General features: G+C 43.0%; 4 protein-coding genes across 10 annotated transcripts in view; 2 read left to right on the forward strand and 2 right to left on the reverse strand.

Annotated features, from left to right (window-relative positions):
* The window catches only part of trim36 (tripartite motif containing 36), a 22,407-nt gene extending 16,721 nt beyond the window's left edge, over positions 1-5,686 (forward strand). For all 4 annotated transcript variants that reach the window (XM_077237681.1, XM_077237682.1, XM_077237683.1 and 1 more), the window contains 2 exons: positions 208-505; positions 3,777-5,686. In XM_077237681.1, coding sequence (XP_077093796.1) covers positions 208-505; positions 3,777-4,119 — 641 coding nt within the window. In that variant the 3' untranslated portion in view covers positions 4,120-5,686. The remainder of the gene's footprint in view (positions 1-207; positions 506-3,776) is intronic.
* A 17,736-nt stretch (positions 5,687-23,422) lies between these two features.
* Positions 23,423-31,058, reverse strand: LOC143745542 (matrix metalloproteinase-19-like). Its single transcript, XM_077237676.1, has 9 exons — positions 30,960-31,058; positions 30,786-30,874; positions 29,628-29,752; positions 28,141-28,353; positions 27,657-27,902; positions 27,471-27,569; positions 27,216-27,380; positions 26,924-27,048; positions 23,423-26,846 (listed from the first exon to the last, which is right to left on the reverse strand). Exons 1-9 carry the CDS (start codon positions 31,056-31,058, stop codon positions 26,610-26,612), a joined length of 1,398 nt encoding a protein of 465 aa, XP_077093791.1. The 3' UTR covers positions 23,423-26,609.
* A 2,233-nt stretch (positions 31,059-33,291) lies between these two features.
* On the reverse strand, positions 33,292-36,485 carry pym1 (PYM homolog 1, exon junction complex associated factor). The gene is made up of 3 exons (XM_077237691.1): positions 36,377-36,485; positions 34,571-34,664; positions 33,292-34,468 (listed from the first exon to the last, which is right to left on the reverse strand). The coding sequence occupies exons 1-3, from the start codon at positions 36,405-36,407 to the stop codon at positions 34,012-34,014; spliced, it is 582 nt and encodes a 193-aa protein (XP_077093806.1). The 5' UTR covers positions 36,408-36,485; the 3' UTR covers positions 33,292-34,011.
* A 2,021-nt stretch (positions 36,486-38,506) lies between these two features.
* Positions 38,507-59,809, forward strand: spats2 (spermatogenesis associated serine rich 2). 4 transcript variants are annotated; one of them, XM_077237686.1, is made up of 13 exons: positions 38,507-38,690; positions 41,565-41,615; positions 47,465-47,544; positions 47,750-47,858; positions 48,350-48,399; positions 49,044-49,278; positions 49,347-49,520; positions 51,451-51,586; positions 53,502-53,560; positions 57,802-57,911; positions 58,004-58,106; positions 58,206-58,354; positions 58,435-59,809. In XM_077237686.1, exons 2-13 carry the CDS (start codon positions 41,591-41,593, stop codon positions 58,804-58,806), a joined length of 1,602 nt encoding a protein of 533 aa, XP_077093801.1. In that variant the 5' UTR covers positions 38,507-38,690; positions 41,565-41,590; the 3' UTR covers positions 58,807-59,809. The 4 variants fall into 4 exon arrangements, with proteins under 4 accessions (XP_077093801.1, XP_077093800.1, XP_077093802.1 ...); XM_077237685.1 differs by lacking the exon at positions 38,507-38,690 and adding an exon at positions 39,187-39,431; XM_077237687.1 differs by lacking the exon at positions 38,507-38,690 and adding an exon at positions 39,466-39,617.
* Positions 59,810-72,089: the final 12,280 nt, after the last annotated feature.

Here is a 72,089-nt window from a genome sequence, read left to right on the forward strand (position 1 = left end):
TTAAATGGTCCAAATATTCATAATCAATTATAAGAAGTTAACTTAATGTAGTAAAATTACACACACAAATTATTCATTATATTTAATGAATAATTTGTGTGTCTGATTGGTTCAGATGCTGCACTGGTTATGGGAAAAACATGTCCATCCATAATGGATGTTATTAATGATTCCTTCACTGTGTGTGTGTGTGTGTGTGTTCCTCAGTGTTCGGGTTCCTGTTTAATGAGAAGTGTGGCTTTAGTGCGGAGCGGCTCACGCTGAGCAAGCGCCGGGACTCTGTGGAGAGCGTAGCGGGCCTGAGTTTCCTCTTGTCTGCGGAGCGGGTCCAGACCGGGAGCTATATATGCCTGGACTACATCATCGGGGACACGGGCATCTCTCACGGACGCCATTACTGGGCTTTCCGTGTGGATCCCGACTCCTACATGGTGAAGGTGGGAGTTGCGTCCGACTGCAAACTCTCCGAGTGGTTCCACAACCCTCGAGACTCCAGCAGCCCGCGGTGAGACTCACTCTACTCCAACACTTCTGTGCAACGTCACTCGCAGATCCTCCATCTCAAACGCATCACGGCCGTGTTTCCTGTACAGCGCCGTAACACGCTGCTAACCCCAACGCCATAACTCGCTGCTAACCCCAGCGCCATAACTCACTGCTAACCCCAACGCCGTAACTCGCTGCTAACCCCAACGCCGTACCTCGCTGCTAACCCCAACACCGTAACTCACTGCTAACCCCAACACCGTAACTCGCTGCTAACCCCAACGCCGTACCTCGCTGCTAACCCCAACACCGTAACTCAATGCTAACCCCAACGCCGTACCTCGCTGCTAACCCCAACGCCGTACCTCGCTGCTAACCCCAACGCCGTACCTCGCTGCTAACCCCAACGCCGTACCTCGATGCTAACCCCAACGCCGTACCTCGCTGCTAACCCCGACGCCATACCTCGCTGCTAACCCAAGCGCCGTACCTCGCTGCTAACCCCGACGGCTTACCTCGCTGCTAACCCTGACGCCGTACCTCGCTGCTAACCCCGACGCCGTACCTCGCTGCTAACCCCGACGCCGTACCTCGCTGCTAACCCCGACGCCGTAACTCGCTGCTAACCCCGACGCCGTAACTCGCTGCTAACCCCGACGCCGTAACTCGCTGCTAACCCCGACGCCGTACCTCGCTGCTAACCCCGACGCCGTACCTCGCTGCTAACCCCGACGCCGTACCTCGCTGCTAACCCCGACGCCGTAACTCGCTGTTAACCCCAACGCCTTAACTCGCTGCTAACCTCAACCTATCGTTGCAGAAATAAACTAGTCACAACTGTTTCCCGAAACCCTGTTGCTGCAAACTGGTCGTTCAACCTTGTGGTTAATGACGTCACGCAGGTGTTGGAGTAATAACTCCTTTAATACATCTGTTTGAGATCGAATTAAGGCTAGATGATTTGCTATAATTAAAGACATGGCATCTGAGGACTATTTCTCATTTTTCTCAGTTATTTTGCTTTATTTCCAGATTGAATCATAGACTTGTTCTTACACATTAGAGCTCGTTCACACATGCGCACTCTTCAAAAACGACGCTTTACAGTCAAAGACCCAGAACCAGAAATTATTAATTAATACAAGAGTCGTAATTATAATAAATTAAAGAAAAGTTTTACTGAAGATAGTTTGCAGTTTCATCAGCAGAAGTTCAGCTTCAAGACTCGCAGGAGTTCGTAGGCCGTAACTCGTTCAGTTACGAACAGTTATTCGCTAACCCAAGCTCTACGCTCGTCCTTGCTCCAGGTTGAATGATTCTCTTTGGCTAAGGAATAGATAAACACAGTAATTTTCCACACTTATACAGATAGACTAATTCATGGAGATATGCTTCATTGGATTACGCAGCCGACAATCGGACCCTGAAGCATGTCGTGACCTTCCGGGTCGCAGATCTGGGTTTCTGAGTGCCAGCGTGTCCAGAGCAACAACTCAATCAATCTCCAATAATGCCAGTGGATCCTTAACCTGTAACCAAAAAGACTAACACACACACACACACACACACAGCTTTTCCAATGTTGGATTTGGGCAGGCTCTAACTATAAACCGTAGTGTCGTCTCAAAACATCAAGATAATGCGTTCTTTCTCTCAAGGAGAACACACTTTAATCTAACGCAGGAAAATAAAGGTTTAACTGAGAAATGACCCTTAAACTATAGACTTCAAGGACTATAGTTGTCAGAGTACCCTAGAAAAGCAGATGTACTGTATGTATTGACATGTTAAAGCGGCACTATGCCGGATTTCCATTTATGTCAAACAGCGCCCCCTAGAGTCGCTGTAGAGTACTTGTATTTAACGTTACTGTCGTAAATACAACTCACGCAGAGCGTATCTGCACTTTATAATAATAAAGTAGCCTACCGCGTTAGGCTTACCTGAGCCTAAATGCCATATGACATCAATAAAGTTACATCATGTACGTCGCATTATTTCGTAACAATGTCCGTTATGATGTTGTTAGAAATTATTATTGCAATTTATCATAATAGTTTGCAAATTGCGCTCATTTACACTATTTACAACGTGTAGGCTTATTTATGACCTGATAATTATGTGAGATATTGACAACTGTTCTCATGATAATCGCATGAATCAACTTTAACAGTGAAAGCCTGAGCGAGTGACTCTTGTCCGGTTCCTCGTGCTGTCAGATTCTCGTTACCTTTTTCTAGACTCTTCCGACCGCGCTTTCTACGTTATTTTTTCGCCATTCTGGAAACGCAGGTCGGATGTTTACTCGTGTCTGACTCCTCGCTCGGTCAGTCTGCCATTTCCTTTCTCTGTTCCTCCGATAATGCTTTCCTAATAATATTTCATATTAGCTTTCATAATAACTATCAGGTTTATATACTCATTCTCTGAGAATAGCTAGTCCAGCTAGTTTTCCAGCTGATGAACGATATACGCTTATTTCACGCAGCCATTATTTTGAAATCGAAAGCGAGGCTCCGGTGGGAAGAAAACCGGAAGTGTCACCTTTAATCACAGGAGATCGCGAATGCGATGGTGTATTGTTGTGTTTAATGTAGAAATGAGTTATTCTAAAACTGTACATTCATGTCTTTCATACTTTAGACCAGAGGTCTTCAATCCTGCTCCTGGACGGCCGCTGTCCTGCAGAGTTTAGTTCCTGCTTCAATAACACATGCCTCTGTATATTCAAGCGATCCTGAAGAGCTTGATGAGCTGATTCAGGTGTGTTTGATTAGGGTTGGAACTAAACTCTGCAGGACAGTGGCCCTCCAGGAGCAGGATTGGAGACCTCTGCTTTAGACTATATACTGTGAAATTAATTTAGAAATAAAATATTTTTTATATATATAATTCAGAAAGTAAAAAAATAAGCAGGAACGAACTATATCTACATATCCTTTATTGGATATTAACATCCAATAGTGTAAATCGCGACAGCAGCTTCAGGTTGGTAGTCCAAGGCATTGTTGTTTATCTTTACTTCCGGGGTTCTTCCGCCTCGCTTATGATTTCAAAATAACGGCTGTGTGAAATAGGCGTATTGACAGCCAATCAGAATCATTCTACTTTTAAAGTGACAGACGACATAACTTGTCGCTGGTGTGACGCTGATATAGTTCTTGGTGCGAACAGCTCTTTACACACCTTCTGATTGCAGTTCTACATTCATTTTGTGTTTGAATAACCGAAGCTGTTTCCGATGAATACTTCTCCAGGATTTCCGTCTGAGTTTGTTAGTGTCTCCGCAGGTACGATCATGACAGCGGGCACGACAGCGGCAGCGAGGACGCTTGTTTTGAGGCGTCTCAGCCCTTCACACTGCTGACGGTGGGCATGGGGCGACTCTTCATCCCGAAGGCCTCGCTCGGCGCCGGGGACGCGGGCCGGGTTCTGCCCGCACCGCAGCGGGTCGGGGTCCTCCTGGACTACGAGGCCGGCCGCGTGTTCTTCTACGACGCCGACAGCATGCGTTGCCTGTACGAGAGGTCGGTGGACTGCTCCGGCACCATGTTCCCTGCCTTCGGGCTCCTGGGCGGCGGCTCGGTCCATCTGGAGGAGTTCCTCACAGCCAAGCGCCTGTCCTACATGTGAGGGTCCGGGGCCCGGCGGGTGTGTGTGAGTCCTGTAGCTGTGTGTAGCGCTCCTCGCCCCTCAGTAACCGCACCCGTGGGTCGCTGTGCAATTATACAAGTGAATCTGGTCGAAGAGCCAGTCCGATCTCGAGTGCCTTCAGTGACATCAGCCGAGCGGAAGGTTCACACACACCATCAGGTTTCACGCGGCGCACCTTAACACACCGAATATAATGCAAAGCCTCACAATGTCACTTTCTGAACAGTGTGCACTGATACTGTTGATCACTCACCGTCGTTTACACAGAGTTAAGGGAGCTTTAGGTCAAGAATGACAAGCGATATGATTTGAACACAAGAATTCACTACTGAACACATGATTGTGCACTATTTGTTTTTATTGTAGCAGCACCTGCAAACTTAGAAATGTTTAAAAGTAAATAAAAGTAAATAAACACATCAGTCTGTCCTAGAACATCATGTAGATGTGATTGTGCGCTCGAGTTTTTGTAATCAGGAGTGAAACGCATGAAACACCTTTATATAAATGTAGCCTCTGAATCAAACCGGTGCTGATGTAACAGAACACAAACGTGACTCTACGAGACAGACTTGAACACCTTAAATGTACTCACTGTATGCACTATAATTGCCAAGGCAAGTGTCTTGACTGGACTAATATGGCCTTATTGAATAATCGCGGCTCGTGGCTTCATTAAGCAGATTACTGGCTATAAAGGGATTGGACTGACTCCTGCTGGGATATCTCAGTGATTCTCATGCTCTTCTACCTCTGACTGGAGTTTGTCTGGGAGTTTATCATGTAGTTGTTCTGCACAAGTCTTGTGATTTGATTCGTATTCTTCTGAAGAGGAACCGCCTGTTTACGGAAGATAAAAACATGTTGGAGAATTTTAGGGATGTCGTACTCGTGATTAGTGTGTTATATATGGATTATTTCTCTTTATCCTTGTCAGTAAAATATCATGCTAATCAATTAATCAATGAGCGCATATAAGGAGACTCGTCTTCTGGACACTTTAGACGGTTAGATTGAGCTTTTACATGTTTGTGATCATTTTAAAAAGTGTGTATAAAATCAGTGGTTTTCCGAGAAGGACTCGTGTGCCGTGTGTGTGATTGATCTTTTATGAGTTCCACCATTTCTCTTTTTTGTTGTTGTTGCTAAATCTATATAATTTCATTTTCACGTTTTCAAGCTCACCATCAGAACGGTTTATTTTATTGATGAGGAGTTTATGCACCTGTACACTTGTTCCAGGTGTGTGTCGAGTCACAGAACGTGTGTGTGTGTGTTTTGGAAGCCTGTAACCAAATGTTTTGCTAGTTTCTTGTACATGTTAATCAGGGTCTGTAATTGTTGCGGTTCTGAGCGTATGAATCCTGCTGAAGTTCTTCAGTTAGCACTTTAAAGCATGTCAGCCCCTGAGCTCGATGCAATACCCTGTAGAACAGAAAGGTGGCGCTGTACGATGCTTTAGGTCTGTCTCTGTTCTGCATCTGCGTGCTTTTATTTTTAATGTACTGTGGGCTTTTGTATTAAATAAATGAATGTCCTTTTAGGATCTGTATGAGTCCTGTTGTTTCCTTCACTCCAAAGAACTATTTAAATATCAGAGTTAGAAATGCTGTGAGTGAGCAACATGTATATTTCATCACTATGCCTGATGAATATAGTATAATGAATAAAAAAAAATGACAGTCTACAGTTCCCGAGGCTGTAGAAGGAACAAAAAAGTTATGTTTGAAGAGACAAGTGCAAATAAGATGAGAATGAAAGAGTTTTTAGTTGGTTTAATTTAGTCTCAAAGCAAAGCTAGCATCGTATAAAAGTAAAGATGAAGATCTTGAGTAATGTAAGATTACTAGTCAAGTCGCATTCTTTACATTAGGGATGACAATAAGATGAATCAGTCTGTTCTTCATGCTTATTATAAACCATTATATATACTGGAACTATTATGTACTGGAACTATTATATATACTGGAACTCAGTGGCGGCTGCTGGTCTTTCAAAGAGGGGAAGCTATTTAGCTATATTATTTATACACTATATATAATGAATGAACAAACGATCTAAAAAAAGCTATTAAACTCGACGAAGGAAATGTGGGAATAGGTTAAACTGAAACAAGGAATGTGGTGTATAATTGTGTAAAATGTATGATGAAACTTGCCAAGCAATTTCGCCAACCAAATACCAAGAAATATGTTGCAGCAGTTTGTCTTTCGACTACATTTGAAAAATCCGCGATGGGACAGAGCTGGAATAGCTTTACCGTCAGTAACTTTTTATAGTACAAAATCGCTGTCAATCAAAAGGAGATGCAGTCTTTGGACAGACCCTCCAATCATCACACAGAAGCCCGGAGTCAAGCCCCGCCCACTCCATTCTCCCCAGAGAAGCTGAGCGTCCGTGGGCGGGACATAATCGCAGATTTATCCAATGACTGTCTAGTTTCGAAGCACTGAAAAAAAACTGTCCAAAGCCATAGACAGTATAAGAAGTGGACAGAGCCATCTCATTGGAACTCAGTTGAGACAGTTGAAGCCCATTTTTAGCGATTTTTTAGCACTTCCGTTCCTGACGCGCAGACTCAAACCGACTCAAACTAAGCTTGATGACATGAGCAACCTGTCTGACCGAAGTAAATCTTCTAGTAGCTGTGCGTGAAAATTGCCAACGTTAATCACTTCATATGTATTCACTTGCCACATACCGAATTATTTCCAATTCCCCAAAAACGTTGTTGAAATATTTTGTCCCTATGCTTTTATGGACTCATTATCTATGGGCTTCTCCCTTGACGGGACGTCCCCCCGATTGCCTGCGAGCTTCTCCTCCTGTCTATATGGTAATGTCTCTATTGTGCGACAGAAAGTCGCGTGGTTACGAAGCAATCGTTAGCCTGTTTTTAACAAAAACGGCTTCCACTGGGCCATAACGTTAGATACAAAGTAATGGAGCCTTTTATACATTGTCGTGTTTATTTAAAAATATATAATGGACAAATGAAGTCTTTGGACGCCTCAGATGTAAAGTTATTCGCTGTCAAAGTGACTCCAAAATGAATAGGAGTCAATGTAATGCTAACAGCAGGTGAAGTTCTGCTACAATGGCGGCTCCCGCGAGGCTTCAACTTCCGGCTGATGGATTACCCGCTTGTCCAAAGCAGCGGCAGCCCCATTGAAGTCAATGGAAGCTCGGCTTCAACAGGGAAATGCACTGTGACGCTCCGGGAATGAATGAGGAAATCGAGTCAGCCTGATCTGCTATATGAAGCTGATTCTGAACGAACTCGTAAACTAACCCTAACTAGAGATGAACGTGTTGTGACGCATTTTTAGTCAAGTCAAGTCATCCTCATTTATAGGCCTATAGCGCTTTTAAATATGTAGATTGTAGATTTCAAAGCAGCTTTTTACAGAGATAAACATATAATTTAAGGTAACAGAGATTGGTTTGGTTTTATAGTGGTTCTTTAATTTTTTTTTTTTCAGCTAAAGTTAGTTTTGATTGATTCACTTCGTCTAAATGATTATTGTTATAAAATTAGGGGCCGCTAAGACGACACCGTTCTCTCTAAACAGACTTTAAACGTGAACCTGTAATAGACGCTGATGGCGTTCACATGCGCATTAAGAATTGATTCTATAGTTATGTGCGTTTGAATATATGTGCGCAGGTTTATAATTCCCTACAAACCATGGCTAAACAAACTACTTGTCTTGTCTATAAATTTTTATGCAGAGTTTTATTTTAGCCTATTTTATCACTTTGGGTAGGTACGCGAACCGAAAATTCAACAACGCTTTATCTGTAGAGTGGTATAGGGATCCTCCATAGGGAGAGGCTAGTTGGCACTTCAGTCAATAAAATGTCTGTCAATAAAAATTTAACACAATAGTACATATTTGACCATTCATTTTTTTGACATTATAGGGGAAGCCAAGCTTCCCTTGCAGTCTTAAAGAAATCCCCACTGCTGGAACTATTATACTGGAACTATTATATATATATATACACTGGAACTATTATATATATACTGGAACTATTATACTGAAACTATTATACACTGGAACTATTATATATACACTGAAACTATTATACACTGGAACTATTATATATACACTGGAACTATTATATATATACACTGGAACTATTATATATATACTGGAACTATTATATATACACTGGAACTATTATATATATACTGGAACTATTATACTGAAACTATTATATATATACTGGAACTATTATACTGAAACTATTATATATATACTGGAACTATTATATATACACTGGAACTATTATACTGAAACTACTATATATATATATATATATATATATATATATATATATATATATATATATATATATATATACTGGAACTATTATATATACACTGGAACTATTATATATATACACTGGAACTATTATATATATACTGGAACTATTATATATATACTGGAACTTGGAACTATTATATATATACTGGAACTATTATTGATGTCACGGATTCACCCAACGACACACCCCAGCCAGCTTCAACCCAACACACCTGGTCCCGATCGCAATCACCGGAATTCTGATTCACCTCACCTGCACCCTCATCACTTCACTCACCACGCCAGCTCTGCATATAAACCCCAGTCAGTCTACAGCTCACTGTCAGGTCTCGTCTTTGGATGCCAGTGACTCTCTGGTTCCTAAACCCTTCGGTCTGGTTCCAGTATCCTCAATATATCTACGCAAGTATTGTCCTTCTACACTAACCTCCCAGTGTGTGTGTATATTCCAAGCAGCCTCTGTGTGCGGTGGTTCCCCGGGATTCTCCGAACCGCCTCTCTGTGTTCTACAGTTCGCGGATCTCTATCAGGATTCCAGTGGTCAGCTATTTCCAGTATCTACAAGACGGACTCAAGTTCAAGTCTTCTCCCTGTGTTCCCTGTGTGGATCTCGAAGCTCATTCCTGTATTCAGGAGTTGCATACAGTGTCTAAAATAAAACCTGTTAACGCCATTCTCTGTGTCTTCATCCTTGCAGTAGTGTGACATATATATACTGGAACTATTATATATATACTGGAACTATTATATATACACTGGAACTATTATATATATACTGGAACTAATATATATATGCTGGAACTAATATATATATATATACTGGAACTATTATATATATACTGGAACTAATATATATATACACTGGAACTAATATATATATACACTGGAACTAATATATACAGGTCCTTCTCAAAAAATTAGCATATTGTGATAAAGTTCATTATTTTCCATAATGTAATGATAAAAATTAAACTTTCATATATTTTAGATTCATTGCACACCAACTGAAATATTTCAGGTCTTTTATTGTTTTAATACTGATGATTTTGGCATACAGCTCATGAAAACCCAAAATTCCTGTCTCAAAAAATTAGCATATTTCATCCGACCAATAAAAGAAGTGTTTTTAAAACAAACAAAAAAAGTCAACCTTCAAATAATTATGTTCAGTTATGCACACAATAGTCAATACTTGGTCGGGAATCCTTTTGCAGAAATGACTGCTTCAATGCGGCGTGGCATGGAGGCAATCAGCCTGTGGCACTGCTGAGGTGTTATGGAGGCCCAGGATGCTTCGATAGCGGCCTTCAGCTCATCCAGAGTGTTGGGTCTTGCGTCTCTCAACTTTCTCTTCACAATATCCCACAGATTCTCTATGGGGTTCAGGTCAGGAGAGTTGGCAGGCCAGTTGAGCACAGTAATACCATGGTCAGTAAACCATTTACCAGTGGTTTTGGCACTGTGAGCAGGTGCCAGGTCGTGCTGAAAAATGAAATCTTCATCTCCATAAAGCTTTTCAGCAGATGGAAGCATGAAGTGCTCCAAAATCTCCTGATAGCTATCTGCATTGGCCCTGCCCTTGATAAAACACAGTGCACTAACACCAGCGGCTGACATGGCACCCCAGACCATCACTGACTGTGGGTACTTGACACTGGACTTCAGGCATTTTGGCATTTCCTTCTCCCCAGTCTTCCTCCAGACTCTGGCACCTTGATTTCCGAATGACATGCAAAACTGAGCAACAGTCCAGTGCTGCTTCTCTGTAGCCCAGGTCAGGCGCTTCTGCCGCTGTTTCTGGTTCAAAAGTGGCTTGACCTGGGGAATGCGGCACCTGTAGCCCATTTCCTTCACACGCCTGTGCATGGTGGCTCTGGATGTTTCTACTCCAGACTCAGTCCACTGCTTCCGCAGGTCCCCCAAGGTCTGGAATCGGGCCTTCTCCACAAACTTCCTCAGGGGCCGGTCACCTCTTCTCGTTGTGCAGCGTTTTTTGCCACACTTTTTCCTTCCCACAGACTTCCCACTGAGGTGCCTTGATACAGCACTCTGGGAACAGCCTATTTGTTCAGAAATTTCTTTCTTTCGTACCCTCTTGCTTGAGGGTGTCAATGATGGCCTTCTGGACAGCAGTCAGGTCGGCAGTCTTACCCATGATTGCGGTTTTGAGTAATGAAACGGGCTGGGAGTTTTTAAAAGCCTCAGGAATCTTTTGCAGGTGTTTATAATTAATTAGTTGATTCAGATGATTAGGTTAATAGCTCGTTTAGAGACCCTTTTCATGTTATGCTAATTTTTTGAGACAGGAATTTTGGGTTTTCATGAGCTGTATGCCAAAATCATCAGTATTAAAACAATAAAAGACCTGAAATATTTCAGTTGGTGTGCAATGAATCTAAAATATATGAAAGTTTTATTTTTATCATTACATTATGGAAAATAATTAACTTTAACACAATATGCTAATTTTTTGAGAAGGACCTGTATATACACTGGAACTATTATATATATACTGGAACTATTATATATATACTGGAACTATTATATATATACTGGAACTATTATATATACTGGAACTATTACTGGAACTATTATATATATATACTGGAACTATTATATACTGGAACTATTATATATATATATATACTGGAACTATTTTATATATATATATATATATATATATATACTGGAACTATATATATATATATATATATATATATACTGGAACTATTATATATATTCTGGAACTATTATATATATACTGAAGGTGCGGTGACGATGACTACGTGCAGAGCGGATTCCAGGTGAGCAGATCCTCCTTTAGTTAGCTTGGCGTGAGCAGACACTGTTCATTGATACGTCTCCTTTTCTATTTCAGATACAGTAGCGGACACGGAGATCTCGGCGGGATCGTGGGACACTCAGACAAATCTCCAGGACTCGGGGAACATGGGACCAGGCAGGACTTCTGGGAACAGCGGGACAAGGATACAAAGGTGAGTATTTCAAAGGTGAGTATACGTTACGTGGTGGTTTTCAGGTTGACTTGGAGACTTCAGGAGACAGAGGGTTATGGTCTATTCCTGTTGGAGGCTTGACAAAGACTGAAGTGTGCATGGGTGTTTTGTAGAGCTGGGTGATGAGGTAACTGATGGTGCACAGGTGTGAGTGGTTAGTATTCCGGGGAGAGTGATCTTTGAGTGGTGGATGGGAATGAATCTGATTGATTCCTGACATATATATATATATATATATATATATATATATATATATATATATATATATATATATATATATATATATATATATATACATACATATACATATATATATATATATACATATACATATATATATATATATATATACTGGAACTATTATATATATACTGAACTATTATATATATATATATATATATATACTGGTACTATTATATACTGGAACTATTATTTACTGGAACTATTATATATATATATATATATATATATATATATATATATATATATAAATACACTGGAACTATTATATATATACTGGAACTATTATATATACCAGAACTATTATATATATATACTGGAGCTATTATATACTGGAACTATTATATATATACTGGAACTATTATATATATATACTGGAACTTTATATATATATATATACTGGAACTATTATATATATACTGGAACTATTATATACACTGGAACTATTATATATATACTGGAACTATTATATATATACTGGAACTATTATATATACTGGAACTATTATATACACTGGAACTATTATATATATACTGGAACTATTATATATATAATGGAACTATTATATATATATACTGGAACTATTATATATATACTGGAAATATAATATACTGGAACTATTATATACTGGAACTATTATATATATATATATATATATATATATATATATATATATATATATATATATATATATACTGGAACTATTATATATATACTGGAACTATTATTTATATATATATATATATATATACACTGGTACTATTATATATATACTGGAACTATTATATATACCGGAACTATTATATAGACTGGAACTATTATATACTGGAACTATTATATATATATACTGGAACTATTATATATATATACTGCAACTATTATATATATATATATATATATATATATATATATATATATACTGGAACTATTATATATATACTGAAACTATTATATATATACTGGAACTATTATATACACTGGAACTATTATATATATACTGGAACTATTATATACAATGGAACAATTATATACACTGGAACTATTATATATATACTGGAACTATTATATATATACTGGAACTATTATATACACTGGAACTATTATATATATATACTGGAACTATTATATATATATATATATATATATACTGGAACTATTATATATATACTGGAACTATTATATATATACTGGAACTATTATATACTGGAACGTCACAGGTTACAACTGTAACCTATGTTCCCAGAGAACAGGGAACGAGACAATACGTCATCGACGCTATGGGGAACGCCTCAGGCGTGACAGGTGTCTGAAATCAAGTATCAACTCACAACAATCATGTTGACCGGCGACAGCCCGTGCTTCATCAGCTCGAATGATGAGCACGCAACCTGGATGTATAAAAAGGGCGCCTTGAGACCGTGACAACATCCTATCGTCTGAAGGGACTGATGCAGGCAGGCCCCGAGGTATGGCAGGGAGACGTATTGTCTCGTTCCCTGTTCTCAGGGAACAGAGGTTACAGTTGTAACCTGAGACGTTCCCTTTCGAAGGGAACTCAACAATACGTCATCGACGCTATGGGGAACGAAATACCCACGCCGCCATACTGAGGGGAGTGCATGCCCAATGGCAGTGACAACTGTCAGAACCAGTAATACAAAGGACACTAAAACCACTCACCCTAGGTCACGTTGGGCTGTCAGTGACAGCACTCCCTACCGATCATAGCCCAAGCTAATGAACCGAGAAAACTGCCAGAACATAGTTCACGTGAGGAATATCTGGGCCAGCTCAAAGGCTTAGGACCACAACTTCCTAATAGAAGGGGTCCCTTCTAGGGAGTGTGGCTAGGGGACTCAAGGGACACCCAGCCAGTCACTATTCAGGAGAGCATGCCTCCTGACATGCCACCAGGCTGGCCTGGTGATCTATCCTAAGACGCACAGTCTGGCCATTGCCTGTCTGTCCGAGACAGAGCCTCTGGAAACTGCCTTGGAAAAGGCATCCAAAACTGAAGGCCTGCAGAGCTGGCAGAAACCATTCAGTTCCGGATCACAGAGACGGGATTCCCCGGAGAGTGTGACTCAACCTCAAGAAATGACGGAAGACGTCCACTCAATCCATGGGCCTACCCAGTGTTCGTTCTGAACACTGAGAAAGTAAAAGGGATCAAAACCAGGAAGGTCTTCTGAAGCCTAAGACCTGATAACCCCCTATGTGGGGAGCTCCAGTACATGAGGGCTCATATCAGGAAGGCCGGTGAGGCCTGAAACCTGACGACCACAGCATGTGGAAGTACATACTCAGGAAGGCCCATGCGGCCTGTAACCCGGCGACCACAGTATGTGGGAGCTCATATTCAGGAAGGCCGGGTGAGGCCTGTAACCTGGCGACCACAGTATGTGGGAGCTCATATTCAGGAAGGCCGGGTGAGGCCTGTAACCTGGCGACCACAGTATGTGGGAGCTCATATTCAGGAAGGCCGGGTGAGGCCTGTAACCTGGCGACCACAGTATGTGGGAGCTCATATTCAGGAAGGCCGGGTGAGGCCTGTAACCTGGCGACCTCAGTATGTGGGAGCTCATATTCAGGAAGGCCGGGTGAGGCCTGTAACCTGGCGACCACAGTATGTGGGAGCTCATATTCAGGAAGGCCGGGTGAGGCCTGTAACCTGGCGACCACAGTAGGTGGGAGCTCATACTCAGGAAGGCCGGTGAGGCCCGAAACCTGGCAACCACAACCTGTGGGAGCTTACTTTCAGGAAGGCCTGGTGAGGCCTGTAACCTGACAACCACACCATGTGGGGCTACTTCCAGAAAGGCCATAAATATGGATTTTTAGAAAGTACATGAAACAAAAGTGCATGAACTTAGCCATTCTGAGTCCAGGAAGGCCTGGATCAAAAGTGGAAGTTAGCTAGAGAAAGGCGTCTGTCGTAGCATACTTTGATGACAGGACGCATCTAGAGTGGGACCCAAGGTGAAAGACCGGGGTCTAGCCACATAGGAAGGGACTGAAGCGTACAGCGCACGACCCTTACCATAAGAAATGGATTTTAGAAAGTACACAAGACGTTTCGTCGTGTGACTTACCATAAGTATGGGTTTATTTAGAAGGTACGGAGCGTACAAAGAAAAGAGATGAAGTAAATGTGCATGTACTTCATCACTCTAAATTCAGGAGGCCGGTTTTGAGGCCTGAATTTACCCATGATCAGGAAGGCCAGATGAGGCCTGTAACCTGATAGTCATAGTGGGTGGGAGCTCACATTCAGGAAGGCCTGATGAGGCCTGACTTGTGAAAGCTCACAACTACACCCTAGCGACCACAGTGAGTGGGAGTTCACATTCAGGAAGGCCTGGTGAGGCTTGTAACCTGGCGACCACAATATGTGGGAGCTCATAACCAGGAAGGCCGGGTGAGGCCTGTAACCTGGCGACCACAGCATGTGGGAGCTCACACCCAGGAAGGCCTAAGAGGCCTAAAAACCTGGTGACCACAGAGTGTGGGAACCCACATTCAGGAAGGCTGGATGAGGCCTGTAACCTCACAACCTTTCTTACCAAACATGTCCCCGGCTCTGTACAGGAGGCGAGTTCTGAAAAAGAAGAGAAAAATGTTATTTGCGCAAAAGAACATTTTCACTCAGCATAAAACCTGCAGCATGCGGAATGAGGCACACCGGGAGTCAGAAACTCAGTAACCCCCTCTTTCTTTCTTTTCTTTCTTTTTTTTTTTTACTGTTTCACAAGTAAAGGTAAGGCGCTCCTATCAACCAAGCTGAAGCGGGCCATCAGAGAATTCATGAGCTCATCATGGGCCCCGCCCCAGGCCTGATGTAGGAGGAGCCTGGGAGCGATGGTGGATAGGAAACAAGATCCAGGGAGGTTAACGTTTGGTCTGAGAACGTTTGCTCTGGATCACCTCCCTGAGATCGTGCCTCACGCGGGAGTTACGCCTCCTGCACGCCCTGCTCCCTCTGCTAGGAGGAGGGGGCGCGCGGGAAGCGACACTGGCCTTCTGGGCCTGTCTGTGATCCTCAGACCACGACGGACCAGATGGAGGCAGCAGACTGTTTGGTGGCCCGGAGAGACAAATCCGTGGTGCGGCGCAGCTCTGCGACCGCATCAGGGGACAGACCGGCCCCCTGATCGAGGTCCCGCAGCAGGTCGGCCTGGTAGGCCTGAAGGACCGCGAGGGTGTGCAGAACCGCTCCTGCCTGACCTGCTGCTGTGTACGCTCTGCCATTCAAGCGTGATGTAGTCTTAAGCGGCTTGGATGGCAGGGACGGAGCTCCTAGTGACGAAGACCGACCAGAGGCGAGATAGTTGGCCAACGTCTTGTCCACTGGTGGCATCGACACATACCCGTGCTCCGCAGCCCCATCCACAGCAGCGAAATTATTCCGCTGATGCAGATGAAGACGCGCAGAGAACGGGTTCTTCCATGCCTTCTCGATCTCAGAGTGGAGATCAGGAAGGAATGGAAGGCTCGTCCGGGCTGGTGGTTTATGGAAAGGGAGGAACCGCTCGTCCAAAATACCACGAGCAGGTTCCTCCCGGACGCGCCTCCACTGTAGCTGTAATCTGTTGGTGGCGGGCCCCATAACATCCACCAACTCAGCGTACACTGGGCAGGAGGGCTGAGATGGTTCAGTCTCAACCAGACTGACATCATCAGCAGCCAACTCCTGCCCGGCCCGAAGAGAACCGGTTACAGATCCATCAGAAAGAGAAAGAACCTCTTCAACATCGACCTGTAACTCACCCTCGTCAGCTGGCAGATCATCCGCGAGGTTAACGCCCCTCTCCAGATGATCTGCCAGCTCCATCTGAGAGCCCCACGAGCTCACGCGCCGCTGAGCCTCAGCCCGAGCGGGACCAACACCGCGGGGTTCAGATGCCGCGCCCACTTCCCTCGAGAAGTGGGACAGACGAGAACGGAGCGTTTTCAGAGAAAAACGCTCACAGTTTGCGCAGGAAGCTCCCTCGGGAACTTCCGGAACTGGAACTATTATATATATATATACTGGAACTATTATATATACTGGAACTATTATTGTCAGGATACAGGCACGGAGACAGAGGTAAGTGAATCCAAACACAGCTTTATTTAACGTGACACAAGTGCATAGGTGAGTATTTTCAAAGTTCAGGTGCAGATTTGGTGAAGATCACTACGTGCGGGGCAGATTACAGGTATGCAGGTCCTCTTCAGGTTAACTGATGTCAAGCAGTCACAGATCTCTTATACTTGTCCTTTCTCTTTCAGATGTCGTCGTGGGAGTGACAACTCGGCGTGAACACAGGGACTCAGGAGAATACAGGGTTTTGGGGAACAGGGATCCAGACAGGATTTTGAGGAACAAGGATCCAGACAGGATTGCAGGAAACACAGATTTTATTATATATACTGAAACTATTATATATATACTGGAACTATTATATACTAGAACTATTATATATACTGGAACTATTTTATATACTGGAACTGTTATGTATACTGGAACTATTATATATACTGGAACTATTATATATATATATATATATATATACTGGAACTATTATATATACTGAAACTATTATATATATATATACTGGAACTATTATATATACTGGAACTATTATATACTGGAACTATTATATATATACTGGAACTATTTTATATATACTGGAACTATTATATACTAGAACTATTATATATACTGGAACTATTATATATATACTGGAATTATTACATACTATAACTATTATATATACTGGAACTATTATATATATACTGGAACTATTATATACTATAACTATTATATATACTGGAACTATTATATATATACTGGAACTATTATATATATACTGGAACTATTATATACTAGAACTATTATATATACTGGAACTATTATATATATACTGGAACTATTTTATATATACTGGAACTATTATATACTAGAACTATTATATATACTGGAACTATTATATATATACTGGAATTATTACATACTATAACTATTATATATACTGGAACTATTATATATATACTGGAACTATTATATACTATAACTATTATATATACTGGAACTATTATATATATACTGGAACTATTATATATATACTGGAACTATTATATATATACTGGAACTATTATATACTAGAACTATTATATATACTGGAACTATTTTATATACTGGAACTATTATATATACTGGAACTATTATATATATATATATATATATATATATATACTGGAACTATTATATATACTGGAACTATTATATATATATATATATATATATATATATATATATATATATATATACTGGAACTAATACTGGAACTATTATATATACTGGAACTATTATATATACTGGAACTATTATATATACTGGAACTAATACTGGAACTATTATATACTGGAACTATTACTGGAACTATTATATACTGGAAGTATTACTGGAACTATTATATATACTGGAACTATTATATACTGGAACTATTATATATACTGAAGAGTGTTTTTACCAGCGCAACACGCCAGACCCAGAGCTGTTTAGCAGGAGCACAGCGCGAGTTTCAGCGGCTGCTCAACTATTACATCGGTATAATTTATTTCTGCCTACAAAACAAAGTGATTCCTATTATTAAGCAAAATAAGTATTCAGATGTTGCACCGTCTCAAACTAAATAGCCAATATACACAAAATTTTAAATCATGATTAATATAAGACTGAATACATTGGTCTAATTGACATCTAAGCTCTTTACACCATTAATACAGATCTGCTTTTTCTTCTGCAGTTAATAAAGAAAATAAAGAAATGCCATGTAAACAAATGACATTGTAATCTATGACTAAAACCCGAAGTATATTTGCTTGTTAGAGTTAATTCATTATTATGCAGAAAAATGTGAAAATCAATGGTAAATTGTTGAGCTAATCAGATAAAGGACTTGAAGTAAACATGAGACTTTAATATGATCTACACACTTCAGTTTAAAGAGACTCGAGGGTTTGGTGAAAATTGACAATTATTTTAGAGACTAATTTCTACCTGTACCTGTTCCCGTGCGACCACAAGCAGCGCAGTCCCACGCGATACATCTCCAGAAGAGAGTAACGATTCACGAGAAATGTGTCTCCATAGCCGGAGCATTCGGGCCATGAGCACTAATGGCGCTTTTCCACTGCGTGGTACGACTCGGCACGGTTCGGCTCGCTTCACTTTTCCACTGCGCGGTACGGCTCGGTACAGCTCGGCTCGGCTCGGTTCGCTTTAGCTTGGTTTGCTTTTCCACTGCAGTTAGTACCGCTTCAAAGTGGGTGGGACTATAGACTGATCGTTATAGTTTATCCGCTCCTCGGCAACCAACGAGAGGAACGTCTGCACTTCGTCCACTGACCACGATTAAGCCATTTCTTTTTGGGAAGTTTTTTTTTCTTTCTTTAAATCTTCAAGCAAGTCAAGCAAGTAGTTTTAAAACAGGTGCTACAGCAGTGGCTGTTACTGGCAATTTAAATCTAGCGGGTTTGATGTCTCGCAAATACAATGACGCTGGTAGTGACGATTCTGTCTGACCAATCAGTGATCTGCAGTGTTTTCAGGTCACATTTTAGTATCAGTACGGAACGCTTGGAACCTCAACAGAGGTTTAAAGCGAGCCGAACCGTGTCGTGCCTTACCATGCAGTGGAAAACCGCCATAAGCAATCCCGGTGCAGTCCTGCACACAGGTCATGCCTGAGGCCGCTGATAGAGCGCAGTATCCTCACGATCACTCTCGCCGCTTTCGGCAGTATCCTCACTATCACTCTCGCCGCTTTCGGCAGTATCCTCACGATCACTCTCGCCGCTTTTGGCAGTATCCTCACGATCACCCTCGCTGCTTTCGGCAGTATCCTCACGATCACTCTCGCCGCTTTCGGCAGTATCCTCACGATCACCCTCGCTGCTTTCGGCAGTATCCTCACGATCACTCTCGCCGCTTTCGGCAGTATCCTCACGATCACTCTGGCAGCTTTCGGCAGTATCCTCACGATCACCCTCGCTGCTTTCGGTAGTATCCTCACGATCACCCTCGCTGCTTTCGGCAGTATCCTCATGATCACTCTCGCCGCTTTCGGCAGTATCCTCACGATCACCCTCGCCGCTTTCGGCAGTATCCTCACGATCACCCTCGCCGCTTTCGGCAGTATCCTCACGATCACTCTCGCCGCTTTCGGCAGTATCCTCACGATCACTCTCGCCGCTTTCGGCAGTATCCTCACGATCACTCTCGCCGCTTTCGGCAGTATCCTCACGATCACCCTCGCTGCTTTCGGCAGTATCCTCGCGATCACTCTCGCCGCTTTCGGCAGTATCCTCACGATCACTCTCGCCGCTTTCGGCAGTATCCTCGCGATCACTCTCGCCGCTTTCGGCAGTATCCTCACGATCACTCTCGCCGCTTTCGGCAGTATCCTCACGATCACTCTCGCCGCTTTTGGCAGTATCCTCACGATCACCCTCGCGCTTTCGGCAGTATCCTCACGATCACCCTCGCTGCTTTCGGCAGTATCCTCACGATCACTCTCGCTGCTTTCGGCAGTATCCTCACGATCACCCTCGCTGCTTTCGGCAGTATCCTCACGATCACTCTCGCTGCTTTCGGCAGTATCCTCACGATCACCCTCGCTGCTTTCGGCAGTATCCTCACGATCACTCTCGGTGCTTTCGGCAGTATCCTCAGGATCACACGACCACACGAACAACAAAAGGCACACCAGTCCCAGACATTCACAAAGTCGTGCAGCAACAAAAAATGAATATACGTTTTTTTTTTTTTTTTACGTTGTCTGGTCACACACACCAGAAAAAACTATAATTTTAACACTTTGATTAAACAATTGTAAAGGTAGGCCCATCTGAGGATGGCTTTTCCCTCACTTCTTCATCTTCCTCAATTCACCGCCAAAAAATAAAGGGTCACAATAAGAGATCCACAGCTCGGCAAGTTACAGCCAGTGTCAAGGAACTGTCTGGGTTAATAAAATACATAATTATCCAAGACCCCCCTCCTAAGCGAAGGGCTGTGTAGCCCAAGGGCTATTAATACAATTCATACTTTGCAGTCACGTGACTGCCATGGATACCTGGCGGGCAACAATAGCTCACAAAATGGCCTATACTACAATCAATTATATAGTGAGGGTATTTTGTTTCCATAGCACATTAACAAAACGTTTAATGACACTAATAACACTAAAAACAATAAAATTACTAAATATGAATAATATCACTAAAATGATATAGGCCTAAAAACAGTCTTTAGTTCACGAACAGCACAACTCTGCCATTTGTGAAAATCAAAAGCAGCTTCAAAAACTTGTTTAAAAAGTTAATGTAGGTCCACAAGATAAATATTAAGCCAGTAAATTAAGATAGTTATCGCCTTACCGTTATATCCATCGTGTCTCTGAGAGGGGTGGTGATGGCGCAGTGGATAAGACACATGCCTTTGGTGTGAGAGACCCGGGTTCAAAATCCACTGTGAGACACCAATGTGTCCCTGAGCAAGACACTTAACCCCTAGTTGCTCCAGAGGCGTGCGACCTCTGACATACATAGCAATTGTAGGTCGCTTTGGATAAAAGCGTCAGCTAAATGAATAAATGTAAAAAATGTAAATGTGAGAGAACACGGCGTTAATGCAGCGACAGATGCTGAAAGCTCAGTCCGTTTCTACTTTCACTTTCGGGGAATGAGTGTGTTTATGCACGTTCTCAACGCGATTATGTGCGACCATTTCAACTTGGGGGGCCAAGCTGGGCCTAGTTGTACTGTTAGAGGGGCCAGTTACATTTAGACCTTATTGTTGTCATATCATTTTCTGCACTGCAGGCATTAACAGGCAAAATACCATGTTTATAATCATTCAACAATGTATTTGCATTTCCATTATATTTTTACATTTGCATTACATATTCAGTATTAGTCACAGTAACTGTAATTGACATGATGTCCTTCTTTCTCTTCTCTTTGGTGAGAACTATAGAGCAAAAGCAATGGGGACCAAGAAGCTTATTAATTCATTTACTGAAAATAACTGACTTGCTAGGTAACTACGTCTAACCGTTTACAGGGTTCCTGCACACTTTTTAAAGTCAAATTTAAGGCCTTTTAAGACCTGAAAAAATCTAAATTAATACCGTACATTAGGGGTGTGCAATATTGACAAAAATATATCTCAATATTTTCAACGTTTTTTTGATAATAATTAGATGATATTTTACTGATTGTGTTTTTGTGCTGGTGCCATGGCTGGTTTAGGCCTGTTGTTGACAGCAGACTCACAAAGATATTCATATTTTTCATATTCTATGCAGTGGTCAGTTCACAGCAGTGACAGAAATAAAATGTTTAATTAAGGGGCAATATTTGCCACCTTAAATTGATTTCCAGGGGCATTTTCACCTATATATGGACATTTTTTCTAAACTTATTTAGAGTTATGGCCTTTTATGTCAAATACTAACATTAAATTATACAGTAATTATACTTATTTATACAATAATACTTAATTATACAATAATTATACAGTACCACTGTTACCAGTAAAATTAAATCATTAAATCAAAATCCCTCTTTGCAGTGCAGTCTAGAGGTGACACAGAAGCAACATTAATATATTTGCACTCCATTTACAATTGCATAAATAAAGCTATGAGATTTTTTTTTTAATCAATATTTAAATATGAAATTATTTCTAATTGTAACGTTTTAATTGAAGGGTACTTTAAAAATATGAAACTAAAACCGCCAATAGGCGGTGGCAAGTCCCTGTCTTAAGTAAGTAAGTAAGTCTTACACTTAGTTCCCTTTCGTTGTCACTCCGAGTTACATCGGATGACGACGAAAGGGGGTTTTGCTTAGAAAGCCTATCAACTTCGAGTATTACAAAACGAGCCAATGGCAAAGAAATGCCATGGGTCTGCGGAATTTGCATAGCGTAACTCCGCCCCACCTCGTGGGTATAAAAGGAGGACGCCGGCAACATGCAGATAGGTTTTCGCTTCGGAGCCAAGTTAATTCTTCACTCCACAAGCCATCTCTGAACTGTCAGCTTCTTACAGACGAGCGAGATTCTCTGGTGTTGGTGTGACGGCGATCTCCCGGCGAGTGCGCGCTTCCTACTTATCTGTGCAGTGGTTTGCCAGTGAGTGTGTCTCACTTCGGGCGCTTCAACACTTTCAGAGTTTCTTTTCTCTTTTTAAAGACGGCTCGCCCGTGCATTTCTGGTGGCGGTAGACTCATTTTCGATTTTGATGGGCACATTCTCTGCTCTGCGTGCTTGGGCTTGATCACGCTAGAGCAGCGTTTGAGGATGTCTCACGTTCTCCCCGCGGGAACGTGACCATCGCGTCATTACGGTCGAGACTCAATGATCTCGTTTGAGAGAGAGTCCCCTCATCCACACCCCGATCTAACACTCTCCACGTGAGGTGCTACTTCGGCTGGTGGCCAGGGTGACCTGAGGGGGTTGGTGTGGAACAAGGCGCCGACTATCCGTCCGTGCCCCACGCCCCCCTCTTCATTGACGCAACCCGTGAACGATCACGTGACGCCCGCGGGCCCGTCTTCGGACCCCCCGCGGGTTTCCTTGACGTTCCAGAATCGGATCTGTTGTCCATCGCAGCATCACAGGGTGGGCAAGAATCTTCAGGAAGTGAAGATTTGACAGTGCTGCCACTTTCGGGTGTGCATATGGCATTTGTCGAGTCAGATCCTGAGATGACGGCCATGCTTTCCCGGGCCGCTGCGAGCATCGGACTAGGGTGGAACCCTCCACCCTGTCCTGAGCGCTCGCTGCTGTACGATTGGTTTTGGGGTGGCCGCTGACTCTCGTCGCCGTCTAACCCCAATACCTTTCTTCCCGGATGTGCATCAGGAGATCTCGAAATCCTCGAAGACCCCCATGTCTTCCAGCGATCCCTCGTTGATCCCCTCCGCCCTTCCTTCCCATGGCCGCTGCTCATGGGTACACTGGGGTCCCCCGGTTGAACGCTCTGTTGTGATACTAAAATAACCGTGTCCTCAGAGTGCTTCTTCTCGGCGCGATCCTAAGCACCCGTCCGAAGCCTGTCGTTTTTCGTCTACACTTGTGGCGAAATCCTATAGCGCCCAGGACAGGCAGCCGCCTCACTGCATGCCATGGCCATTCTGCTGGTCTTCCTGGCCCAGGTGTTCATGGACATGCAGGAGGGCAGGACTGACCTAGGGCCCTTCATTGAGCTGCGCGCCGTCACTGACCTTGCTTCCCGAGCGACGAAAGTGGCCGCACGCTCCCTGGGTCAGGTGATGTACACCATTCAAGCCTGTGGCTTAACCTGTCCGATGTGCAGGATGTCCGGCGGTCCCGTCTGCCTGACACCCTCATATCCCAGGTCAGCCCTTCAGCGGTGCGGTTCAGGGCTGTGCAAAAGTTCTCAACCGCCCATGAGCAGACTGAGGCATATTCTGCCCCGACGGCCCCGCCGTCCGCTCAGATCCCTCAGTCTGCCCACCGCTGAAAGCGCCCTCCCGCGGCTTCTACCCCGCCCGTTCACCCGGGCTGGCTCTGGAGGCCGCAGAGGGACGCCACAGCCCTCTCCTGCCCCGCCCCCCGCTAAACGCCGGGCCAATCGGTGCCTTTGAGACGGGCTGCTCAGGGATGATGGTCACTTCTCAGGAGATGGTAGCAGGACCACTCCTTCCGCCGGTGGAGGGCCAGGGGAGAATCCTTTGTTTTCCACTCCCTGCTGCTCACCCCCGGGTGGGCAGCACCCTAATGTGGTTAAAGCAAGAAGTGACATGTTCATCCCTGAGAACACAGAGTTCTCGGACGACACAGTGCGCCGCCCCCGAGCCGTGCACCCCTCGTCTTCCTCTGTCCCAGAGCCGGTTGACAGTGTGCGCCGTCCCCGGACCGTGCCGCTCTCATCCGCCTCTGTCGCCAGCCCCCTGGCAGAGCATACCCCCGTGGAATGTTCATCCTTCCCTGGTCTCCTCTGTCAGGGCGCGGTTAATGACTGTGCCCCCACACCGGGCCGCTATGCCGTCCACATCTGGGCCAGTCATTCCGCCCTGCTGCACGCTCCCTTTCGTCGTCATCCGACGTAACGTCTCCGTTCCCTACTCAGCGAACGAGGGTTACATACGTAACCGAGACGATTTCTTACCTTAAAATAATGTTTCCAAAATCGTTTCAGTGGTTCATCAAGTCGCGACATGGTGAACTGCACTTATGCCACAGCTTTGTGGTCCTTTATCTGTTATATCCACGCTATGTAAGATTGCCAGATCGGGTCGCATTTCTGTAGTTCTAATGAGACATAAGAAAACTACTAATTTGACTTGCTTTACGGCAAGCGTTACAATTGCTACAATTGCTCGTTTGTGATGTCGCAATACATCATACTTTCATAAAATCATGCATCATACTCTACCTTGTCTGTGGCCATTGTTGATTCCAAAGCCGGTGCTGGATAAACAGAGAGCATGTGCGTGCGCGTGCGACAGTAGGCTGCGCTAGGCTAAATTATTTACGACACCGGTAATGGACAATTCCGTTTCCAACCTGGAGGGCGACCGCAGAGGAAAAGTTACTTGGTGTTGCTTTAATAAGTGAGAGGGATTCATTCATTCAACCGATTTGTTCAAACGGCTGATTCATTCGGGAAAGAAGCAAGTGACTCGTTCAAAACGCGGATTTCAGTCAAGAAATCATCGCTGTCTTTTGCATTGAGACTCTGCTATTTGTTTCATTTTGAAATTCTAGTCGGCAAAATTAAGGGAAAACAAACAATATTGACAATGTTGTGTCTAAAAAGTAACTCCCAATGTTAACTTATTGTTAATTAAACTGTTGTATAACATAAATATCACAGTTGCAATTGTGCACGGGAAAACGGCATTCTTGCTGATGTGATATTCTAATATAAGTACATAATATGATATAAATATAAGACAAAAAATAATTTGGGGACATACCTATGAACTGCACACAGCAGTGAAAGGACGATAGACAAATGCGATGTCAGCTCACAGTGGCTCATACATAGTTAAAACAATGATGAAAATATCATAATAGACAATACACATCGCACACCCCATACGCACATAAAGAATGAACTTCGTCTGAACTGACATTTACCAACTTTCTTCTTCTTCTCTCCTCTCTCGCGTGCAGGAGACAGACGTTATTCTGCCGCGATTCCCGCGAATGTGAGGCGAATTGTCACGTGAACAAGCAAATTCAGAAAGATAGAATAATAAAAAATAATATGCATACAACCATAACAACGATAGCAAAAACAGTTTTGTAAAAATTATTTCACACTCCTCATTTGGGGGGGCCACAAGGGGGGCCAAGCTTGTTGCCCCACATAACCCCCCCCCCCTCCCGCCCCCCCCTGCACCCCCCCGCCCCCCTGCACCCCCCGGACCCCCCCGGAACCCCCCGGAACCCCCCGCCCCCCTGCTCACCCGGACACCTCCGCCCCCCTGCCCCCCCGGACCCCCCGTCCCCCTGCTCCCCCTGCCCCCCCCGGACCCCCCTGCTCCCCCGGACCCCTCCGCCCCCCTGCCCCTCACCGGACCACCGGAAAAAAATTATGCCATTTCCACCCATTAAAACACTGACACTTAGTTTCAGTCCGTTTTATTAATACTGAACCCATGAGCCTCTAATAAACCTGTTCCTTGAGTCATGCATAAATATATGCTCATGTTAAAAAAGAGAGAGATTACTAATGAACTGTTGACAATGACTTCATAATATGTCTTATCTTTTCTGTAGTGATGCCCTTTTGGACTTATGATATGAAGATAATATACATCAAAATAATTCTTGAGTAAAGCAATTAGGACAGTGCTAGTCGTCACACGGCATCCACGGGTCAATGGCGCGGCGCGGATAGCCCTCGTCCAGCATCAGCGCGGGACTCACACTCCAGTACCGCTTGCCTCTGAACACGAACAGCCCTCCGTCGCTCCGGGCCACAGCTGCGTCCGGATCCGAGGGCAAGCCGGCGATGAGCCGGGACACAGGTCTGGGCTGAAGCAGGAGTTTACCGGACCCCAGTTCATCCCAAAGCCAGTAATCCGATCCCTAAAGAACAGACAATCTCTGCTTACGCTTGTTCACAGAATGATTCTGCTGATTACTCTCTGTGCAGGGTTCGTCACCTTGATGAAGACGAGCGCTCGACGGCTGCTGAGGAAGAACGCAGCGTTTATGTCGGTGGGAATACGGAGTCGTTTCGGGTATCCGTGGTCCAGTTTAAAACCAGAGTATCTCCACACTTTATCTCCTGTGGCAATCAGGTACAACTGGTTATTATTATTAACAATAAATGCAACATACACACCTCAAAACTGTTCTAAATTACATGTTTTTATTTGTACTTTATAATTGCAAATGTATTTCTGTTTCAACAGATCTTATTGAATTCAACACTTGTGTTGGTTTACAGTTCACCTTTAAGGAAATAGGACTTGTTGGTTATTTGTGAGTGAACAGCTGCGTTGATGTTGCCGGGCAGCTCTTTCCACAGTGCATTAATCTGAACTGGAGCGCCATGACCGGAATCTGAGACGGTCCACATGTAATGACCTCTGAAAGCAAAAGTCTTGTGGAGAGGTCCTTCAGAGAGAGGAGAGAGAAGCACAGAGGTGTGAGGCTGAGCGACCCGCATCAGCTGTTGGAGGGGTCAGAGATCGGCTGTTCTGTTACCCAGCATTAGGGCGTCCAGCGCCGCGGAGCAGGGGTTCGGGACAGACGGATACGCATCAGGCTTTCTCTGAGCAGCGGATGGTCTTTCCACAGGTTTTCCTGAGACAGGTGATATAAATAACCTTTCGGTCTGTGGTTAAACTTCAGTTATGTGGACACAGTGGAAACACGAGTCCATGTTCTTACCGTACAGAGTCTGGATTCCTCGGATGTCGTCATGGTGCAGTCTGAAGCCGTCACGATACCCCGTGTACAGCGGACCCATGAGTGCGTTGTGGAACTGGGAGTGGCCCAGTCCGAGGGCGTGGCCTATCTCATGGGCGGCTACGATGCGTAAGTTTGCTCCGTAACTACGCCCCTCCGTCCACACCTCATCGGCATCAAAGTGAACCGCGCCAGACTCCGGGCCTTCGGCGTGACCCAAAACCTGCCCTGAACCCCCAGAGCAACAGATACGCATCAGCACAAGCTCAACTAACGTTTGTGCCCAAACAGACACATTTCAACATCATCCATTAGGAATTTCCTGATATTTAGATTACAGTTTTTTTGAACGGATAAGGCATATTTTGCAAAAATGCATTGCATGCCTTAAATGCTTTTTTGAAATGTCATTTCAAACACTAACATCTAATGTTTACTGGAAATGTGTTTTGTAAAAGAGTGTCACCTGGTCCGTCAAAAGGAACTGGGCATCCCTGGCCTCTACTGTGGAAGGAGAGCTGGATGTCTGCGTGACCTCCGCTGACCTCTCGGAAGTGAAGTTGAGAGACGGCGCTCCAGTAGTTGAAGGCGGCCCGAACCGATGCTCGAGTCCGAGCCCGACCCAGAGGAAGAGGATGGTTGTAGATGCGATAGGTCAGTCTCTTCTTACGCCAGTGACCTGTGGCCGGTGAACACAGCGCTTACACTAGGCTTACAAGGGTCATCTTTTTCTTCTTCTTTAAGTCACTTCCATACAGTGTTGGGTAGGTGACTTTTGTTTTCTCCATTTTCTAAGTTTGCATTCTCAGGCCACCAAAACACTGTTGTGGTGTAAATGAACGCATTCAAATTTTTCAGTTTTCAGTTAAAATGGTGTGGTGTAAGCGGCTCCTAAATTAATAACTAATGATTTTTTTAAAAAGTACTATATAAATAAAGGTGACTTGACTTTGGTAATGTAATACGTTACATAGTACAAGTTACCCTATTTAAAATGTAGTAAGTAGTGTAACTCTTTCAGTTACTTTATTAAAGTAATGTAACTGATTACATTTGATCACTTTTCTAAATTTCTTTCAAACGTTTTCAACTCTTAATAATTTTCAAACATTTAACCCAGCAGGGTTAGCCGTACAGTAGTGCTTTACACTGATACTGTCAGTCTTTCAAAATCAGACTTAAGCGCCTCTATTTCTTTCAGATCATTCTGAGGGTAAATACAGATTTCTGCATAAAATTATTTGTATATTTTCAGCACTGGAACACATTTTTATCACTCACCATGATGGCAATTGTCGGACAGGTTGTAGCCGAAAGCTTTCAGTGGTAATGTGGATGGATGTTATATACGAACAACAGAATCAATCAAAAGCATCAGAATAGCATCGCTTTACTAAACAGCCTTTAAATGACAGGAGGCATCGTGCACATCAAAAACCCTAACACTAAGCAGCAAATTAATATTATTCAACAAATCCTAGCTTTTTACACAAAATATTCAGATGTTACATCTTTTGTAATAGTTAACATTTTAATAAGTAACTGTAATTTAATTACACATTTTTGCTCAGTAACTGTAATGGATTACAGTTACATTTTATTTTCTAAATAAATTACGAAACTCTGTTACATGTAACTAGTTCCTCCTCAACACTGCTGACATATAAAGGTAATTTGGTCTACTTTGTATTGCTAGTTGGTCAGACTAGTTATAAACAGTCTTAATGTAGTGTAACGGAGTTTATGCAAGGTTTGAGTCAGAGATCATTGACATTCAGTGGACCGGCGTTACGACTCTGTTCTGCTGGAGAACAAGCCTTGCGTAGATAAGAGCAGCTCCGGGCAAACTGAACAAAACCAATCATAATATATAGTGCAAGATATAATGAGGATTGTTAAATGACTGTAGATGAGGCAGTGATAGACATGGATCCTCCGCTGATTGAGACGCACCCAGTGTGCGATACTCCAGCGTGTGGAAGGCGTCCCTCAGCCCACAGCGAGCGGCTCTCATCATGACCAGCGTCCGCCCGTCCAGCCGGCCCGTCGCCCGTAACCCCGCCACCTTCTGGAAGAGTCTGAGACAGGGTTAGTGATGCTGGGTCTCTGTGTGTGTGTGTGTGTGTGTGTGTGTGTGTGTGTGTGTGTGTGTGTGTGTGTGTGTGTGTGTGTGTCCAGCCGGCCCGTCGCCCGTAACCCCGCCACCTTCTGGAAGAGTCTGAGACAGGGTTAGTGATGCTGGGTCTCTGTGTGTGTGTGTGTGTGTGTGTGTCCAGCCGGCCCGTCGCCCGTAACCCCGCCACCTTCTGGAAGAGTCTGAGACAGGGTTAGTGATGCTGGGTCTCTGTGTGTGTGTGTGTGTGTGTGTGTGTGTGTGTGTGTGTGTGTGTGTGTGTGTCCAGCCGGCCCGTCGCCCCTAACCCCGCCACCTTCTGGAAGAGTCTGAGACAGGGTTAGTGATGCTGGGTCTCTGTGTGTGTGTGTGTGTGTGTGTGTGTGTGTGTGTGTGTGTGTGTGTGTGTGTGTGTGTGTGTCCAGCCGGCCCGTCCCCCGTAACCCCGCCACCTTCTGGAAGAGTCTGAGACAGGGTTAGTGATGCTGGGTCTCTGTCTGTGTGTGTGTGTGTGTGTGTGTGTGTGTGTGTGTGTGTGTGTGTGTGTGTGTGTGTGTCCAGCCGGCCCGTCGCCCCTAACCCCGCCACCTTCTGGAAGAGTCTGAGACAGGGTTAGTGACGCTGGGTCTCTGTGTGTGTGTGTGTGTGTGTGTGTGTGTGTGTGTGTGTGTGTGTGTGTGTGTGGCCTGGTAAACCCTACATTATGGGGACAAAATGTCCCCATAAGGATGGCAATATCTGAAATCCTTGTTCGTGTGGGGACATTTTTTGGTCCCCATGAGGAAAACAGCTTATAAATCATACTAAGTGATGTGTTTTGAAAATGTAAAAATGCAGAAAGTTTTCTGTGATGGGTAGGTTTAGGGGTAGGGTTAGTGTACGGGAATAGAATATACAGTTTGTACAGTATAAAAATCATTATGTCTATGGAAAGTCCCCATAAAACATGGAAACACTACATGTGTGTGTGTGTGTGTGTGGCAATGTGTGTGAGATACCGAAGAGCCTGATTCATTTGCTCCGTTTGTAGCCCATGACGATCTGCGTTGGATGAGGAAGATAAATAACCGTATCGCTTCAGATAGAGCTGAGAGACAAAACAAGCTCATGTTGCACACCTCTTCTGAATAACCAAAGAAATGTAATGCAAATACAGACGAGTTCTATCTTACCGTTGCTTCCGTTAGCGGCGCTGGATCCAGAGCGACACACACCGGATCCAGAGCAACACACACCGACCCGAGAGACAGCAGCAACTTAAGGACTCGCATCTCTGCAGATGTGTGTGAGTCTAGTGTCTGTTCTTGACTCCTCTGGGTCTGCTTGAGAGAGAGTGTGAGTGTGTGTGTGTGTGTGAGAGAGAGAGTGAGTGTGTGTGTGTGTGACAGAGAGAGAGAGAGTGTGTGTGTGTGTGTGTGTGTGTGTGTGTGTGTGTGTGTGTGTGTGTGTGTGTGTGTGTGTCTGTGTAAGTGAGTGTGTGTGTGTGTGTGTGTGTGTGTGTGTGTGAGAGAGTGAGTGTGTGTGTGTGTGTGTGTGTGTGACAGAGAGAGAGTGTGTGTGTGTGTGTGTGTGTGTGTTTGTGTGAGTGTGTCTGTGTGTGTAAGTGTGTGTGTGTGTGTGTGTGTGTGTGTTTGTGCGGAGGTTTGCTCCAAATATTTGCGGTCATCCAGAATGATGTGATGCTGTGCAGAACAAACAAGCTCGTATGACATCCCATTCTCTGAATCTTCCCGCAGGAAATGACATCACAACCCAAGAGCCAGGCGCACACCTACACCTGGAGCCGCAGTCATTGCCACAGACGTCTCGTGCGTTAGCAGCTTTAACAGAAAACAAACAGATCACAAGTACAAATGACGACTCATCTTGCGCTAAAAATCTGTCAGAGTTTATTCATGAGCCGATCTGAGTTTGTTATGATTTCTCTAAACGGCGCAAACGAGCCGATCCTCACGAGAGTTCAGCAACAGGGAGTGTCATGAAGACGAGTTTATAATTAGCGCTGAGCTCCGCAGACGCGGTTGCGCAGGAGGATTGATGTGTGTTTTTGAGTCGTAAAACATTCTGCTGATAACAAGCCTCTTGATGCGTCTCTTTCCAAAACACTTCAGTAATTCTCTTGTGTATTTTGTTACATTCTTGAAACATGTTTGTGTGAGTTTGTGTTCAGAATCAATGTGAGTCTGCCACTGGTAACTCATTTCACCACATTGTTCTGTTTAGGCAGGGTCAGGGCAACTTCTGTCTCGGCCAATCACGTGGGTTAGGGGCGGGGCTTCCTGTTTGGCTGACCAATGACAGATGGAGTGTTTGGGGAAACCTGTTCGATAACGATATTTAAATCATCTCTTCAGTTTTGTTTGACAGAAATGACTCACTGCAGCTTTAAAAACAGTGACCTCGATCTCATTCGTCACTGTGAAATACCTTGTAATCTGTCATTCAGTTTTCAGTGTGTGTCCTGACTCCACCAGACAGGAGACGTGTTTAAAGTGCTCATTATTTCTATTGAGCAGAACGCTTCAGCTTTAATCCAGCGCTGAACATTCGCGATCACATGATCAGTTCTGCTCCGTCCTTCAAACACCAGAATCATGTTTGCACTGCACAATCTCCATCTAAAGCTGCGTAATCATGTTCAGATTAATGTTTTTAAAACAATATTTTAAATATTGAATTACAACTATTTTAAAAATTGAAAAAATACTTTAAATAAAATAAAATGACTAGTAGGCGACGGCTGTTCGTCCAGCCAACTCCTTCATGGAGGATTTATCACTGACCCAAATCTCATTCTCTTATTCTGAATAAGTAATTACTTCACGACTGCTAAAAGAGTATGTTCTATATAGTATGAATGAATGTAATCTGGATGTTCTACATTCACCATGTTGTCATGATCATGTGACCTATCAGTGCCGCTCATCAACCCTCTCTTGTAGCCTCATGGGATACACCCTTCAGAAGCAGAACTCAGACTCTTACGAGTGCTGCGATTTCAGACATCTCGTTCTGTTCCTGCTACTCAAGTTCAGATGCCAAGGGCCACATTTAAACCACATAAAATGTGAAGGGCCACAAATTACAACTTCCATCGAAAGACTTTATTTACAACAATATTTACAGTTTTTACTTATTTAGAAATGGAGTTTATTATCTTGCTAGTCTTTGTCCTATTTAAAGTAATACTGAACATGATTTTTTTTTTATCTGTAACAAAAAAGTGTAATAACAATTTTCTTGCAATATTAATGCAAAAAAAACCCGTACCCGTTCCGAACTAAACTGCCAGTTATAACGGGAGCTTTCGCAAGAGTGCCATGAACTCGTTGACGTTATGATGTCAGCTCGTCACTGTAATGGGATGTGTTTAAAGCCCGACAGCTTTACCGCTTGTTACGCTATTTGTTGCGCTTAGCAAGTTAATGGTACATTTCGTAGATATCAAGTAGCCTAGCTATATAGCCTAAAACCCATTAAACATTCCACACACATCACAATGACGATGATGAATGTTATTTTTTATTAATCGACCCACGGATTATCCAAAGCATCCGCGGTATACATACATAAAAGTCACACTGTCTACAATTTGTGCAACCTTTGAGCTCAAATGATAAAAAAAGAAGTGCATTCATGTTTTGCATGACGCGGGCCATAACATGAATGCGATTGGCCGGATGTTGAGTACCTCTGCGCTATTGAACTGTTGTATAAAATCTATATCACATTTGCGATGATAATATGTAAAAACCGCAGGCTTACTCGTGTAATTTCATATTGAAATGAATTGCTCTTATTTATATCATATAGAAACAAAAGACAAAAACACATTTGTTGAGCCCTATCTGTTGAATTTCAGGTTTGTTGTTACCGCAGTGAAAGCGTGTTTATGTCAGTTTCACAATCCCGATATTATCGGAGACAGAGACAAGGAACAGGAGGTTTGTTATGCTATGTTTAATATAACACAATTCTACACATTATTATCTCATGCAGTTATGCTCTACGGTGGTAAAAAAATTGACATCATGATGAGATTCAGTCCATCAGTCAGTGAGGCTCATTGGTAACTAGCGTTAGCTCCCGCGGCTCTGGATGAAAGCATTAGCGCTCCTGCAGGATCCGCGTAAAGAGTCCGGAGCGTCTCCATGATGTATAAAACACAAGAATGAAGCAGTTACAGCTCTGACTGACACAAACACACCCAGATGATTGACAGCCTCATAACCCCGCCTCCAGCAGCTGTAGCTCCGCCCGTAAGGCTTGGCTCCGCCCCAGTTTGTCGAGCTGCTCGCGGCTCGGACTGCTCAGTTCCCCGGACCGGATCTTGAGCTGGAGCTCCTCCACCTGACGGAGCTTCTTGCGCAGGCTCTTGATCTTCTTGGCTCTCTCCGTGGGGTCCGAGGCTTCGGGTTCTGGTTCTGGATTCACCCGCTGCTCCTCCTCCTCCACTGTGATCTTCATCGCGTGCATCTCCTCGCTCACGGCCCGCTCCTCCTCCTCCTCCTCCTCCTCGGGCCGGGTCTGGATCTGCTGCTTGCGCTTCTCCTTGCGCTTCATGTTGCGTTTGGCGGTTCTGGAGAGTCCATCGCTGTGTTTCTCGAGCGCCGGCTCCGGGTTCATGCCGGGCGGAAGGTCCGGTTTACTCTTGAAGAACTTCACGTACTTGTTCTCGTATCTGAGGAAATAGAGAGACTGGTGAGCGACTGGCGGTTCGTGACATCAGCGCTCGCATCACTACTGTGTGTTCGACGCAAGGGATTGTGGGTCGAGCGCTTACACCGGCACCTCCTCCTGCGGGACGTAGCCGTCCTTCACTCGCCGCGGTTTCCTCCAGGAGCCGTCAGGACGCTGCGTAGCGGCGATATACTTACCTGGAACACACACACACACACACACACACACAGACAATCACACACACACACACACACACACACACAGACAATCACACACACACACACACACACACACACACACACACACACACACACACAGACAATCACACACACACACACACACACACACACACACACACAGACAATCACACACACACACACAGACAGACAGACACACACACAGACAATCACACACACACACACACACACACACATAGACACACAGACAATCACACACACACACACACACACACACACAGACAGTCGCACACAAACACAAACACACACACACACACACAGACACAGACAGTCACACACAGACAGTCACACACACACACAATCACACACACACACAGACAATCGCACACAAACACACACACACAGACAGACAGTCACACACAGACAGTCACACACACAGACAATCACACACACAAAAATCACACACAAACACATACACACAGACAGACAGTCACACACAGACAATAACACATACACACACACACAAACAAACACACACACACACAAACACACACACACACACACACAGACAGACAGTCACACACAGAGACAATCACACACACACACACACACACACACACAGACAGACAGTCAGCACACAGACAATAACACATACACACACACACACACACACACACACACAGACAGACAGTCACACACAGACAATCACACACACACACACACACACACACACACACACACACACACACACACACACACAGACAGTCACACACAGACAATCACACACACACACACACACACACACACACACACACACAGACAGACAGTCGCACGCACACACACACACACACACACACACACACACACACACACACACACACAGTCACACACAGACAATCACACACACACACACACACACACACACACAGTCACACACAGACAATCACACACACACACACACACACACACACACACACACACAGTCACACACACACACACACACACACACACACAAACAGACAGACAATCACACACAGACAGTCACACACACACACACACACACACACACACAAACAGACAGACAATCACACACAGACAGTCACACACACAAACAGACAGACATACAGACAATCACACACACACACACACACACACACACACACACACACACACACACAGACAGTAACACACAGACAATCACACACACACACACACACACAGTCACACACAAACAGACAATTACACACACACACACACACACACACACACACACACACACACACACACACACAGAAACACACACGCCGAGACTCAGTATTTTGAAGCTCTTTGTTTTCTCTGAATCTAAAGACATTATGACACACTGAAATTACCTTCTTAAATATTTCGTAATTTTAACAAATAACGTTAATGCTGTTAAATACTACACTAAATAATATAAATGATCATTGTCATTTACTGTATATATTCTCTGTATTATTAGTATGAGCATCGCCGCGGAATGTTACGCAAATATAGAAATACAGCACAAGATTCGGACGCTTCATTAGTGTCGCGATCAGCGCGAGACTCTCTCACACACACTCACACACTCACACACACACACACACACACACACACGGGAGACACCGCGCATTGTCAGTAACTTGCATGGCTTTGGGAATATATGACTATCTATTGAGAAATGTGTGTGTGTATATGAAATGCTTTACCAGATTCATCTGTCACATAGGGGGTCGCCATCTTTAACAAAGACTCACTTCCGTTTCCGCCGTGTTTAGGATATAGATCACAACATCCGGTACGTGGCGGTAATGATCCTGATAATAATGTGCAGAAAAGCTTTTTTTTTCAAGCAACATACATTTTGTACAAATACAAGTATTAAACATTATACATAAAATAAGAAGCATTTGTTCGTTTGTCAGTTAGAAACGCACATTTAATGAACAACTTGATCTTGACCGATAGCCTAATCTTGTCTAGCAACTTATCAATGTAATATTTTATAGTAATATTACAATACATTTACACAAAAACTGATACAACATTGTTTTTAAAAGGTCGTTACCAGATTCTTTAAGTAATTGAGATAGTTAATTATTTTTCCAAATTTTCAGGATTGAAGCTCAACATTGGCAAATGTGAAATTATTACATGAATGTCGTTATATAATATTCCGATCAGGTCGAGTGTCTAATATTGAGGCATAAACATTTCTAAGGACGGCGTCATGATGGAAAAGCGAAACGTCTGGAAAAGACTGAATGAATAAAAGGGATTTGTATATTTTTAGAAGGATTTATTTAACTAAAATAGAAAATCTTTTTGTATATCCTGCATTTTGTCTCTCTATTTCTAATAGAGCTTTTAAGACCATTAATCAAATTAATTACAATTTTATGGAGAAAAGGTGTGCACTATAAAGAAAGCACAACTTATACAAGATTATGAAAATAGTGGTTTACAAACCTTTGAGTTTAACTGTGTAAATGTTGAATGTCAAGTGGCTTAACATTTTTATAACAAATGAAACTAGTCTCTGGTTTAGCATTATTACAGATATTTATAACATTGTGGAATTGATTTCCTGCTGTTTCCAGACTGCCAATCAAACTTTCTTTAACCAGAAGATTTTGTTATAATGGAAGTTATTATATAACCACAACTTCACCCATAACAATAGATTTATTAGAAACGTCTGTTCCTGATGGGCTTGGAAAAGGCGTTTGGTCAGTTCTTCATTTAATAGACGAGGATGGAAGAGACTTTAAATATGATTTGCAAACGGAGCTTTAAACGCCATTCATCCAAACAGTTTTATCAAGATACAGAAGTTATTCAGCCATATAATAACTTATATAATAACTTCTGTCCACATGCCAGATCTGTGAGCTCCCGATCAGGGCTTCACGTATTCACTCGTTTCAATTCTAGATTATATCCGACACTTCCATATCATAATGGTATTTTGTAAGCTTATGATAAACCATTTATAAAACATATTATAGTATATTAGCTTTCCAGTGGCTCCCAAAGCAAAGGAAACTCATTTTAAAATATATAATGGTATGTTGTCCATCAAGTGACGTTTTAAGACCGGTTTAATTTGTAAGAAAATGCCAGTGTTTTCTGTGAAGGACGCAGACCATGATTTCTGTACTGATCAACAACGGGAAATATGTCTTATTGTTTTATTATTTAGACAAAGATTCAATCACTCCCCACTTTTGCTAGGAAACACATTATGTTGTGAATGCTGTTGGATGGTTATTTTTTTATTCATGTAATGTTGATTCTGCCACATTTTTCATTCATAAATGCAAATGTATAAAGACGAAACCTTTTTTTTCTGTATTCAAAAGAGCCTTTATTTGTAATGACTTTCCATCATTGGAGTGTACGTATGTAAATAGAAAGGCCCAGAAATTTGCTGGAATAATAAGAGACCTCTTCTTTCTTTCTTTCTTTTTCCTTCAAATATATGTATTTTTCTTTATATTTTTTTTACGGATGTGCCCAGCTTAATACTTGTGTATCTGTATTTATCAATGCCATTGATGTACATTTTGTTTTTGTTCTTCTTGGTGTTCAAAAAAGAAAAACATTTCCTAAGCCTCCTTTGAGAGTTATGAGTACAGTAAGGCCTGTAGTTTGCTCTACAATATAGATTACATACAGTTATTCACGTCAAACATGAATTTAGTTTTCTAGAAACAGTAAAGGCTCTTCGTCTCATTCAGCTCATAAATGTTTACTTAGCAGGTTTAATTGTCAACATCTAGCCTGTTTGATCAATATTGAACTTTTAGTTTTATGAACCTCGATGGCATTAGTGGCTCAGTCGCGCGCGGGGATATAAACCAGGCCGGAAGTGACTGAGAGGCGCGCGCTGGACGAGCGGAAGTGACGCATGAGCCGGCTGTAAGAAAAGACAGACGTTCGCACATAAGGGATCGCAGAAAAGTCCAATAAAAGAACACACATTGCATGTGTGTGAGCCACAGATTCCTGCAGGTCGTTCAGGTAAGGCTTTCCCTCATCAGTCTCGCGATCAGAAGCTCGTGTCCGTCACGCAACGCGAACACCAGCTTTCACACGTTTGGAATATAAATAGCAGCGAAAGTGATCATTAAATCTTGTGTTTTTTCTCCGCTGTTTTCATCTGTTCGTCATTGGTGTGTGTTTCTCTCGGTTAGCATACAGTAGCTCACCGGCTAGCGGAGGCGTTGCTAAGATACTGCCACATATGCGTCGCGCGAGCCGCGTTATTATTGATGATATGAACGCGCTCCTCGAATCACGCGCGTTATTACAAACTCGTTCGATCTAGTGTAGAATGAAATGCAATAGAGGGAGAATAATATTTGTTTAAGCATGAATACTTCCAGATGTGTGTATAGATGCCGTCAGTGATGAGAGAATAGAACATAAACAGAGTTGCAGAAGCGTCACTGAAGGATCTGCGTGCAGTGATTGTTTTGACACCTGTCAATCATCGGTCACAGCTGTAGATGTGGCGTGTGCAGTGCCACGTCACCGCGCTTCCCGCCTCAGGGATTCAGGATCTTCCGGCTCGGTTTCTCTTGTTCCGCGGAACCGGATCCGGTAATTCTGAGCATCAGGAATAATTCCCGCTCACTGCTGGAATACTGATTGCGTCACAGATTCTGATGCTGGGCTTCACCTCTTTAGTAAACAGTGTTCGTGTTCCTCTGGGTGTAAATATAGCGCTAAATGCGGCCTCACCTGTTCGACGGCACACAGGTGTGTGTGACGCAGAGACGGGTGTGTGTGTGTGTGTGTGTGTGTGTGACGCAGAGACGGGCGTGTGCGCGAGTCCGAGTGTGTGCGTGTTTGCATAGTTAAGTTTCTTTTTCCTGAGAAAGCGAGTCTTATGGTTCTTGCGTTCATAGAGAGAGCCTGGCCGAGATACTTCACTGGTCTATTGAGGTACTGTGTGTGTGTGTGTGTGAGAGCGAGAACGAGTGGCTCTACTGAGGTACAGAACTGGTGTGTGTGTGTGTGTGTGAGAGAGCGAGAACGAGTGGCTCTACTGAGGTACAGAACTGGTGTGTGTGAGAGAACGAGTGGCTCTACTGAGGTACAGAACTGGTGTGTGTGAGAGCGAGAACGAGTGGCTCTACTGAGGTAGTGTGTGTGTGTGTGTGTGTGAGAGAGAGAGAGAACGAGTGGATCTACTGAGGTACTGTGTGTGTGTGTGTGTGTGTGTGTGTGTGTGTGTGTGAGAGAGAGAACGAGTGGCTCTACTGAGGTACAGAACTGGTGTGTGTGAGAGAACGAGTGGCTCTACTGAGGTACAGAACTGGTGTGTGTGTGTGTGTGTGAGAGCGAGAACGAGTGGCTCTACTGAGGTAGTGTGTGTGTGTGTGTGTGTGAGAGAGAGAACGAGTGGATCTACTGAGGTACAGAACTGGTGTGTGTGAGAGAAAGAGTGGCTCTACTGAGGTACAGAACTGTTGTGTGTGTGTGTGTGTGTGTGTGAGAGCGAGAACGAGTGGCTCTACTGAGGTAGTGTGTGTGTGTGTGAGAGAGAGAGAACGAGTGGATCTACTGAGGTACAGAACTGGTGTGTGTGAGAGAACGAGTGGCTCTACTGAGGTAGTGTGTGTGTGTGTGAGAGAGAGAGAACGAGTGGATCTACTGAGGTACAGAACTGGTGTGTGTGTGATGACTTTTTTTCCAGCTGTCGAAAGATGACAGCCAATCAGAATCCACTTGAATTTAAAGGTCTCGCGCTTTTAAAATGACAGACGACATTGCGGAGAAGTTAATCGCCGAGGTCCAGAAAAATCCGCTGTTTGAAGTCAAGCCCTTTCAAAACGGCTTGAAGTCAAAACGGATATGGAAAACTATATGCTGTAATGCTGACCAGCGCTGACGCCATTCATGGTAAATACCCATACAAGTATAGCCTACGACAAATATTTCGCTTTCCTTGGAAACGGCAACCTTTTCACGAATATACATGACTTGACTTCAAAGACAGACGCAGGTAATCGCACACGCTCAGTCGAACTCACTGTCTGTTTAGGCTTAAGTCCAAATCCACGAATCCTCTGTACAAATCACCATGATAAACAGTTTTTTGATCATTATCAACTTATTTAACATTCAATACACATGGTACGAACTACGAAGGGTGGCCTTATGAAAAAAGAAAACGCGGTTCGCGGTTGCTGCGGTTACTTGCATTCCTCTGCGGTTGGCCTGTCAGTAGCGCGGTACTGCGATATTGCGGTTATCGCGACAGCCCTATTGCTGATTGCTGGTTAAAGTCGTGTAATGCAACAAGAACAGCAAAAACGGGTTCAATGATGTACCATAAACTGTAAAGCGTTGTACACACTTTGAGACTGCAGCGCGCGCCTTAGAATAAACAGACCGTTATCGTTCATTTGTGTGGACGCAAATATAGTTATCGTGTTTGGTGTGAACGGGCCTTTAGAGATGAAGATTAACCCTTCATCCCTAACCCTTCATCCCTAACCCGTCATCTCTAGAGATGCTGATGTGGAGTTTGCCTTCCTGTGATTCAAAGATATAGAAAGGAACTCATCAGTGTCATCAGGGTTATTTCCAATATTCTGTAATATCCGCCTGTATTGTTGTAAGATGTTGTTTGGAATAAATGCAAAATTTATTGTTAGTGATTTGAAATGGTTCTTCCTACAATGGCCTTCTACAATTTTTGTTTTTTGATACTAAGAGTTTGGCGGCAGGATCTCTGACGGGTAACGGTTTATCTTTTCATCACTTCACTTCTGAGCAACTAGCAAATGCTGACTAAATGTTCCTCTGCGTTCCTGTTTTGAGATTTGAAGTGAAAACATTAAACACAACGTCACTTGTTTAACTGCAGATTTTCTCTCCCTGTAGAATTGCAGCTGCTGAGGAAGAGGAGGATGGCGAGGAAGAGCGGTTATAAAGGTGAGTTTATATGATTGCTGGGTGAAACATCACAGAAGAGACTTATCGCAGTAGTTCTGAAGATGTAAAGCCTAGTTTTCTAAAGTTTCTTCATGAGCTTTGCAGCTGCTTTCAGACGCTCCTGTTGTTTATCGCTGAGTATCGTAGCCAATCGTGGTCTATCGCTGAGCATCGTAGCCAATCGTGGTCTATCGCTGAGCATCGTAGCCAATCGTGGTCTATCGCTGAGCATCGTAGCCAATCGTGGTCTATCGCTGAGCATCGTAGCCAATCGTGGTCTATCGCTGAGCATCGTAGCCAATCGGGGTCTATCGCTGAGCATCGTAGCCAATCGGGGTCTATCGCTGAGCATCGTAGCCAATCGGGGTCTATCGCTGAGCATCGTAGCCAATCGGGGTCTATCGCTGAGCATCGTAGCCAATCGGGGTCTATCGCTGAGCATCGTAGGCAATCGGGGTCTATCGCTGAGCATCGTAGCCAATCGGGGTCTATCGCTGAGCATCGTAGCCAATCGGGGTCTATCGCTGAGCATCGTAGCCAATCGGGGTCTATCGCTGAGCATCGTAGCCAATCGGGGTCTATCGCTGAGCATCGTAGCCAATCGGGGTCTATCGCTGAGCATCGTAGCCAATCGGGGTCTATCGCTGAGCATCGTAGCCAATCGGGGTCTATCGCTGAGCATCGTAGCCAATCGGGGTCTATCGCTGAGCATCGTAGCCAATCGGGGTCTATTGTCAAAGAGTATAGAAGTAACGAGAGGCGAAACTCCGTTGCAGTTTTGGTAACAATCGCTAGATGGCGCTGCTGTCGCGCTGACGCTATTTTGGACTGAACCAACGGTTTTACCGTTAGCACAACTGTACAGCATTATGTCTGGAAATAATTGGAAACAAAGAAAACTGAGTTCTGCTATCAACTGCAACAACTACCAGTGTACAACCAATCAACTAGCATTTCATAGATTCCCCAAAGATCCAGAGAGGTAAAGTAGAAAAGGTTTTTATTAACGTTAAAGTGCGCAGCGTAACGTTACGTAGGTCTCCATACGTAAATGGCTGCATGGAGGTGTACAACTATATTCTCTCTTAATGGGTTGTCCCTTTCACCTACTTAGTGTTCGTGTTTTGGCTTTTTCTATGAATTAGTCAATCATTTCATTTGGATGGGCTGTTGTAACTGGTGTTGTAAAATTGTGCTGTGTATGAAAACGGGAGTTATCCCCTAAAGTTATTGGGGTAAATAGCCTATTTGACAGCTTCATGCTCTATGACGAAATTGTTTCATTATAAACCGATCCATAAGCATTATTTTGTTGTACATTATTCAACATGCCGTTTTAGTTTATGCTATAGAGATATTAAAAACTAGAAACTACTATTTAGTTCCCTTAACGGCTTTTGAATTGGAACCGGTATCGTTCAATTCTATGACAGCTGTGTTACGTTCAGTCCAAGATGGCGGAGCTGCAGCTCTGCGCATGGGCGCGTTTGTTGCAATGGAACGTTCTATTGAGTTTCGCCTCTTGGTATTTCTATACTCTTTGCTATCGCTGAGCATCGTAGCCAATCGGGGTCTATCGCCGAGCAGATATTTATTTTGTTATTAATTTGTGTTTACGGCTCTCAAATAGTGTGCTTGGCCATTGTAGCCAGGCAACAGACAAGTGACCAATCCTGAGCAGCTACGTCACTGCACGCGTTTACTGGCACGGTTCAGAACCGTTACTAATAGGGATGGGAATCTCTAGGCACATCACGACTCGATTCGATTACGATTCAGAGGGCTGTGATGATAAAAGATTGTTGATGCATCTTTTTTTTTCTATACAGATTTTTTTTCTCTCGCTGTGTGACTACTGATCCATGATGAATTTACTTCAAGTATATTTTATTAAACAAATGGAAGTCATTTTGCAATAAAGGTTGGCTTTGGGTTTTCTAATTTGTTTTTTCTTTTCCGAGTTGGGCGAAAGCTTTTAGACGCTGTGTCCACCAAAACTTTTTTTTCACGCGGTGGGTTAGGGTTAGGCGTATTTTTCAATTGTTTTCAATGGGAGTGCCGCGTTTTTAAAACGGCATGTGTAACCAGGCGCTGAGCGTCTTTTTCACGCTGTAGTACTGAGCGTTGAAGAATGTTCAACTTTGGGTAAAACGCAGCGCTCATGACTGTCACTTTTCACCCAGCCGTCCAATCACAGTGGAGGAGAGGCAGGACGAATACCACAGCGACCAACGATCACATTCTGCTTGTTCAAAGTCAACAGATGACAACACCAAGCATTATAACGGAACAAAATTATTTAAAACAAGAGCCAGAGCAAATACTTTACATTGTATTGACATTTTTAGTAACACTTCTGCGATACTCCTTATGATAGCAAAGCGTCTCAACTGAAAAAAACAAGCAAAACGGTGTGCTGCCAAAGCGCTCTCAAGCGCCCACAGCTTTAGCAGAGCGCAAAACGTTTTCAGCTGGCTAAAAACGCTTCGGTGGACACGTGGCCTTAAGGTTATCCTGGTTTCCACGGCAGCGTCGTTTGATCTGACGTGTGGGTTATAACAGAATTCTGTTCTGAATGTGAATGCTTCCAATTAGATCGTGCTGCGATGTTGTTAATTCTGCGGTGAATTCAAAGTCTTTCTCACTGGATCTCCCAGCGCTGTGTAATAACAGTGCCGCGTGATTGAGATTGGCCCACGAGTAAACCTGTTCTGAGTTTGAGTTGCACTGAACGGTCTGCGTGCCACAGCTCAAACGCGTAGCACGGTATTGTTTCACTTTCATTTCGTTTTCCATTTGATGTTTCCCTTATGTAATAGAAGTTGTAGTTCTTATCAATTGGACAACGTCCATAAAAGCCAGAGTTACGCTATTAACTGTGCGTTCACTCCGCCCCCGGCGGGAGCGTCAAAGTGGCCTAAAGTCATACATTTTCAATGAGCTCCAGCGAGGGCGGCGAGGACAGTTGAAATCAGGTCAACTTTATGGTAATGAGCTATGAAGCGGTTCGTCGACAACCAATTGGAATGTAGAAGTGCTCCGGTTGGAGGATTCCAGAGAATGCAGTCCTGTAAACTTTGGTTCTGACCACATTAGTTCGGATCCCTCGCTCATCCGTCATGTGTGTCTGTTGTTATGAGCACATGCGCCTTTGGCCTTCCGTCAACATTGTTTTCAATTAACATTTAGAATATCGATTTTTGACATTTGTGATTTGATCCACGTCCACGTCGCGATGCATCTAAGAATAGATTTTTCCCCCGGCCCCAGTTGCTAACCCTGCTGAGGATTATGGGCAGAGTACCTTTGTAATCGCCCTGAACCAGGCTCAAGTGGAAAAATAACTGGAGCCGTTCAGCCCGATGGTTATTACGGTTAGATCTCGCTTTGTGTGTTTTAACTTTTTGTCTGAACATTGCACTTTTTCTATAGGATTCCACATATTTATATTTGTATGTTTAAGTAAATATGAAGTATATACTTTACAGCTATAGCTGTTCTATATAGGTCTAGATGTCTCTATTATGGCAGTGACCAATGAAGAGCCGTCGTCCTGCTCGCCCATGATCTGAAACATGTTTCTGTCCCAGTGCTTTTATTATTTTTGTCTTACATTTGACTTTCTGTTTTTAGAGACCTGAGAACATTAAAACACTGATAGCATCATTTGTGGCTTTTGTTTATGGCTTTTATCTTGGTTGAGTGAGGTTTCGTTGCCTGCATTCAGAGTTAGAGCAGATGCAGGAGAAAGTGGTTATGTGACCCGCTGATTCACTCTTTCTGTCGGGCCTCGAACACTGGGATTGCTGGATGCCGTTCAGATGAGGATCTTTGGAGTCTTTGGTTGAAACACAAATCACGTGAAAGACTAGACTACGTTTGCACTCGATGAAACATTTCTTTACTTTCTGTGCAGTTTAGATGCTCTGTCTGCAGTCTCCAGTTTTGTTTGGCAAATGAAAACTTTGCGTTTCAATGAATTTGCAAATTCCTGGCCTGAACTTTGATCGAGTGTGTGTGTGTGTGTGTGTGTGTGTGTGTGTCTGTGTGTGGCGGGGCTAAACGGAGCAAAACACACTGTAAACTGTAAGCAGCAGCATCTTTTGAACAGCCTTTGACCCGATTAAAGCACAATATCACTGCAGTCCTGGCTGCTTTATGGCTGCGATTTCTAACCGGGTGTATGTCTTATCAGTTTCACCGTTCAAGAGCTTGAGAAATATTGCTTAAAGGGAAATCCACACACTGCAGCTTTAAAGATTCTTTGTGTAAATTGTAGGTCTGGCTTTTTGTAATTAACTTGAAAATCTGCATTGTAACAGTTCATGTACTAGTAAAACTGCAGTCATTTATCTGTTTGGTTATCTTGCAGATTGGCCTGGCGAGTGAGTGTGTGAGTTTAAACAAGTTCCAAAGTTTTGGTGCTAAATAGGAAAAGGATCTAACCGGGCTAATATGGTCGTACTTCCTGGTTCTGGTAAGAACTCTGGCGGCTGCGTTTTGGACCAGCTGTAGTTTGTTTATTAAGCATGCAGGGCAACCACCCAGTAGAGCATTACAATAATCTAGCCTTGATGTCATGAACGCATAAAGTCCAACCTTGCGCGGGCCTGGATGACTCCTGTGGTCAGCGCAGTTGTCATACTTTGTAAACATATTTGGCATGTTGGATTTGTTGAACACATCAATGCAAAGGAGAGTTGTCAACATCTTACCTCTTTCTGACAAAGTCAGTGCATTCGTTCGATCTTTGGCGTGATCGGCTGATTAATAAAAATGTTACTTGTTTCCCAACTTCGCTGTCATGTGCAAGAGATGGATAAATCTCTCTCCTTTGATCAACACAGTCGCTCAACATGTTGAAGGACTGAAACAACAATTCGGCCATTACTTCATTGAGGATTTTGGTCAAATTATTTGGGTCAGAGACCTAGGCGCCGAGGAAAACCACCAGATATTCTCAATTTATTTTAACCAATAATAATAAAAAATTATTGTGGCTTTCAGACAAGACTTTTCTAATTTTTGTAGTTAATTTGAGACCGTTTCTATGGCGTTATTTTAATGACAAATGTCGAGAGCGCATTATTGTAACGTGAGAGAGCATCCATGCAATGAATCTCTTCACTCGCTGGAGGATTTTTCACTTGCGCACAAAACTGGACGCGTGCTCGCAAATATACAGTGGTCTCATGGCTCTCGCTCAGATATTATGTGTGTGCGCTCAAATGTTGTGCTGTGGGCCCGTGAATCTCTTGTTCTTTCTGCCACATGATTGGGGAGGCTTTAGTTCCAAAAGGTTGAGACCCTCTGATCTAGTCTATAAAGTGATAAAAGTAGAGCTTGTGCAAACAAGACCACGTTGCTATTATCAAATGCTTTTTTAATGTTTTTTTTTAAATGCTTGTGGTTCTCAATTTTTGTGTGTGTATTTTGAGTGGAAAACGTGCAGCACATTTAAATATTCATCATATTCATCTAGCCGTTGCTCTCACCAGTATAATTGCTGCTTATGTACTCTAACTTCGTTTTACCCTTAAACGAAAAATAAAAAATAACTTTGCTGTGACTATATCGGGGCCTTATTGTACTCAAGTGTGTGAACTTAGCAAAAATACAAGAATGGGATTGGAAGTTGATTTCAGCAGATATTTCATATTAAATGATTCAGGAGCAGAAAACCCTAATTCGGGACGTCCCTCCCTGGCTCTTCTCTTGACCTACATATTTTTGGGGAAAAGCTTTAACCGAGATCCTCTGCCAAGACTCTCTCCACTGATGAAGTCAAGCTGGGATTTCAACTGAACACGTGGAAATCTCTAAGAATGTTTCCTCCCCTCTTCCTCCAGATGTGTCAGGAGTGGTGTTCGACACGCACTCAAAAATGGTGATGTCTCAAGGAGGAACTTTTGAGAAGATGAAAGAAAAGGTACTAATGACTTCTTGTGTTTGTCTTGGGGACCGTTTACACAGAACGAGGGACGCTAATGGTTCTGAGTGAACGGCCCCTGCCAGCCTGAAAATGCAATGTGAGATTTGTTGGCTGTTATTTATGATGCTCTTTGTGTCTGTGTTTTTCACTCTTTCCAATGAACCGGGCGGCTCGACTCACTGAATGTTTTTGCTCTTGTCAGATAAACGCTGTGCGAGCTGTGGTTCCCAATAAGAGCAATAATGAGATTGCTCTGGTGCTGCAGCACTTCGAGAACTGCGTGGATCGAGCGGTGCAGGCGTTTGTTGAAGGTACAAACACACACTCAATGCAAATGTTGCTCCATTTGCCCTTTTCACATTTCCGTGTTTTTCAGAAGCTGAAGTTGTCATAGTTGGGTAAACTTCTATACTGGTGAATGAGAGACTACATTACCACATAGTGAATACTGTTCCCAATTTCTCAAATAGCAATAGAAAAACTAAATTGTTTTCACAACTTTCAAAAGAGGAAAAAACATAGAGTGTTTGATAACGGCAGTTTTACCGTCGCTCCCACAGCCGCTGTATTAGAAACACACTCACAGCAGCGTTCACTAGTTTTTTGTGCAATTTTTGTAATTTGATGCAGAGGTAGTAAAATACAAAGTATAGTTTTATAAATGTACATGCATATTTAACACATCATCAAAGTCTGTGAAAAAAGTCCATTTAGTGTGATCTCAGACTCGCATGACTGCTCTCATTGCTGTGTGTCGCTACTGTAAAATGGTGTGTGTGTGTGTGTGTGTGCGTGCTGTCAGGTAGTGCCGTGGAGATCCTGAAGGAGTGGAATACCACTGGGAAAAAGAAGGTGAGGAAATCATAATGTCTGAAGATCATGAAATAAAACTAACCCCTAACCCAAACAAAACATGCAATTTAACCCCTGTGTGTCCTTAAGGATAGTTTTGTCTTTTTAATTTTTTTAAAATTTTCCCTGTTAATTCTAAAAGCATAAATATTGGCAGAAGTGTGTATTTTTATTGGAATTTCAATATTTCACCACCATTTCCTTCCATAAATCTATTTTACAATTGGTACCCAAAATATTTGGACTTTAAATCCATTAAAACTGCAAACAAAAATTGTAATCCTAGGGTTAACTATAAAATGATTCAGTCTTTGTTAATAGGCTTTCATTTTGTTAGCATGGCTTCAAAAATATTTTTAGTACTTTTTAAAAAAAAATGTATTATTACTAGATAGCCCATGTTCTCAGGCCTATAAAGGAAATACTCACTTTTTCGAGTGAGTGAGTTTTGTTAGATTTATGGCTTTGATTTTCTAGCAGTTTTTGACTTCAAAATGCTTTATAAATATAGATTTTATGTAAAAAATATAAGTCATAAACTAAAAACTCTATAATCTGTCATTGAGGTCTTGAGAGGACAAAAACACCGGCGGCCTGTGTTCCTGCTGTTCTTCAGTGTTACATGCCTTTGCTCTGATTCACAGCCCAAGAAGAAGAAGAAGCCAAAAGCACAGAGCGATGTTCCCGCAGACTCGACTCCTGCCGAATCTCCCCCAGACGCTGAGTGTCAGGAGGCTGTGAACGGCTTCCATGCCAACGGGTCTGCGGCAGCCGAGTGCGAGTCCCTGGACTCTCTGAGCGAGCAGCTGGACTGCGCTTCTCTGGACGCAGCGGAGCTCGACTCGGAGACTGCGGTCCCGGAGGCTTCAGAGGCCACAGGTGCGTTCGCTGAGGTCATGTGATGCTCTTCTGTCTCCTGCTGGTGCTGACGGGGTTCATCTCTGCAGGTGGAGAGGTCACGACCTCATCGAGCCCCGGCACCACTGACGGGCCGCGGCAGAACCATCACGGTTTCCGTAGTAACAAGTCTCAGTCCAAGCCTGTTTCCAGCGCCCAGAATCCCTCGATGCCCATTCCTTTCGAAGACGCATGGCGAGGTTCTGCTGCCAGGAAGATCGCTGGTAATTTGTTTGTTGTTATGACACTTTTGTGACTGATTTGCTGTCGTTTGTCTCCCTGTCTGCTCTGAAAATAACGGGCGAATGATAACCTGTGTGATGCTGTGGCGAAGTTCTTCCGGTCGTTTCATTGGCAGTTTAAATAAAAGGAAAGTTCATCTGGAGAGGATGATCAGAGGTTTAGTTACCCGTGGCGGACCCTGGCATCGGCACTATAGGCTAAACCTAACCCATCGGCACTATAGGCTAAACCTAACCCATCGGCACTATAGGCTAACCCTAACCCATCGGCACTATAGGCTAACCCTAACCCATCGGCACTATAGGCTAACCCTAACCCATCGGCACTATAGGCTAACCCTAACCCATCGGCACTATAGGCTAACCCTAACCCATCGGCACTATAGGCTAACCCTAACCCATCGGCACTATAGGCTAAACCTAACCCATCGGCACTATAGGCTAACCCTAACCCATCGGCACTATAGGCTAACCCTAACCCATCGGCACTATAGGCTAACCCTAACCCATCGGCACTATAGGCTAACCCTAACCCATCGGCACTATAGGCTAACCCTAACCCATCGCATCGGCACTATAGGCTAACCCTAAGAATGAGCAGCACGACTCCACACCAGTCCACACGCAGCACATAAACCAGAACCTCTACTGATCGCTAGTCAAAGTTTGACGAAATTACAAACAAATAATCCTGTCATGTGACGTATCAAAATGGAGCTTGCGTTTAATGGGAGCACAATGTGCGTGTAAAATAAAAAAACAGGCATGAGAGAGACGTGAGCAGCGGTGAAATGTGACACTTGTGCAGCTGAAGCATTGAGTTAATGTTAAAGCATTTATCATTTCATACCCGTCGTTCCAGTGGTCGTTAGATTAGTTGATAATCAAAGTAATTTTTAATTGCATTGAAGTGAGAACTTTGATAAAAGAAATTGGGGATTGAAACGGCGTGAATAGCCAGTCGTTAGTAATTATTTTGAAGACAAAAGAAAAACATATTTAGAGCCATAAGCAGGCCGGAGAGGTGTGCATGTGTGCAGCGGAGACTGAGACTGAATGGGGCTTAGAACATGACAATAAACATCAGTTTGCATTTAAGTCTAATCAAAATAGTCATATGACATGATCTTGAAAAACATTTAACTAAATACAGAGTTTTAGACTTGTCATCTTCAGATTTTAAATATTTAGCTGCAGTGCATTCATAGATTGATACAATGCCAACTTCAATTTTATTTCCATGAAGATATTTCATAAATTTATTTCTAATAACTTTACAAAACTTTGAAACTATTTATAACTATTTTTTTCATTATGACAATAATTAATTATACATTTACAATAAACTGCCAGGTGTCAGCTTTCAAGTGAGACCATACTTGTGCTTTTAGTGCAAAGGGTTCATGAACTGTATGTGTTTTAGTTTGGGTATGCCATTTCTGTGGATTTTTCTAAAGTGGGGTTGCAGCCGAATGGGTTAAGGGTTTAGTGCATCTACTCGTTCTTTATTCTGACCACATTAGAATAATAGTGCAGTGATCATCGCTGAAATGACACAAATGGAAATATGTGTATAATGATGTCATCAATCATGTGACACGCTCTTCTTTCTTTTTTTTTCATGTTCATCATCATCATCATAATGAGGCTTTTTAAACTCCTTCTAAGAGACGTACAGTAGTGAAAAGTGTATCCAAACTTGTTTATACCGGTACAAAGTGTTTAAATCTTGACGGTGCCAATGGCCGGTAGTTTTGTGGCTCATGCGTCACAAGCACACGCACAGATACTCGAGTGAACACTGCTACACTCTTCATGCTCCGAGTGACCTTAGCGATCCATCATGAGATGTTGTGCTCTCTTAGGTGATTCTGTGAGATGCTAGTGTTGTGAATGTTTGGTGTTTTGTCAGGTCCGAGCGTGGATCGCTCCGTGAAGGACCTGCAGAGATGTGCAGCGTCACTGTCTCGCTACAGAGTCGTGGTGAAGGACGAGATGGACTTATCCATCAAGAGAATGAAGCAGACGTTTGCTGAGCTGCAGAGCTGGTATCTCACACACACACACACACTCATGCATGCACACACTCGCACACGCATTCACACACAGTAACACTCACGCATGCATGCACTAACAATTCACGCACATGCTCACACATGCACTAACAATTCACGCACTCGCTCACACATGCACGCATTCACACACAGTATCACACACACACTCGCATACGCATTCACGCATACACTAACACACTCACGCACACACGCATTCACACAGTAACATGCTCAGGCACGCGCACACACATATAACACTCACGCTCACACATGCACTAACACACGCACTCATTCACACACAGTAACACACTCGCATACGCATTCACGCATACACTAACACACACGCACACACTCGCATACGCATTCACGCATACACTAACACACGCATTCACACACAGTAACACACAAGCACACACTCGCATACGCATTCACGCATACACTAACACACACGCACACACTCGCATACGCATTCACGCATACACTAACACACGCACACACGCATTCACACACAGTAACACTCACGAACACACTCGCATACGCATGCACTAACGCACACACGCATTCACACACAGTAACACTCACGAACACACTCGCATACGCATGCACTAACGCACACACGCATTCACACACAGTAACACACTCACGCACGCATACACTAACACGCTCACGCACACACCATAAAACACTCACGCTCACACATGCACTAACACGCACGCATTCACACACCATAACACTCACGCACACACATTCTCACATACACTAACACACACACGCATTCACACATACACAAACACTCGCACACGCATTAACAGATACACTAACACACATTAACAGATACACTTACACGCTCATGCATTAACACATACACTAACACACACACGCATTCACACATACACTAACACACACACGCATTCACACATACACTAACACACACACGCATTCACACATACACAAACACTCGCACACACATTAACAGATACACTAACACACATTAACAGATACACTAACACACTCGCTCACACATTCACACATACACTAACACACTCACGCATTCACACATACACTAACACACTCGCTCACACATTCACTAACACACTCGCTCATGCATTCACACATACACTAACACACTCGCTCATGCATTCACACATACACTAACACACTCGCTCATGCATTCACACATACACTAACACACTCGCTCATACATTCACACATGCACTATCACACTCACTCACGCATTCACACATACACTAACACACTCGCTCATGCATTCACACATACACTAACACACTCGCTCATGCATTCACACATACACTAACACACTCGCTCATACATTCACACATGCACTATCACACTCACTCATGCATTCACACATGCACTAACACACTCGCTCATGCATTCACACATGCACTAACACGCTCATGCCTTTCACACATGCACTAACACACTTGCTCATGCATTCACACATGCACTAACACACTCGCTCATGCATTCACATACACTAACACACTCGTCTTCGTCTGTATAGGTACTTATTCTCCTGTTTTCACTCTTTGCTCATCACCAAACACTACAGAGCACCAAACTACTGAATGCACCTTAAAGAAATCATTTATTTATATTTTACTTGGATTCATATAATGAAGTAGGCCTATATGAGTTCTGTTAATATCTTAAACTTAGGGAAAAGACAGATGCCATTAATCCCTGATTGTTACACAGACGAGGAAATCTAAACTTGCCCACTGTGATCAGCAGGTTTATGCCGAACTTTAGCAAAAATAATCTCAGGGTGTCATATGGATATGGATACGTTTATGAGCAGTGGATGCGAACCAGCAGTTCGAAATCAATTTAAGTGTTTATTCAGCATGAGATCTGTTTGTCTCTAATGTTCCTGTTCTCTGTTCAGTCTCATGGATCGAGAGGTGGCGCTTCTCGGCGAGATGGACAAAGTCAAAGCAGAAGCCAGTGAGTAGAGTGACCGCACTGCTAACTGTGTGTCTGTTCTCTTAATAACTGTTGGGTAGGGCTGCATGAGATTGTGTGTGTGTGTGTGTGTATATATATATATTTTAGCATTGATATCGTGATGTCAAGTATAAGGATTGTAGTTGGTGCATGATCTGTACGGGCCAGCCAACACAGTTTAAAACGCATATGATTCTCTAATTAATTGCAAAGTTTAACAATCACAGTGTGAAAGTTTATCATTTGCATGTATTTTATGTTCTGTCAGTTAGGGTTAGGAAATGGTTCTTAAAGAAGATAATCTAAATGTAGGTTTAGAAATTTTGAAAAAAATGTGTCTTAGGGTGCTTTCAAACTTGTAGTTCGGTTCATTTGGTCTGGACTGAGGGTGAAAAATTATACTTTGTATCATTTTCAGGCGTTTTGGTTCCTTTTCACACACACTGATTGCTCTGGTCCGAATCAGTTGATGAAACGAACCAAAATGCAGTCACGTGACAACATCCACATCACTCGTTGGCCAGATTTGTCTTAAACATATTTCCACAACTGCACTTAGATTGGTCTGAATTAACGTGCGGGAAACTTCCAACAGAACTCCCGGAAGTAAACAAAGAGGAAATCCGGGAGACATGCGGAGAATTCGCTCACAGTGTCAGAATCACAACAGCGATTCTGCGGGAGGTGATGGCGCAGTGGATAAGACACATGCCTTTGGTGTGAGAGACCCGGGTTCGAATCCACTGTGAGACACCAATGTGTCACTGAGCAAGACACTTAACCCCTAGTTGCTCCAGAGGCGTGCGACCTCTGAAATATAGCAATTGTAAGTCGCTTTGGATAAAAGCGTCAGCTAAATGAATAAATGTAAATGAATCAGCACGAGCTTTATCCTTTAGCTAATCCCCCCATAAACAACAAAGTCTAGACGTGATATAATTAAGAAATTCACTGTGCAATGCGGACAACTTCAGTGTTTATGATGAGATTTTAGTGAGAGTGCAGAACGCGGTAAGTCAGTCATGGCTTAAAGGGAGCGCGATTGACAATCTAAATAATAATTTTGTTTGACTACGGCAGCTGGTTTAGTCCAAAAATGCGCAGTTCTTTGTTCGAGGTCAGATCACGTTCTCGCCACAAGGGAACCGCTCCAGAGTTCGTTTGAAAGCGCACCGAGACCACCTCTTCGAGGAGATCTCGGTACGCTTATTTGGCCCGCTTTTGGTGCGCACCGAGTGCGATTGCTGCTTTCACACCCGCCCAAACGAACCGCACCAAGGGGGAAAACCAACTCTAGTGAGATTCAACCAAACTAAATGAGGCAGATGTGAAAGCACTCTTAATCTTTAGTTTCAATTTGAATTTGAATTACTCAAGCATGGTTTTCGCCAGGAAAGTAGTCAAAGAAGTTATGTTGTGAAACAAACAAACGCGCAGGATGCGAACTACGGGGGAGCTAGGGGGAGCTCGGCTCCCCTGAAAACGTGATTCGTGAAATTTTGGGGGGTCTCAAAAATATTGACTGTTTTATTTTGACATGCAATTTCAGTTTTGTGTAATGTGATCATCGTGGAGTATTATGTGTAAAATAGCAAAAATATCATTCATTCATGCATGACGGCGATTTAAACCTAATTCACTTCAATAAAAATAAATACATGCTATTCTTGTCATGAGCATCAAGGTGTGGTGGCGCTGCGGTGCAAATTCCAATCATGTTTAGTAGCCTACATGTTAACTCAAAGATTCGTAGAAAAAAATATAAATGTTGGAGGAGGCACTTGATCTGCGTGCGAAGTCCTTGAAATCTATTCTGTGTTGAGGGAAGGCATGTTATTCCCAATTATCTGTTGTGGCTGGGTTGTTATAGTTCTGCGTGACTCTCGATGTCTTATGCCTAATTGAACGGAGGAATTATGGTATTCTGTAGCCTGATGAGTAATTTAACCCTTGTTCAAGTCAAAGACAGCCTATTTATAGACTATTTGTGGATGGCTGTTTGCTGTTTGACTTATCAATTGTCGATAAAGTATAAAAGGGTGAATCCTGTATGCTTGCATAGTGCATACACTTGTAGCTGTTATGTATCTTTGGGAGTCATTGAAATGAATGGGTTTCATACCGCAGCGCCGCCCATTCTGCGTCCTGTCTGAAAGGCGCTTCAGTCCTCGGCACGCGCAAGTGCACGACCCCAGCCCCCCAGTCCCCCCCCCCCCCCCCCCCCAGTTTAAAAAAAAAGTGGGCTCCCCCAAAGGACACGGTATAGTTCGAACACTGCAAACGCACTGACAGTGTTTTCATGCTGGCGCTTCACACACACTTCCACTGTTCTGGGCTCCCCTTAACCCTTGCCTGTCCAATGTAGAAACGCACAGGTCTTTTCAAATAAACTGTCAGGACTCATAAACGTGCAGTGAAATGGAGATTGGACAGATATTCACCAGCCACTGGACAGGATTTGGCTGATTGCTTCAGGGTTTGCTGGCTCCTGTTATTCGCTGCTAGTGGATTCTGTAATGGACCGTCTGACTGCAAAATGAGTCTTTGAAATTGTTTTATAATTAAAAAAATTTGCAAACTTTTGAATCTAAATCTGTTATTCATTATTGTGTTTATTTTATTGATGGAGGGTCTTCAATGTATGAATTAGGGCTGCTCGATTATAGAAAAAATCATAATCACGATTATTTTTGTCAGTATTGAAATCGCGATTATGTAACACGATTATTTCACATGACTTTGGGAACGTGTTTATTAAAAGACACCTTTCAGGTAACCTGAAAAAGGTTACCTTTTTACAAAGTAATTTGTTGTAGGGGGTCACCAGGGCATTATTTACCTTAATAAAGGACAATTTATTAAACCTTACTAAATATGTTTTATGTCAAATTCTTACATTTGATCAAATTCAGTTTTAATAAAAAGGGCTGTTATCCATTAAATTAATTTACACTGCAAAATTACAACTGTAAAAATATTATGAGATTAATGTTTAAACAAATAATGAAATAAAAAATAAAATAAATGATACCTTTAAACAATAAATCAATAGGTGGCGACCAGTGACCGTCTTAATAAATGAATCGAGTCATTCATTAAAACGATTTGTTCAAAATAATGAATCATTCAGTAACAAAACACAGCGCTTAGTGTTGCTTTTCTTTTGTAACTATTTTCATCGGTGAAATAGAACAAAACCAGTCAATACTGCATCTATAATGTAAGTTACTACATATAAACTAGGCTACTTGTTTATTAAACTATAAATTCAATGTAACATTCGCAATCGTGATATTATAGAACAGCTCTTAGTCGTGTTATGTATGTTATATGTTATGTATAATATATGTATCATATATTATAAATTAAAAAAACTCAACATTTCTACCTCAGTATGTTTCTTCTGTGAGTTTTTGGGTGAGCTGTTAAGCTCATTTGTTTTGATTTCTCCACAAATGTCTCTCTCACAAATAGACAGGGCAGCTTCCAGAAACTATCCATTACCGATCTCTGTTTACACTGACTGTGTAAGATCAAAACCATCTCGCGTTTCGATCGGTCGGGCAAGTAAAACTCTCTTTCACTTGTAACTTAAAAATCCCCTATTCCCGGACTAGCGTTAATGTCGCTCCTTGTGTTCATCCTCTATTTGTTGCGTGCTGTAAAGCGGAACAGATGATCAGGTCATGTGCGCGCGCTACCGTTCGCTTGAACTGAGGCGCTACAGTGATCGAGCAGAAAGAGATCGCGACAGCTCGAGAGACGTCTTTGGTCTCACTCCAGTCTATATTAAATTAGCCAATTGTTATTGTGAAGTTTATTGTGCTTGCAATTTATGACTGTATAGGCTGAGAGAGTTTATGGCTTTTGGGAGGGACGGATGTGCGCTTGCGCGAGTCATTCAGAAAACAAGACAAAATAAGAGTGTTCTTGCAAAACAGAAAATGGCAAAATAATAGTTTTTACTCGATTGTACCATTTTGGAGATCGTTTGGAGCCAAAATCGAAATTGAAATCGAAATTCGATTAATTGCACAGCCCTAGTATGAATCGGACAAAAGAATACACTCCTGACTGTCTTGGAAGTCATTTTCTGCAGTCATTAGTCACGTGACACTTACACTTCTGCGATTGGCTCAGAAACACAAGTGTCCTTGATGTTCCAGTAGTTTGAGTCAGCTGCGGGGTTTGTGAGAGATCACTGTGTTCAGTGAGGATGATCATGTGTGTGTGTTTGACAGTGGCGATTCTGGACGGGCGTCAGAAGAGAGCGGAGGCGCTGAAGAGACTGGCTGACCAATCAGCATCACTGACTGAAGAACAGCTGACTGAACTGAGAGCTGACATTAAGGTGAGCGCACACACACACACGGCAGTTTAAAACATTACAAACATCTCTTTTCTTCAGCAGTTGCCTCATATTTCCCTCTCCCTCTCCCTCAGCACTTTGTCAGTGAGCGCAAGTATGACGAGGATCTTGGGAAAGCTGTGAAATTCTCCCATGATCTGGAGCCTCTGAAGTGCAGCATCATGTCGTTCGGATCAGGTGCGGCAGGGAACGTGACTGCGTTTTTCCATATAAATGAACGTATGAAGTGTTGATGTGTGTGTGTGTGTGTGTGTGTGTGTGTGTGTGTGCGCGCAGTGTATCATCCTCAGACGAGCTACTCCAGCCGTTCTCGCTGTAGCTCCTCCTCTTCCTCCGCCACTGGCTCAGTTCCTGTCCAAGCTCCGCCCCCCTCTGAGCCTCAGGCCTCCTCGTACACGGGCCGCCCCGGTGGGCCACACAAACAGGTGAGTCGTCGCACATGCTCAGTTATTCCAGCTGTCGTGTGCTCTTTCTGAACTGGCACATGTCTCTCTCTGCTGTGCAGATCTTCCAGGGCAACAGGCGCTTCATTCACGGTTACCAGGGAAACCAGCGCTATAATGGAAACGCCCATCCTGAGCGAAACCCTGGCCGAAGCAACTACCGTAACCAGGGAGAGCGCAGTCACCAGAGTGACATCACATCCCAGCCGGCCAATAGGGCGAGACCCCAGAGTGACCTCACATACCAGCCAGCCAATAGGGCGAGACCCCAGAGTGACCTCACATCCCAGCCGGCCAATAGGGCGAGACCCCAGAGTGACCTCACATCCCAGCCGGGCAGTAGTGCGCGTGGCTCCGCCCACTCAAGCTATCGCTCGGATCGGCCCGCCCACAACGGGCTTCCACAAAGGCAACCGCGGACGCCCTGCCTGTGATGAGCACACACACACACACACATACACACACACACCGGCCAGATGAAGAGAAATATCACGTTTACATCTGAGTTGAGCTGCTTCTTCTTTTCCTCCTGTCTGTCTGAGCGGCTCACACTAGAGTCAGTGTTAGTCTCAGTAGTTCCTGTGAGTGTTTCTCGTGGGCTTCCTCTTTCATATAGTCCGTGTCGAGGAAAAAGAGTTCTCAGCACGTTTGTTATTTACACACCAGATGATCAACACTAAGATGGCAGGCCGAGTCTGTCACGAAGCTCGTTTAGTGGGCTGAGCGTAGTTTGTGTCAGTTGTTAGAGATGTTAGTCCACAGAGACGCTCTCTCCTTGCTCACGATATACCTCTCACACATCTCTCCTCACACACACCTCCTCACACACACCTCCTCACACACACCTCCTCATCTCATGCTCTTTTTCCGCTCGCAACGTCCGCTTCCTTTTGCCTTCCTGAAAGACTCTTGTTGGAAAGAATCTGCGCTTGCTTTGAATTCTGGGATATCAGATTCACAAAGCGTCTGTTTGATCAGGATGTAGCTCTTCTGTCTGTCATGAGATCTGGATTGTTATTTCAGCCTCTGTCTCTCTTTTCTTTGGTTGCTTGATGATGTCATGATGATCAGCATCTTTTCAGCTCAATCCTGTATATATGTACACTATATGTATAATGATTTTGTAGCCTCCGGCCATGTATGTAGTGCAATTCATTAGTTCTCTGATTGAACTCTGTTATCAAGCAACTTCTGTTCTTCCTCATGTATAGAGAAAGGCTCGTTTTTGTTTTTCCAAATGATCTGAGACCGCTGTAATCAAGTGCCTTCGGTCATCCGCTTTCACCATCCCGTTCCTCCTGCTCCGGTTCGGACCAAAGACATCAGATGCTCCTGTCGTGCGACTGCACTAGCGAACACTCATCGTCTTTCTAGCTAATTGACCTACTTGCTTTTCCTTTATTATAAATAAAGAAGGATTGGTAGCAAATGCTTAAACTGTTTGCAGACTGTTTTTCCCAGTAGTCATGATTAAGATCACTGCGGTTTGTGTAAATTGAACCACTTGCTTGGTGTTTATGCTGATACTGTATGGTTTGAATGCTAACTGGCATAAATACTTGATACGCAAACAGACCATGGATTTTCAACAGTTTTATGTATGGGAATGGGCTTTTACACGTTTTGCTAGTGGGTGTATGGGACTTTCAAAATGTTAGTGGCAAAATCATTAGGCTCAGATCAGAATCAGAAAGCTTTATTGCCAAGTGTGCTTGGGCTTACACACACACACACACACACACACACACGTAGGTAATTTACCTTGGTATTGAAGCTTCTAGTACTCAAATATAAGACGCATAACATTTTAAGAATAACAAATTTAAAAAAAGTATGAAGGCACTGATGGGTTTAGTCAGAATAAACATTTATAGGTGATAAATATTGACTATTGTTAATAATAATAATATAAATAAATAGGACTAAATGTACAAGGATATCGCACAAAAAAGTGGGGTATTGAACAGGAAGGCATTTAACTGTTGAAGAGGGAAGGTTTTTTTGTGAAGAAGTGGTTCCTGTGCCTGATGATCTGAGACGGTGTCCAGTGTGTGAGGATTAAAAAAACCCTACCTTCGTAGTAGGGTTTTTGAAAACCGAAATTTGAGGGTCAGCACCAAGGTTGCCGTTTATAATGCTGTGTGTGTCTCCACCCTGTTTTATGGGGCGGAAACATGGACTCCATACAGCCGACACATCACTCTCTTGCAATCCTTCCACATCCGTTGTCTCCAGAAGATCCTCGGCCTCTCCTGGATGGGCCGAACCCAACATGCGGAAATCTTACAGAGCACCAATTCTATCTGCATGGAAGCCGCTGTGGCGAAGAAACATCTACGATGGATAGGGCATACTATCCGTATGCCGGACCACCGCCTGCCTCGCCAAGTCCTCTATGGCCAACTACAAGGCGCCAAACGAGAAGCTGGTGGACAAAAGAAGCGCTATAAGGACTACATCAAGGGACTTTTAAAGCATTCCAACATCAATCCCATGCAGCTTGAAGCTCTGGCACAGGACAGATCAGCTTGGCAGGTCACCTGTGCCCGAGTAGTTTCACAAATCCACGACAAAGCAACAGCGGAAAGCAGAGAGACGCAGACAAAGACACCAGAGGGCGGCTGGGGCTCCTCTGTCCTTTGGTTTCGCTTGCTCAATCTGTGGACGAGTGTGCGGCTCAAGGATCGGCCTCAACGCCCACGAGAAGTGGCACCAACGGCAATGTCGTTGATCCCCTCCCTAACCCCGAAGCAAGCGTCATCATCGGAAACGATGGGCAGCTATGATGATGATGATGATGATGTGTGTGAGGATTTTACAGGTCCTGAATGAGACCAGGGGAACCAATAATCCTCTCCTGACGTTTGAACCACAGACTGTTCTAGATGAACACAGAAGTGTGTCAGCAGCTCCTGTGAGAGGCTGGTCATCTTCAGTCCCAGTTCAGGGTCTGCTCACTGGAAGGCTGTCCCAGTTCAAAGACTCCTTTGAATGCAGCTTACCGCCCTTCTTTCCCTGGGCTGTGAAGGACAGAACGAGAACGAGTGGATCCTTCGCAGACTATCATTGCGTGCCGGTGACGACAGGATTTTTTTTTCAAAGAATAGAAAAAACCCGAAAAAGAAAAATTCCTAGAATTTTTCTGGGTGATACATAGTTCTTATGTGGCGGCAAGAAATACAATTCAATTCAATTCAATTCAAATTTATTTGTATAGCGCTTTTCACAATACACATTGTCTCAAAGCAGCTTTACAGAAATTGCATTTCGGAAATGTACATAGAAAAATACAGTTAGTTAATCAAGTATTAATTTATGGCATAACATATCGCCGGCTTTGAGTCGTCTCTTCACAGGCGTCGAGTCGTCTCTTCACAGGCGTTGGGGCATCTGAAGTCTCCGTGAGAGGCTGGATACAAACTGGAGCTGACGAACGCTATTTACCTCGGGACTAGCGTCCCGAGATAACAGCAGAAAGGCAGATGGGAAATAATTAGCATAGCTGATGTTCATAATGTTAATGCATTCGAACCGATTCAGCAGTATCAAAGGTTAAGCATTAAGTGAATGCTTGGTTAAAGAGATGCGTCTTTAATCTAGTTTTAAACTGGGACAGCGAGTCTGAGGCTCGTACAATATCAGGAAGGCTATTCCAGAGTTTAGGAGCTAAATGCGAGAACGCCCTCCCTCCTTTAGTGGACTTAGATATCCTAGGAATGACCAGAAGCCTCGAATTTAGTGATCTTAAAGAGCGCGATGGATTGTATGGCGATAGAAGGTCTGTTAAATACACAGGAGCTAAACCATTTAGGGCTTTATAGGTCAGTAGGAATACTTTGTAATTGATACGTAACTTAATAGGTAACCAGTGTAGAGATGATAAAATAGGTGTTATATGATCATATTTTCTTGATCTAGTAAGAACTCTAGCAGCTGCATTTTGCACTAACTGTAGCTTGTTAATTGAGGATGTAGGACAGCCAGCTAATAAAGCATTACAGTAATCTAGTCTCGAGGTCATGAAAGCATGAACTAACTTTTCTGCATCAGAAACAGATAGCATGTTGCGTAGCTTAGCAATGTTTCTAAGGTGGAAAAAGGCTGTTCTTGTAATATATGAAATATGATTTTCGAAAGTCAAGTTGCGGTCTAGTATAACACCCAGGTCTTTTACTGTAGTGGATAAAGTAACAGGACATCCTTCTAAATTAAAGTTGTATTGTAAGGGATTTTGTGGGTAGTTTTTTGGACCAATAAGTAGTACCTCCGTTTTATCTGAATTTAATAGCAGGAAATTACACGTCATCCAGCATTTTATATCATTTAGACACTCTGTCAATTTAGATAAGTTAGTGTTTTCATCTGGTCGTGATGAGATATATAATTGAGTGTCATCAGCATAACAGTGGAAATTAATTCCATGTTTTCTTATAATATTACCAAGTGGCAGCATATATATTGAGAATAGCAGAGGGCCTAACACCGATCCTTGCGGCACTCCATAGTCTACTGACGTTATCTTTGATTTTTCCCCATTTAGACAGACAAAATGGTAACGGTCTGATAAGTAAGATCTAAACCAGCTTAATGCCTGTCCCTGAACACCAGTGTAGTTTTGTAGTCGATCCAGGAGTATTTTATGATCGATAGTGTCGAACGCAGCGCTTAGATCGAGTAGAACTAGTATTGAGATACAGCCTTGGTCAGAAGCTAAAAGTAAATCATTTGTAATTTTAACTAGCGCAGTTTCTGTGCTATGATGCGGTCTGAATCCCGACTGGAATTTTTCATAGATATCATTTTCTTGTAAGAAAGAGCACAATTGAGCGGACACAATTTTTTCTAGTATTTTAGACATAAATGGAAGATTTGAGATGGGTCTGTAATTTGCTAAGTTATTTGGATCTAATTGCGGTTTCTTAATGAGAGGTTTTATTACTGCCAGCTTGAATATTTTTGGAACATGACCTAAAAATAAAGACGAGTTAATAATATTAAGAAGAGGCTCTTCGACTACAGGTAACACTTCTTTCAGTAGTACACTTATCATTATAATCATATATAATATATTATCAGTATAATCATGTACACTTGTATTTCAGTAAATACACTTATAAATGTAAGTATTGTGTTGAAATTCACTCAAATATCTAGTGAAACAAGTGTTTCTTTCTTAAAAACGTGCACTGTGCAGCTTTATTTGTAATGTGGACGGAGTTAAAACTTGTTCTAATATTTCATTATGTTTTAGGGAGCAAGTTTATTAAAATGCGAGTCAAAAATTTTTATTTACCGGGACCAAAAACTCTGCAAGCGTGGGTTAGAGAGAAGGCAACAATAGATTTGTAATATTTCCACTGGGCTTTCTTGTGTATTATAACAAATAGGCCTTATCCCGTACACAAAGCCACAACAATAACACAACCATTAAATAAGACAACAGTCTTTCACTTTTGATGTTTTTTTGTAGTGTCTTCAAAGGTTTTAACCAAATTTGTGGATCCAGAACTTATTTCTGATTTCTAATTCTGGAGAAAACGCAGCAGCTCGAGTTCTTACCAGAACCAGGAAGTATGACCATATTAGCCCGGTTCTGTCAACACTGCATTGGCTCCCTATTAAACATCATATAAATTTTAAAATATTGCTTACTTACTTACAAAGCACTAAATAGTTTAGCTCCCCAGTACTTGAGCGAGCTCTTAACGCATTATAGTCCTTCACGTCTATTGCGATCTCAAAACTCTGGCCAGTTGATAATACCTAGAATATCTAAATCGACTGCTGGCGGCAAGGGAGTAACTTTGGTTTGAGAAGTGGGGGGGACACAAAATGGGGGAATTTTTTTTCGATTTGAATCCCATTTCCTGCATTTACATGCATTTAGGGACTATGGTGATACAAAATCCAGGTCCCAGGAAATAATTAAGTTGATTATAATGATAAATTCTGCCAAAAATAAAAGTAGGATACTAAACTACGAATAACAAAAAGATTTCTTACTTTTTTTTTATTGTTTAATAGGGGCCGATTGCCAAGACTTGAGAGAATAATTTTATAAAGTCAAAAATGTTCACCATTAATGTTTTTTGTAAATAAAATTGAAATTATGTGAGACCCAATTTCCACTGTAATGTAAAAACAACATAAAAACTGTATATTTTAAATAATTGTTTAATGGCATCTTTTTATGAATGAAGGCCAGTACCACTGATATTAATATAGCTACTGATGTCTTGATGAAAAGGATTGTTCCCTCCAAATTTGAAACATTCATTAGGCTTCAAAAATATAACAACTTTTAATTTAAATTAACTTTAAATAATCCTCACATGAACCCATAATAAATGTTATATTTACCTGTGCGCTTCCTGTCTAACAGGTACGGAATATACAGAAATTGAATAAGGTTATCAAATAGTCTGCACTGCATAAATTATAAATGAAATATAGAAAAATCCTTATTAAAGCTACAAACATTCTTTAGACAAGATCAGTGGGTAATTTGCTCTGTTCCCCTTTGTTGATGGCGCCGCAGATGGCTGCCGCGGTGTGGGGCTCTCCAGCTATTGTGTTGTTTTGTTCGTTTGTTCTGCGTTTAGTCATTCTTTTCCTATCAGTTTCACCAAAGACGAACTACTGGACATTAGGAAACACACACCAGAAACCTTTTCTACAGTTTTTGATTATTCAGACGTTTTGCTGGACATTCTCGTCGGAGGGGCAGCGTTGTTGTTCAAACGCGCGGTCAGACGCAAACGCGGGAAGCGCGCCGGTGCGCTGGTTAAACTCCGCGAGCGTGGCCTGCGCACTGCACTCCCCAGTATTCATCTCGCGAATCTCCGATCCCTTCCTAACAAAACAGATGAACTTCTTCTCCTCACCCGCACTAACAAGGATTTTTTAAACTCTGCTGCTCTGTGCTTCACTGAAACCTGGCTGAGTGAAGCCATACCGGACAACGCAATACATCTGCCGGGCTTCCAGCTGTTCTGAGCGGATCGCATCGCGGAGCTAACGGGCAAAACGAGAGGTGGTGGATTGTGTTTCTACATTAACGAAAGTTGGTGTTCAGATGTAACAACACTGAAGAAGATGTGCTCTCCTAATTTAGAGGCACATTTCATAAACTGTAAACCCTTCTACTCGCCTCGGGAATTTTCCTCTTTCATTCTCGTGAATGTTTACATCCCTCCAGACGCGTGTGTGAGCGCGGCGCTACAACAGCTGGCTGAACAAGTAGCTGAAACGGAACAAAGGTATCCTGACTCTCTTTTAATCATTCTTGGGGATTTTAATAAAGCAAATCTTTCCCGTGAACTACCAAAATACAGACAGCACGTTACATGTCCCACAAGAGACAGTGAACATACTGGACCACTGTAACACCACAATAAAAAATGCGTATCACTCCGTCCCACAGGCAGCTTTGGGGCTCTCTGATCACTGTTTGGTTCATCTCATACCGACCTACAGGCAGAAACTGAAATCAGCTAAACCTGTAATAAGGACTGTAAAAAGATGGACTAATGAAGCAGAGCAGGATCTACAGGCCTGCTTTGATTGCACTGATTGGACTGTTTTTGAAGCTGCTACCAACGATCTGGATGAGCTCACAGATACTGTAACATCATATATAAGTTTCTGTGAGGATACATGCATTCCTACCAGGACATTCTTATCATTCACTAATGATAAACCATGGTTTACTGGGAAACTCAAACATCTTCGTCATGCCAAAGAGGATGCCTACAGAAGTGGGGATAAAATCTTGTATAACCAGGCCAGAAACAGACTGACAAAGGAGATCAGAGTTGCTAAAAGAAGCTACTCTGAAAAACTGAAAAAACAGTTTTCAGCCAACGACCCATCATCAGTCTGGAATGGCCTGAGGAACATCACCAACTACAAGTCACCATCCCCCCAATCTGTGGACAATCAACACCTGGCTGATGATTTAAACTCATTTTATTGCAGATTTGAAAAGCCCTCATTCACACCACACACCGGCTCTGACCTGCACTTCACACATTCAGCATCACCTCCTGCACTCCCATTACTCCCCCCTCCTGCCATCCAACCTGAGCTTAAGGCCTGTGTGGAGGACGTGAGCAGAGTCTTCAAAAAACAGAAGACTAGGAAAGCCTCAGGCCCAGACGGCATCTCATCTGCTTGTTTAAAAGCCTGCGCTGACCAACTGGCCCCGGTCTTCACGCAGATCTTCAACAGATCATTGGAGCAGTGTGAAGTTCCCTGCTGCTTCAAGCACTCCACTATCATTCCGGTCCCCAAAAAACCCGAAATCACTGGACTTGATGACTACAGACCTGTCGCTCTCACGTCTGTGGTCATGAAGTCGTTTGAAAGACTGGTGTTGGCCCACCTGAAGGACATCACTGGACCTCTGCTGGATCCCTTTCAGTTTGCTTATAGAGTAAACAGGTCTGTGGATGATGCAGTCAACATGGGACTGCATTATATCCTGCAACATCTCGACAGACCAGGGACTTATGCAAGGATCCTCTTTGTGGACTTCAGTTCGGCCTTCAATACCATCATGGCTGATCTTCTCACAGCCAAACTGACCCAGCTCTCCATACCATCCTCGATCTGTCAGTGGATCACCAGCTTCCTGACGGACCGGCAGCAGCGAGTGAGACTGGGGAAACACACATCCAGGACTCTCACCACCAGCACTGGCGCCCCTCAAGGGTGCGTTCTCTCCCCACTGCTCTTCTCCCTGTACACTAATGATTGCACTTCTAAAGACCCCACTGTCAAGCTCCTGAAATTTGCAGACGACACCACTGTCATCGGTCTCATCCAAAACGGTGACGAGTCTGCTTACAGACTGGAGGTTGAACAGCTGGCTGTCTGGTGCAGTTATAACAACCTTGAGCTGAACACGCTCAAAACAGTGGAGATGATCGTGGACTTCAGGAGGGACAGCCCAGCACTCCCCCCACTCACCATCATGAACAGCACTGTGGAAGCGGTGGAGTCATTCAGGTTCCTGGGCACTATCATCTCTCAGGACCTGAAGTGGGATAATCACATTGACTCCGTTGTGAAAAAAGCCCAGCAGAGACTGTACTTCCTTCGCCAGCTGAGGAAGTTCAACTTGCCACAGGAGCTGCTGATACAGTTCTACTCAGCCGTCATTGAGTCTGTCTTATGCACTTCTATCACTGTCTGGTTTGGTTCAGCTACCAAATCAGACATCAGGAGACTACAACGGACAGTCCGGACTGCGGAGAGGATTATTGGTGCCCCCCTGCCAAACCTCCAGGACCTGTACCCTTCCAGAGTGAGGAAGAGAGCAGGTAAAATCATCATAGACTCCACTCACTCTGGACACCACCTATTTGAACTGTTACCGTCAAGACGGCGACTCAGATCACTGGCCACTAGAACATCTAGGAACAGGAACATTTTCTTCCCACAGGCCTTTTCCCTCCTGAACAGTTAACACTCCTCCCAAGGCATATGCTTTAAGTGCAATACTCCCACTGTTTAGTGCAATACCCCACAACTCAGGCGATACTTATATTTAGATTTATTTATTTATAATATTCAAAACACTGTAAATATCTTCATAATCTGTAAATCTGTAAATGTCGACTATTCTGACTAAACCCAACTGTGATACTTTTATTCTCATATATTTCTATTTCTATTTTTTATTCTTATAATTTGTAGTATTATGTTTCTTGTTGTATCTGTATTTGTATATGTCCACTGGAAGCCTCAGTACCAAAACAAATTCCTTGTGTGTGCAAGCACACTTGGCAATAAAGCTCTTTCTGATTCTGATTCTAATTTTTTGGTTAACTTTACTGATAGACAGAATTGGCTGCTGTCCGTTTAAGATCGGTCGCTGATGATAGGATCTTACATTTCATTTTCTCATTTACTCTTGACTTCCATTTAAGATTTTATTTAACTCGTTTAAGACTGTTCTTGTGAGGACACAATTGATAAAACGGACATTTTGGCATTAATAATGTGCGTGTTATTATTCAAGCGCGAAAGAGAACTGGATTCGTGTCGTGTGCGTGTGCGTCAGAACATTCACAGACAGCGCGCCAGAATCCAGTTCTATTTCGCGCTTGAATAAGCGCGATACCAGCTCATTAGAACTTTCAGTGAGCTATTTTTAGAGTGTGGACTATGTGGGCGCGACGTACCTGGACGCGGACGCGCGCATCGGCACTCCTACTCCTTCGTGGCGATGACGGCATGCGGTTAAAAAAATCGTAACAAACGAACTTGAAAGTGGGGGGGACACAAACGGGATTTTGAAAAGTGGGGGCGACATGTGCCCCCTGTCCCCATAGGAAATTACGCCCGTGGCTGGCGGTAGATCCTTTTCCTATTTAGCACCAAAACTTTGGAACAATCTTCCTAACATTGTCCAGGAAGCAGACACAGTCTGTCAGTTCAAATCTAGACTAAAAACACATCTCTTTGACTTAGCATAGACATAACACATTATAGACTTCTATACTTCAATGTTAGGCTGCATAGTTTAGATCAGCCGGAACCGGGAACACTTCCCATAAATCCTGATGTACTCGTTACATCATAAGAAGGATGGCGTCTACGCTAATATTAGTCTATCTGTTTATCCCGAGGTTTACCGCAGTCCGCCGGATCCAGGCCGCATCCGGATCTGAGGAAAGACCTGCACCTGGACACGACAACAACACATCCCTGGAGTGCCAGCCTCATCAACCCTGTGAAGGCCTCATGGACACCTCAACAAACTCGTCTCCACACCGGCGTGATGACTCCGACCCAACCAGATATAAATATTGTGAAAGTTCTGATCCAATCTGACCTCTGACCTATAATGCTGCCTAAATCATAACCATATATGAGCTTACAACGCCTAGTTTTACTATGCATATCCTCATCTGCATATCATTTGCATATGATTATTCATCCACGTAATAACATGTTTAACGGTACAAGACATTAGGAAAATATGAAATGCAGAGGTGCTGTCACATTAGTTACATTAATACAAATTATTTAGTAGCCTATCCTTGCCTTGTTTTTGAATAAATAAATCAAATAGTGTAAAATACATTTCAGAGAAAGTTTTTCTCAATCTTTTCCACTGGCCAAAGAGTATTTTTAATTGATTTATGTTTTTAATGGAAACAGAAACCTTGTTGTGCATTATTTGCACGAAACTATTTTCTCAGACAATCTGCTATTATCATGATAAGCAATTAACTCTGTAGTTAAAACATTAAAACACAGCATGCCAGAGGAAAAGTGTTCAAAAGAATTGCATCCACAACAAATATTTCTATTTATTGAATATAAAAAATGTTGTAACTTCTCAGTAATGATTTCATGTAATTTAAGTGTTTAACTCCATTAATCAGAATGGCATATTTAATCTAAATCTTTACAACAGAAGTAAAACAAAGTTTAAATCATTCTTTTATTTAAACTGTTATTATGAACATGAACTGTATTTATGATTAGGACTTATAATGAAGATTTACGGTTTTAGATGCGGTATGCTATGCGTCAGTTTCACTAAACGGCCCAACGCGCTCGCTGGCGCGGACATTTAAGAAGGGATGGATATTTGCTTCATGTGATAGGCTTGGTGAGTGAAATTATATTTGTATTATCTTTCTGTATATGTATAAATATTTTTTGGATTTTCTGTCTAAAAATGACCAAAAAGACATGTAACTCCAGCTCACCATCGGTGTCGCCAAACTGCTCCATGTCCAAAATGTTCGTACGCTTGGGTCAGAGTTTGCGTGCAGATGCGCAAATTTTCCTGTCAAGTTTGTTTTTATAAATCACAACTTGTCGGAAGTGGCTCTTTCAGGGTCTGTTTTGTGCGTACGCAATGGTTATAAATAAGGACCCTGGACATTTTAAATGCCCTTAAATAAGCCACTGTCACGGTGTGGGTTTTGTGTTTTGTTCCTTGTTCTTGTCTGTCATGTGTTTCCCTGTCTTTTCATGTTCAGCTGTTCCCCGTTTTGTTGATTAGTCTCCCCATGTGTTTCTGATTAGCCACGCCCCCTTGTTATCTTGTTTAGCTTGTTTGCCTGTGTATTTATACCCATGTTCTTCAGTTGGTGTTTGTCGGTCGTTGTTTGATGTTCCTAGTTCCTTGTTCTGTGTACTGAGTACCTTGTTCTGAGTTTACCCTGGATTACTTGTTTGTTGGATTGTTAAAGTGCTTGCGATTGGTTCACTCTTCGTCACTGCTTTAACGTAACAGAACGACCGACCACAAATGAATCCAGCAGCACGGATCTCGCCTGATCTCCCCAGCATGAGCCGGGAGTTCACTGGACAGATCGCGGCCTTGGCCCTGGATAGCCAAGATTTGTTCCAGTACACCTGGGGGTTTACTTCACTTGCTGCCTCCTGCTCCCTGTGGGACGAGGCGATCAAATTGTTACCGGCTGGGGGCTAAGGAGGTCAACCCGAGGGAGCTCCCCGGTTTATCCGGTCTGAACTGGAGAGAGGCCCTCTCCGTTTGTGAAGAGAGCTTCATCTGTGATCCCAGAGACCGTCCAGCCAGAGCTTCACGTCAGCCACGTCCAGCTAAAGCTTCACCATGACATGCCTGAGCTTCCTAACCCTATTTATTTATTTTTCATATGCTTCGTTGTCACTGGAAATGGGTGAGTAGTTAATTGCTTTTTCATTGTCACTGGCAAAGGGTGAGTAACGTTCAGCTCCCACACACAGCTCGTAGTGTTTATCCCACAGCTCTTCAGATTTAGGGATTGAATTTGAACCATTTCTAATAAGGACTGTCTTTGTGTACCTAAAAGGTGTAAAGGGACTTGTTTTATTTTAATCCTAAACATTTGAGTCATTCGGATCTGTGGAATTTACTGTATTTTTTTGTACAGTGTACAATTTTAAGTATTTGAACATTGAATTAAGATCTTATTTGTTCTTAATAGTGAACCATTTAATAGTTTGCCCAGTAGGCATTTACGAGCACATCATTTATTGACTGTCATAAATTTAATTTCTGTTTAATGCTTTAAATGTCTTCATTTAATTGCATAGTTAGTTTTATACAGTGTTGAATCAGAATGGGTTAAATTATAATACAGACTGAATGGAGTGTTTTAAGAGTATTGCTGTTTTTTTCCCCTTTGCATTAATATACCTTTCATTTGTTTTTTGAATTGTCTGCCATTTTTATGCTATTATATGCCCCTTTCTATTTGTACTGTAAGATTTTGTATACATTTATAATTTGGCTTTTAAATTAATGCCTTGTGGTGTTTGATTTCATTTTAAAGTCTTGTGCTTTATGTCCCTTTTAATTGTCCTTTTCTTTGTTTTACTCATGCCATTTAAGCCTTAATTCTCTTCTCCTTTCCTTTTGTCACTGTACTTGTGTCCTTTTTATCGTGGCACCTGTGTCCTTATGTGCATTTGCACTTAAATGTTTTCCTTATAAAATCTGAATTGTATAAAGCGCTGATTTTAATATTTGACCATTGGTGTTCAAAGTAGTTTTGATACAATTTGTTTTTTATTTATATATATAATGAGAACAGTAATGCATGAAACCGCACAAATGACAGGAAAAAAACAAAAGTGTATTTTCTTTTCCGTCATTTGTGCATTGCTGTCAGTTTATGCATTACTGTTCGTTTTTGACTGGCTCTTATATAATTCCTTTTTGTCTCCTGTATCCATGTTACTGTTG

Source organism: Siphateles boraxobius, unplaced genomic scaffold (assembly GCF_051911475.1).
Source record: "Siphateles boraxobius isolate OS27281-9 unplaced genomic scaffold, OSU_SipBor_1 206, whole genome shotgun sequence".
In the NCBI taxonomy this organism is placed as follows: domain Eukaryota; kingdom Metazoa; phylum Chordata; class Actinopteri; order Cypriniformes; family Leuciscidae; genus Siphateles; species Siphateles boraxobius.

What these genes read in the sequence shown, in the direction of transcription:
- LOC143745542 (XM_077237676.1), bottom strand. Translation starts at nt 31,058, where the DNA reads ATGCGAGTCCTTAAGTTGCTGCTGTCTCTCGGGTCGGTGTGTGTTGCT. An exon ending in AGGAATCCAGACTCTGTACG is followed by an intron (nt 27,570 to 27,656) that starts GTAAGAACATGG and finishes CACCTGTCTCAG; the next exon opens with GAAAACCTGTGGAAAGACCA. An exon ending in GCTGGACGCCCTAATGCTGG is followed by an intron (nt 27,381 to 27,470) that starts GTAACAGAACAG and finishes CTCTCTCTGAAG; the next exon opens with GACCTCTCCACAAGACTTTT.
- pym1 (XM_077237691.1), bottom strand. Translation starts at nt 36,407, where the DNA reads ATGGCGACCCCCTATGTGACAGATGAATCTG. An exon ending in CTATGTGACAGATGAATCTG is followed by an intron (nt 34,665 to 36,376) that starts GTAAAGCATTTC and finishes TGTGTGTTCCAG; the next exon opens with GTAAGTATATCGCCGCTACG. An exon ending in CCGCAGGAGGAGGTGCCGGT is followed by an intron (nt 34,469 to 34,570) that starts GTAAGCGCTCGA and finishes CTATTTCCTCAG; the next exon opens with ATACGAGAACAAGTACGTGA.
- spats2 (XM_077237685.1), top strand. Translation starts at nt 39,338, where the DNA reads ATGCTGGGCTTCACCTCTTTAGTAAACAGTGTTCGTGTTCCTCTGGGT. An exon ending in GAGGAAGAGCGGTTATAAAG is followed by an intron (nt 41,616 to 47,464) that starts GTGAGTTTATAT and finishes CTCTTCCTCCAG; the next exon opens with ATGTGTCAGGAGTGGTGTTC. An exon ending in CCGGTGGGCCACACAAACAG is followed by an intron (nt 58,355 to 58,434) that starts GTGAGTCGTCGC and finishes TCTGCTGTGCAG; the next exon opens with ATCTTCCAGGGCAACAGGCG.